General features: G+C 45.1%; 2 protein-coding genes and 1 pseudogene across 10 annotated transcripts; all 3 read left to right on the forward strand.

Annotated features, from left to right (window-relative positions):
- Positions 1-1,374: 1,374 nt before the first annotated feature.
- On the forward strand, positions 1,375-11,956 carry LOC118920180 (zinc finger and SCAN domain-containing protein 4-like). Its single transcript, XM_036900652.2, has 4 exons — positions 1,375-1,513; positions 9,195-9,647; positions 10,793-10,958; positions 11,050-11,956. Exons 2-4 carry the CDS (start codon positions 9,255-9,257, stop codon positions 11,805-11,807), a joined length of 1,317 nt encoding a protein of 438 aa, XP_036756547.2. The 5' UTR covers positions 1,375-1,513; positions 9,195-9,254; the 3' UTR covers positions 11,808-11,956.
- Positions 11,957-19,091: 7,135 nt separating this feature from the next.
- Positions 19,092-24,856, forward strand: LOC130682289 (zinc finger protein 416-like; annotated as a pseudogene).
- A 5,347-nt stretch (positions 24,857-30,203) lies between these two features.
- Positions 30,204-37,964, forward strand: LOC118920339 (zinc finger protein 747-like). Of its 9 annotated transcripts, none has more exons than XM_057496555.1 (4): positions 30,204-30,559; positions 33,196-33,322; positions 33,552-33,643; positions 35,340-37,964. In XM_057496555.1, the coding sequence occupies exons 1-4, from the start codon at positions 30,380-30,382 to the stop codon at positions 35,364-35,366; spliced, it is 426 nt and encodes a 141-aa protein (XP_057352538.1). In that variant the 5' UTR covers positions 30,204-30,379; the 3' UTR covers positions 35,367-37,964. The 9 variants fall into 9 exon arrangements, 5 of the variants coding, with proteins under 5 accessions (XP_057352538.1, XP_057352536.1, XP_057352537.1 ...); XM_057496553.1 differs by lacking the exon at positions 33,552-33,643 and having other exon boundaries at positions 35,340-35,438; positions 37,483-37,964; XM_057496554.1 differs by lacking the exons at positions 33,196-33,322; positions 33,552-33,643 and having other exon boundaries at positions 30,204-30,572; positions 35,340-35,438; positions 36,176-37,964.
- The last annotated feature ends 20,348 nt before the right edge of the window (positions 37,965-58,312 follow it).

The following is a 58,312-nucleotide window of genomic DNA, read 5'->3' on the forward strand; positions in this document are numbered from 1 at the left end:
CAGGTTTCAGGACACAGGCTTGGGCTGTGTGACCAGATAAAGAAGGTGAGCTCCCCTCTGAGCAGACACCTGGGGTCTGTGGTGGTCAGCTGCTGCCGTGTGAATGTGCGCACTGGCTGCTGTTCGTTCGGGGCCGGGTCATGTCGTGGCAAATGGAATCTCTAGTGATGTGTCTCTAAGTTTCCGCCGTCAGTGGAAGGCTGTTCACCATAGTCTTCGTTCAGACCAATGAAAGCCACAATTATCTTTCATTCATGGAAATGAAAATCTTTTGTAAAAATGGATGTGGAAATAGCGCTGTGGGGTTATGGAATTAAGGAGTAACCAGCATTGTTCATAGTTTCAAAAGATAAATGTTACCTTGACGAGACCAGATTTTAAAAGTGCGTTGATAGTCATTGTCATACTGATCTGACACCTCACAGTGTCAGTTAAATCTCACAGCAAAGACTTTCCATTTTGTACGGCCTTCTTGTCTTGTTCAGTTTCATCTAGTAGGTCGTGTCCACTGAACCTCGTGAACGTGGGGTCTGGTGATCTCCACGCCTGAGGGGCAGGGAGGGGCGCGGGGACCGGGGCGGGTCCGACCAGGCGGCGGCGCGTTAGGCCCCGGCGGTAACAGGTCCCCAGGGCGGCGGCTTCGACACCAGCCTGACGGTCGGCGGGAGGCCGGGAGTCCCGTCAGGAGCCGCCCCACGATCCGGGAGGGAGCGCGGGCCCGGGCTGCGGGTCCGCGTGTGCGGGGCGAGCGGAGGTTTCGTTCCACACGCGAGCTGGCGGGGCAGGGTCCGCAGGCCTGGCCGGGCCGCCTCGCAGGGCGCTTCTCATCAGACGCAGCCCCGCCCTCGGTCCCGACCCTCCCTCGTCTCCTCGCGACGCCGCTCGAGCCACGTGACTCGGGAGGCGCGGAGGCTGCGTGCGGACGCTCTTCCGGCGGTGGGTCCCGCCCGCGCCCGCGCGCGCCGCCGCCACCCCGTGCTTGCGCCCGCCGACGGCGCGGCGCCTCCCCTCCCCGAGGAGACCTGCGCGGCCCCGCCGGCTCTCGGCTGCGCGGGACGCCCCTCCGGGACCCCGGGCCGGCCCGACGCAGCCGGGGCCTCGTGCCCGCCGCGCTTGCGAGCCCCACGCCCGGGGACCGGGGAGAGCCCGCCGCGGGGCACCGGCTCGCTCGCGTAGAGCTGGGCGGGAAGTCGGGGCTCGACGCCGGTGCGCGTGTCCCGCGCGTGCGGATGTCGCTCCGTCTCGCTGCGGGAACTCGGTCGCCCGCTGTGGCCCCCGGGGTGTCCCGTGACAGGCGCGGCGGGCGGGGCTGGGACGCAAAGCCCCTCCGGGGTTCCCTCGGCAGGCGGGTTTCATCCGATCACGCCTGTAAATGCGTCACCGACCCCTGACCCTATAAACGGGCGGGACCCTGGGCAGGCGCCGCGGAGGAGCCCGGAGCAGCGGCGAGCCGCCCAGCCGCCCAGCCCTCGGCCCAGGGTCACCCAGTTTGAAGTTCAGTCTTCCTGACGAGGTGAGTTTCCAGCACGGAAGGAATATTTCCAATTTTGTGCTTACATTTCGTGCGTGTGCATGTGTATGCGGGCCTAGTTATCAGGAGAAAGTTCCCAGGTACAAAGACACGGGGCTTTTTCCAGACGAGGGGTATGGTCTAGTTTGACAGCTGTCCTGACTCAAAGGGTTTGACGCTGTGGACTCTGTAAAGATCTGGCCCATTCTCCCGCGGAAGTGTTCGTATGGCTCTTCTGTCTTGATAGTTTTATGTTCTAGTGATTGATTTTTATGGCATCTTGTGTCAGTGTTGGCTCACGGGTGGGGCGGGGCGGAAGCTAAGATGTAAAACGCACAGTTCTCTGGCAGACCCTCCCCGGTGCCTACCGTGTGCTGGGATCTGTTCAGCACTTACACATTAACTCTGAGCTCCAGGGACAACTCTGGGGACTGGGTATGTTTAGAGTCCTGTATCACAGGTGGGGACTTCATGGGTAGTTTGTCCAAGTCAAACAACTGCTTCCATATTGGAACACTGGCAGACTGATTTTGAATTCTAAGGTCATAACCATTGTGAGTACATGTCTACAAGTGTGATCCATGTGGTCTGTGCTCCTTGGTGCCCAGATGAAGAAGAGGTCATAAGATCTACAGAAAAAAATACAGGCCAGTGTACCAGCCGTAACCCCTCAGCTGGGGCTGGAGGGGTGAGGGCAGGCCCAGGCAAGGAGGGCTGAGTGGGATCAGGAAGGACTTAGTACTTTTCCTTGATGGCAAGGGAAAGTAAAATGGGGTGTGACTTGAGAACATTAGCAGCATATTAAGGTCATGTGGTAGTTTGTAATACATGGACTAGGAAAAGGATGGAAGGTATTCAGTTTTCTCCTGTGAGGTTCTTCAGCTCATCTTTGCCTCATCTATTGATAGGATTAAGGTGGTTAATCTGATCAGACTGCCAGATGAGGTTGACACTAAATGTGAAGTACCAACTAACAGAAATCTATCCCTTTTTTTGGCTCATGTAATACTCCCCCAATTCCTCATCCCTTTTTTTGTTTGTTATCATTCATCTACAATTACATGAAGAACATTATGTTTACTAGGCTCCCCCCTTCACCAAGTCCCCCCTACAAACCCCACTACAGTCACTGTCCGTCAGCATAGTAGGATGCTTTAGAATCTCTACTTGTCTTCTCTGTGTTTTACGGCCCTCCCTGTGCCCCCCACGGACACATTGTACATGCTAATCATAATGCTTCCTTTCTTTTTCCCCTCCCTTTTCCCTCCCTTCCCACCCATCCTCCCCAGTCCCTTTCCCTTTGTTAACTGTTAGTCCATCCTTGGGTTTTGTGATTGTGCTGATGTTTTGTTCCTTCAGTTTTTCTTTGTTCTTATACTCCACATATGAGTGAAATAATTTGGTTCTTGTCTTTCTCTGCCTGGCTTATTTCACTGAGTATAGTACCCTGTAGCTCCATGTTTTTGCAAATGGTAGAATTTGTTTTCTTCTTTTGGCTGAATAATATTCCATTGTGTATATGTACCACATCTTTATCCACTCATCTACTGATGGACACTTAAGTTGCTTCCATTTCTTGGCTATTGTGAATAGTGCTGCAATAAACTTAGGGGTGCATATTTCTTTTTGAATCTAAGAAGTTGTTTTCTTGGGTAAATTCCTAGGAGTGGAATTCCTGGGTCAAATGGTATTTCTATTTTGAGTTTTTTGAGGAACCTCCATACTGCTTTCCACAATGGTTGAAGAAATTTTCATTCCCACCAGCAGTGTAGGAGGGTTCCCCTTTCTCCACATCCTCGCCAACATTTGTTGTTGTTTGTCTTTTGGATGTTGGTCATCCTAACTGGTGTGAGGTGATATCTCATTGTGGTTTTAATTTGCATTTCTCTGATGATTAGGGATGTGGAGCATCTTTTCATGTGCCTGTTGGCCATCTGAATTTCTTCTTTGGAGAAGTGTCTTTTCAGATCCTCTGCCCATTTTTTAATTGGATTATTAAAAATTAATAATTTTTGTTTGTTGAGGTGCATGAGCTCTTGACATAATTTGGATGTTGACCCCTTATTGGATATGTCATTTATAAATATATTCTCCCACAGTGTAGGATGTCTTTTTCTTCTACTAATGGTGTCATTTGCTGTACAGATGCTTTTTTGTTTGATATAGACCCACTTGTTCATTTCTACTTTTGTTTCCCTTGCCTGGAGAGATATGTTCATGAAGAAGTTCCTCATGTTTATGTCCAAGAGATTTTTGCCTGTATTTTTTCTACAAGTTTTATGGTTTCATGACTTACATTCAGGTCTTTGATCCATTTTGAGTTTACTTTTGTGTATGGGGTTAGACAATAATCCAGTTTCATTCTCTTACATGTAGCTGTCCAGTTTTGCCAGCACCAGCTGTTGAAAAAGCTGTCATTTCCCCCATTGTATGTCCATGGCTCCTTTATCATATATTAAGTGACCATATATGCTTGGATTTCTATCCTGGCTCTCTAGTCTGTTCCATTAGTCTATGGGTGTTTTTGTGCCAGTACTAAATTGTCTGGATTACTGTAGCTTTGTAGTAGAGTTTGAAGTCAGGGAGTGTAATTCCCCCAACTTTATTCTTCCTTATCAGGATTGCTTTGGCTGTTTGCGGTCTTTTGTGGTTCCATATGAATTTTAGAACTATTTGCTGTAGTTCATTGAAGAATGCTGTTGGTATTTTGTTAGGTATTGCATTGAATCTGTAGATTGCTTTAGGCGGGATGGCCATTTTGACAATATTAGTTCTTCCTAGCCAAGAGCATGGGATGAATTTCCATTTATTAGTGTCCCCTTTAATTTCTCTTAAGAGTGTCTTGTAGTTTTCAGGGTATAGGTCTTTCACTTCCTTGGTTAGGTTTATTCCTAGGTGTTTTATTATTTTTGATGCAATTGTGAATGGAATTGTTTTCCTGGTTTTCTGCTAGATCATTGTTAGTGTATAGGAATGCAACAGATTTCTGTTTATTAATTTTGCATCCTGCAACTTTGCTGAATTCAGATATTAGATCTGGTAGTTTTGGAGTGGATTATTTAGGGTTTTTTATGTACAATATCATGTCATCTGCAAACAGGGACAGTTTGACTTCTTCCTTGCCAATATGGATGACTTATTTCTTTGTCTTGTCTGATTGCCATGGCTAGGACCTCCAGTACTATGTTGAATAAAAGTGGGGAGAGTGGGCATCCCTGTCTTGTTCCTGATCTTAGGTGAAAAGCTTTCAGCTTCTCACTGTTAAATATGATGTTGGCTGTGGGTTTGTCATATATGGCCTAAGTTATTTTGAGGTACTTGCCCTCTATACCTATTTTGTTGAGAGTTTTTATCATGAATGTTTGGTGAATTCTGTCACATGCTTTTTCAGCATATATGGACATAATCATGTGCTTTTTGTCCTTCTTTTTGTTGATGTGGTGGATGATGTTGATGGATTTTCTAATGTTGTACCATCCTTTCATCCCTGGGATGAATCCCACTTGATCATGACGGATGATCTTTTTTAAGTATTTTTAAATTCAGTTTGCTAATATTTTGTTGAGTGTTTTTGAATCTATGTTCTTCAGGGATATTGGTCTTTAGTTTTCTTTCTTTTTGGTGTCTTTGCCTGGTTTTGGTATTAGAGTGATGTTGGCCTTGTAGAATGAGTTTGGGAGTATTCCCTCCTCTTCTACTTTTTGGAAAACTTTAAGGAGGATGGATATTAGGTCTTCACTAAATGCTTGATAAAATTCAGCAGTGGAAACATCTGGTCCATGGGTTTTGTTCTTAGGTAGGTTTTTGATTACCAGCTCAATTTTGTTGCTGGTAATTGGTCTATTCAGATTTTCTATTTCTTCCTGCATCAGCCTTGGAAGGTTGTATTTTTCTAGAAAGTTGTCCATTTCTTCTAGGTTATCCAATTTGTTAGCATGTAATTTTTCATAGTATTCTCTCATAATTCTTTGTATTTCTGTGTTGTTCATACTGATTTTTCCTTTTCTTGTTTCTGATACTGTTTATGTGTGTAGACTCTCTTTTTTTCTTGATAAGTCTGGCTAGGGGTTTATCTATTTTATTTATTTTCACAAACAACCAGCTCCTGCTTTCATTGATTTTTCTATTGTTTTATTCTTTTCAATTTTATTTACTTCTGCTTTGATTTTTATTATGTCCCTCCTTCTACTGACTTTGGGCCTCCTTTGTTCTTCCTTTCCTAGTTTCATTAATTGTGAGTTTAGACTGTTCATTTCAGATTGTTCTTCTTTCCTGAGGATTCCAATATACTTCCCTGTTAGCATGGCCTGTGCTGCATCCTACAGATTTTGTGTTATTGAATTATTGTTGTCATTTATCTCCATATATTGCTTGATCTCTGTTTTTAGTTGGTCATTGATCCATTCTTTAGGAGCATGTTATTAAGCCTCCATGTGTTTGTGGGCTTTTTCATTTTCTTTGTGTAATTCATTTCTAGTTTCATATCTTTGTGATCTGAGAAGCTGGTTGGTACAATTTCCATCTTTTTGAATTTACTGAGATTCTTTTTGTGGCCTAGTATATGATCTATTCTTGAAAATGTTCCATGTGCACTTGAGAAGAATGTGAGTAGTGTGTTGAAGTCTCCTAAAATGAATGCATTGCTGGCCTCTCTTGTCCCATCCTGGCATTAGCCAGGAGCTCTTTCCTCTCATTTTATCTCTAAACAAAAGCCTGTACCTTGCTCTCCTTAAAAAAAAAGTAAATCATGGCATTCTATTTCACCCTTTAATTCTGTTAGTATTTATTTCACATATGTAGGTGATGCTGTGTTAGGTGCATAGATATTTATAATGGTTATATCTTCTTGTTGGATTGACCCCTTTATCATTATGTATTGTTCTTCTTTGTTTCTTGTGACTTTCTTTGTTTTGAAATCTATTTTGTCTGATACAAGTTCTGCAACTCCTGCTTTTTTCTCCCTGTTGCATGAAATATCTTTTTCCATCCCTTTACTTTCAGTCTGTGTGTGTCTTTGGGTTTGAAGTGAGTCATCTCTTGAAGGCAGCATATAGATGGCTCTTGTTTTTTTATCCATTCAGTGACTCTGTGTCTTTTGATTGGTGCATTCAGACCATTTACATTTAGGGTGATTATCAATAAGTATGTAGTTATTGCTATTGCAGGCTTTAGATTTGTGGTTAGCAAAGGCTCAAGGGCAGCTTCTTTACTATCTAGTCATCTAACTTAACTCTCTTATTAAGCTATTATAAACAGTGTGATGATTCTTTATTTCTCTCCCTTCTAATTCCTTCTCCATTCTTTATATGTTAGGTGTTTTATTCTGTACTCTTTCGTGTTTCCTTTGACTGCTTTTGTGAGTAGTTGATTTTATTTTTTTGTCTTTAGTTAATATTTGGTTGGTCTGCTTTCTTTGCTGTGATTTTATTTTCTCTGTTGACATCTATTTAGCCTTAGGTTTGCTCCCATCTAGAGCAGTCCCATTAAAATATCCTGTAGAGGTGGTTTGTGGGAGGCAAATTCCATCTACTTTTGTTTGTCTGGGAACTGTTTAATCCCTCCTTCATATTTAAATGATATTCATGCTGGATACCATATCCTTGGTTCAAGGTCCTTCTGTTTCATTGCATTAAATATATCATGCCATTCCCTTCTGGCCTGTAAGGTTTCTGTTGAGAAGTCTGATGATAGCCTGATGGGTTTTCCTTTGTAGGTGACCTTTTTTCTCTCTCTGGCTGCCTTTAATACTCTGTCCTTGTCCTTGATCTTTGCCATTTTAATTATTATATGTCTTGGTGTTGTCCTCCTTGGGTCACTTGTGTTGGGAGTTCTATGGGCCACTATGGTCTGAGAGACTATTTCCTCCCCCAGTTTGGGGAAGTTTTCAGCAATTATTTCTTCAAAGACACTTTCTATCCCTTTTTTCTCTCTTCTTCTTCTGGTACTCCTATAATGCAAATATTGTTCCATTTGGATTGTTCACACAGTTCTCTTAATATTCTTTCATTCCTGGAGATCCTTTTATCTCTCTCTCTGCCTCATCTTCTTTGTATTCCTTTTCTCTGATTTCTATTCCATTAATGGTCTCTTGCACCTCTTCCAATCTGCTCTTAAGTCCTTCCAGAGATTGTTTTATTTCTGTATTCTCCCTCCCTACTTGCTCCCTTAGGTCTTGCATATTTCTCTGCAGGTCCATCAGCATGGTTATGACCTTTATTTTTAATTCCTTTTCAGAAACATTGGTTAAATGAATCTCCCTAGGCCCTCTCTCGGGGGTTGTCTGGGTAACTCTGGAATGGACCAGATTCTTCTGCCTTTTCATGGTGATAGAGGTGGCTGTAGGCAGGTAGCGCGTGTGTTAGCTGGGAGAACAATGTCCTTTCCTGCTTGCTGGTCGCCTTGCCCTTCTCCGCTGCCTGTGTCAGTTACCCACACTCCTGGAGCAGCCTCTGGGTTAATCCCCTAAGCTATTGTGTGTGGGGTCGCTGTCAGGGTAGCCCAGAGCCCTGCGGGGAGTGGCAGGTGTGCCGGGTGTGCTCTCGCACCAGAGCACACCCCTTTGCGCCTTGCCCCGGTTTCTTCTGCCTGCTCTGGGCAGCTGTGCGCTTGCAGTAGCCTTTGGGTCTGGTCTGGGCGGCTGCACACTGGGAGGAGATTGTGGGAAGCTGCTGGGGGTGCGGCTGCTCTCAGGCCACTCCGCTACTGCTCTCAGGCTACTGGGCCATTGTGTCAGGGGCCGTGTTGGCTGGGGGGATGACTGGCTGGCTGCTTATAGCCGTGAGGAGCCTCAGAGCTGCACTGCCACCCAGGGTGTTAGGGCGCCTGGAGTTCTCTGGGCTTCCTAGTTGCTGGGCTTAGTGTGCCAGGATGATTCCATCCAGCTGTGAGACCCCTGTCCCTTTAAGACTTTCAAAAAGCACTTACTTTTCTTTTGTCCCAGAGGTTCCGGCTACGGGGACTCCCTCGCTGATTTTGCTTTTCCGTTTTCCTAATATCCAGTGCACCATGCTCTGTATGTCTGGGCTCCCGTTGCAGATGGCTATGTCTGGGTGTTTAGCAGTCCTTGGCTTCCACTCCCTCCCCACTCCAACTCCTCTCCTCCCACCGATGTGCTGAGGATGGGGACATGCTCCGGTCCTGCCAGGCCGTGTCTTGTATCTTACCCCCTTCATGAGGTACTGGGTTCTCACAGGTATAGATGTAGCCTGGCGGTTGTACTGTGTTTCTGGTCTCTCTTTTAGGAATAGTTGTACTTGTTCTATTTTCAAAAACATATATGGTTTTGGGAAGATATTTCTGCTGCTCTACTCATGCCACCATCTTGGCTTCTCCTATAGTGCTGCTTTCTTTACTGTACTTGTAAGGTTTTTTATCAGACAAGTTGATTAATCTCATTAATTTAAAGCATCTCTCCTTTTTCTATTCCTGGGAGAAACTGTGTAAGATTTAGAGTCTATTTCTTTCTTAAATAAATGTCTCATAAAATTCACCTACAAACTAATCTGGGCCTGAAATTTTGTTTAATTATACCAGTGATATAATACATACCTCCTCTATTTCTAGCTCACAATCTTTAAGCATCCTCCAATATCAAGCCCATGCAACATTTGTTACCTAATTCGTGAAAAAGTCAGAAAATGCATCAATGATTATTTATAGATGTCCTGATTTTGTTTTTAAACAGATATCCAGAAGCATAGGACTTCAAGAACTGAATCTGGGAAGTTGAGAAATATTGTTACAGATGGATTTAGACCTCACAACCTCATTTCTATGCAAGCCATCCAAGGATGAACCCATCTTAGAGAATGTAGACTTTAAACCCAGCCATGGACCTGTTCTCCAAAAGGCAGAGATTTCTGTGTTCCAGAACCCTCAGCATAGCTTATTTCAAAATGGCAGTAAATCATGTGCAAGGCAGGAGCTGCAGAGACTCTATAACTCATTTCACTTGTGGCTGCAGCCAGAAAAACACAGCAAGGATGAAATTATTTTTCAAGTGGTTCTGGAACAGTTTATGGTCAATAGGCACTACAGTGACAGGTCTACTTTGAAAGAGAAATGGGAATCAAGTGGCAGAAAACTGGAGAGATTCATAGAGGACCTGAGTGATGACTGGGTGAAGCCACCTCGCTTAGTGAGTAGAGGGTTCTGTATCCTGGGGTGAGGGGCTGGAAGGACTAAGGGGTAAGCACAGTAGACTGGAGATGCCTGATGGCAGAGAAAGACCACCTACTTAGGGCCAGAGCTCGCTCCTCTTCACCAAGGGAATCTTTACTATCCTAAGTAAGCAAGAGTAAAAGAAGTTTTATAAGCATATATTCAGTGACACATACAGAAACCAACATATTATTTAGCTGCCTTTTATTGCTGAGATGGTAGGAAGACTCACTTAGAAATTGTCTTTTGGGCAGAAACCTCACGAATGAAGAGAAATGCCTCGACAAGAGCTTGTTCTTCCCTCAGAAAGCCTTAGTCTTCATCTTTTCCCAGGGAAGACACATGAATAAAGAAATTGCCATGAAATGTAGTAAGCCGAGATCAGGGCAGAACAAGGAGGTGCGGGAGGTCACCTGTTCCACTTAGGAGATGAATGAACACACTGGCTCCAGAAACCCAAAGGGACCGTGAGCCCAGACAGAGAGGCTGACAAGTCCAGCATGAATTCAGTAGAGGTTTACTGAGGACGTCTTAGGTACAGAAGCTTGCCGTGGGCAGCTGCAGGGTGCATAGGCCTCAGCACTGCTTCGGGTTTAAGGAAGCTAATTGATAGCGGCAAGGAGGAAGGACCCACGTGCAGGGTGGCCACTTGCACACACAATGGAGCAGGGTCCCGCATCCCAGTCTTAACCATCCCTGGAATAGGGTAAAGATTCTTGCCCCAGGGAACAATGATTGATTGATTGATATATTTATTTAGTTTTTGTTATCAAATATGCATTGCAGTGGTTCAGCATTCCCTCTAACCCCCACCTGTGCCAACTCCCCTCCCCCTTAGTGACCACTAGTCACTTCTCAGTGTATCTGAGACTAATGATGTTTGGAAACAATGTTTTATTGTTTCAAGCTGGATATTATCTAAAGAATACTTGTGTATCAAAGAAAGGAGTGTGTAAAGGAGATTCACCTGTCAACATGGAGGATTTGATAAGATGGCACCACTCTTACTCATGACACCACTGCATAGAAGTCTAGGGAAAACCTGACTAGGAAGGTTTCCCACAATGGCATGTGTCCCACAGCAGATCCATATATGACAGTGACTGAGCTTCTTTTTTACAGGTGCACGTACACATGCAGGGACAGGAAGCCCTCTTTTCTGAGAATATGCCCTTAAGAGAAGTCATTCTTCATCTATCCAAACAGTTGTCCACAGGAAACCCAAGAGAAGACGACATGGGGACACCCTCCTGGCCTCCCCAGGAGGCTTCCCTGGAAACAGGACCAGGTGGGTCAGGGGAGCGCAGGTGCCTGAGGGACGTTCTGTGTGGACCCCTTTTGGGGTACAACTTCATTGAGTCACTTCTTCATTTCTACAGGAGACGAAGATAAGGAAAATGGTGGCAACATTTCTTTGAAAATTTGTCAAGTAAATGGCAGTATTGCGAGTCAGGGCAACGAAACGCCTTCCCTACTCATGATCCAGGGAGAGCACGGTCCTAGGCCTGAAGAGCAGGCTGTTTCTTTGAAGAATCCACTGAGCTCTACACAGGCAGGTCCAGGCACCTCCAGGGCCCAGGAATGGTCCCTGATAGGGCCTTCTTCTCAAGATGTCCTGATGGAGGCAGGACCAGGCTTTCTTCCCAGGCCAGACCAGGCCTCCCCTGAACCTGTTCCTAACAATCAGGGCATCGAGGGAAACTTCACACGTGGGGGACACCAAGAAAAATTCCATGGGGCCTCCAAATCATACAGATGTGAAGAGTGTCCCAGGATGTTTAGGTGTTTATCTCAGTTAAAAGCCCATCAGAGAAGACACAGTAATGAGAGGACATCTACTTGTGCCAAGTGTGGCAAAGGCTTCTTCCAGACGTCAGACCTACGCCAGCATCAGAGGATTCATGCCGGAGAGAAGCCTTTCGTGTGCAGCACATGTGAAAGGTCCTTCAACCACAAAACCAACCTCCAGGCTCACGAGAGAATCCACACGGGAGAGAAGCCCTACACGTGTCCCCTTTGCCGGAAAAGCTACCGCCAGTCATCCACCTACCACCGCCACCTGCGGGCTCACCAGAAAACCGCCTTCAGAGGTGTTTCTTCCACACCAGAAGCGTCCTCGGCTACAGGACCCATGTGATGTTTATAAGTATGTATGCGAGTGTGTGTATTTCCACTGGTCGGTTTAAGGAGGCAGGAAATTTCTCAGTTTTGTTCCCTAAAGTATCTCAGGTGCATAGAAAGTGGCTGAAAATTTTGTGACAAATAAATATCTGTTGAATAATTGAATGAATCTGTGATTTTCATGTTTATTCCTTAAAATCAGTTAGGCTGAACCCCAAGATACAAATGCCAGCTCAGAGAGGTCCCACAAGGCTTTTCCTGCTGACTCTCCTCTACTCTGTCCACACCCTTTGACTCTAGTGCGGACTCAGGCACATAAAAATGTGGCTAGTGAAGGCAGAAAGCTGAAAATAGTCCTTAGTCTATGATGGGGAACACTTATATTTAAATGATATAATCATTTCTTTAATTGACTGGATATTAATAGCTAAACTAAGCCTGAATAAGACTGGTGGCTGAATGTTGCAGAATGCTATTTTATTGATGAATAGATACCAGAAAGGTAAAGTTTTTCCATTATTTTATTATGATAGTGGATATGGGAAGTTTGGGGTGGGGGTGTGTGTTTATTTCCAGAACACGTTTGAAAGTGCAGTTGGGAGAATAAAAAAGGGGTAGGGGTCTGTTCAGCACCAAGGCAAAAGTACACCCACAGATACGTTATTTCGTATACTTTTGTGAGCTATCTTCTGCTAGGAAATTGGGGTTCAGTCTCATTGAGAAACTAGGTGATAGTATGTAGAATTTACTCCAATCACAAGAGATGGCATTCCACAGCATTAAGGTGGCGTTTCTCTGTTTGCTGGGTCCATACAAGGGAGACGTAGTGTACTACGGATAATGCTCCACCGTGTGGAGAAGCCCACTTATCCATCTTTCCTGGATTAGCTCCAGTGGTTTAAGTATTTTGAACAGTCTTGACCATGCTTCCTGGTATGCAGGGAGAGCTTCTCTTTGGAAATAATACCTCTATGATGCGGGGACAAACTTTTTCAAAGTGATTTACCACTTAATTATGAAACCATCAGTAGCAAAAGATCTTGAGTGTCCATGTCTTCTGGAACAGTTGGTATTGAGACTGATCTGATTTTAATACTCAGACCTTGGGTACAATTTATTGGATTAAAGGCGTAAAATAAAGGGATAAAATGTTACTTCTCTCTCTACCGCCACCTTAGCCAATATGCTTGGATTTTGCAGTAAAATGCATGTTTGCCATACTAACTGCTTGTTGGACTCCAGTTGACATCACAGAAGTACAGATATCGAAAATGATCGTAAGGAGTCCACCCAGGGCTGGATCTCAGTATTTATATGCAAAGCTCATCGTCTTTCCCTTGAACTTGTTGATACATAAGTCTATGTATATTTGGGACTCGGGGTTAAACTTCCCAGGATGAAAATATTGAAATGGAGAACTACGCAACCCGTAGTCCAGCCTACGGGCGCGGTGCTCTCTGGAAGTCCCGTCTACAGCGAAACCTGCGCAAGCGCAGGCAGCATCTCCTCTACAGGGAGGACAGAGGCACGGCGCCGGAAGTGATTCCTCGGGTGGGCCGCGGGTCGTAGTCGGATAGGAGGCGGGGGCTGCGGAGACTAGCAGGACCGGGAATCGGGGATGTGTCTCCTGAAACCTCCCGCCGGCCAGGCGCTCCTATGTCTTCTGGGACTTGTAGTCCTTGCGCCCAGTCGCGCGTTGCTCTCTGGGTACTGCAGTCGGTGGCGCGCTCTGCGCAGAAGCGCGGCGGTTCCCGCGGGGAAGGCTTACGTTCCTCTGCGTTTTCCCGTGAGGGTTCAGGTCTGAGTCTCCGATGAGCGAGAGTTAGGCGTTTCTGCTCGCGTGCTGGGAAGCACAGGGCTCCCGAGTAGGGTAGACTAGGATGGTCACTGGCTTTATCTTTGTAGGTGCCATCCTTGTATTTCAAGTGGATCTGGCTTACCCTTTACAGTAGTGAATCGATTTTTTAAAGATATACTTACTTGAAATATGAATCCATTTAAATATTAAATATGGTTATGTGCAGGAGCTTCATGTCCCTTAGTTTGTAAACCCAAAATAGGCCCACGGTTACTCTCCGGCATGTGAGCCTGTTTACTTACCGCAGCCGCGCATTTCATCAGTTCTTTTGTGATCCTCGTGGCTCCTTCCCAGCACTGACTGCTGTCTCTAGTCCTCTTGTCCCAGCCCTTGCTCAGGTCCGGGTAAAGTTGCCCCAATCTCTTTGGTCTCCTATTTCCGTGTCTTCAAAACTTTTGTACTCTTCAGAATCTTTGCACTATTTCCCCTTTACACTGTATTTTACTGAGATCTCTATCAGGAAAAAAAAAAGCTTAAAAGGCTCAACATTAGAAAGTATAAGCTACCAGACACAAGTGGTGTCACTCTGAAAAATCCCACGTCTATAAATGAGCTGATGTAAATTTGAGGAATTTGGCTTGGAGTTTCATATCTTTTTCCCACATCTTGAAAAATCCAAAACAGTTCCAATTTGCCAAAGTTTAAAGAAAGCTCCACATTAATAATTAGAGTTTGAAAGTCTCAGAATCACTTTTGGATCTCAGGGTTTGTATCCAGAGTTCACAAAGGCTTTCCTGTGAACTTGTTGATAAGTAAGTCTTTGTATATTTGGAACTTGGGGTTAAACTTCCAGGATGAAAAGACTGAAACAAAGAACTATGCAACTGTAGTCCAGCCTTACACATTTGTGTGTGTAAGTTCTGGCCATGATGGAGTAACAGGGTCCGATTCACACTTCCACCATCATTGACAAAACTGGACAAAATACACAGCGTCAATGCTCTCAGGTGTTGGACAACATATGCTACAGGGTTGTGAAATGTGTCAGAAGGACAGCCCAGCAGGTGAGGTCACATCCTCCTATCCTGCCAGAGCACTTTCCAAACCTGAGCATAAGGTAGGGGCAACAGAGCTTAGAGACCAGAATTGCTGAGCTGGCTTTTAGTGGGTGAGGTGGCCTCGTGGAATGTAGGATATACTCAGAGAAGGGGTCCCAGAATTCTGCATGGATCTTAGGGGTGTTTGTCAGTAAGCAAAACTAGGGTTGTGCAGAGCATGACTCCAGGTGAGGGAGACAGGAGCTGAGGGGGCTGTGAGCTGGCTGGAGGTTGCAGAGAGAGTTGCACCATATGGTAACACTGGAATCCTAAATCTCCGGAGAGGAGGAAACTCCTTCAACAACCTGTGCAGTCAGTGGAGACCCTAAGTAGCTCTACTTTAGAAGTGACCCTGTTATTGGAAGGGATGTCCTGGAGAAATTTCAATTAAACATTGGAAGAGACCTCTACCCAGGAGGACGATAACCAGGTTCTTGGCTTTGCCTGAGAAAGAATTCACAAACAGGTGAAAGAAATGGCAAGCATTTTATTGAAAGTGAAAGTACACACTCAAGAAGGGAATGTAGGCATGCTCCAGAGATGAGCAGTGGTGGTGTCTGGGCGTGGCAGTTTTGTGAGCGACGTTAAGCAGGGGGTAGATATTCATATTGTTTCTGAGAAAAAGTGGGGCTTTCATAGAATTTGGGTGCCATCCTTTCTGTCCAAAGAAAGTCTGTCTCAGAACTTTAATGGCACAGAGGGATGTGATTTTAATTTTACATTTCAATTTTATATTTTAAAAACATTTAACTTGCTCTAATAATTTTATATTTTAAAATCATTTAACTTGCCCTTGTTCAATAATTATGACATATATACATTTGTACAAATGAAACACTGTAAGATTTTTTCTTAAAAAGGTTAGCTTTAAATTCTCCCACACACTATATATGTTCTGTGCCTATATTTTCATCCCTCCATATGCTTCAGAAAACGTCAGCACTCTCTACAGAGTGCACTGCTTAGCTTTTGAACTCGGAATCCATCCAGTTCATAACTGTAGATGGGAGTGCATGGATCCTCCTCAACTTGGAGGTGTAGAAAACTCTGTTGTGCAGATGGGCCATATGCATTCACTCGGTTCCTGGAGACAGACATTTAAAGCATTTTCAAGTAAACTTCCATGAATAACCTCTGCACCCACAAGCACATATATCTAATGTCTATTTAAATTGAGAAAAGACGTCAAGTTTAGCACTGAAGGTTACTGGACATGTTGGTGATGGTGATGCATGTCTTTGTTTTAAAGATTTTTTTTGGAGGAGTTTTAGGTTCACAACATAATTGAAAGGAAGGTACAGAGATTTCCTACTATTTCCTGTCTATACACATGCATTTCCTCCCCCATAATCAACCTCACTCACCAGATGGCACACTTTTTACAAGGAGGAACCTGCCTTGATCCATCACAGTAACCCAAGTCCACAGGGTTCTCTCTTCATGCTGCCAACCCTGCGGGTGGACAGACAGGTAATGGGTCATGTGCATCAGTCACTGTGATGTTATGCAGCATATAGCATATTCATTTTCCCTGCCCCAGAGCTTCTCTTTGCTGTGCCTATTCGTTCCCTCCCCAGACTCCACTGTCCTTGCAGTCACCGATCTTATTATTGTCTCCACAGTTTTGCCTTTTCCTGAATGCCATGTGGTTGGACTCGTGCAGCATGCAGTCTTTGCTGATTGGCTTCTTTCACTTGGGAACATGCATTTAAGTTTCCTCCGTGTCTTTGTTCGTGGCTTGACAGCTCAGTTCAGTTTAGCCGTGGATCACGTGCCATCGCCTGGATGTACCTCAGCGTCAGCGGCGGGTAGCGAGCGTGCCCGGTTCTCGTCACGTGCAGCAGGCACTTGGGTGCCCGTAGCGCCCACAGAGTCCGACGGCGGCGTCCGGCTGAGGGACAGGCTCTGGTGAGGCTCCTCCTCCGGGCCCTCGGCGCCCTTACCCCGTTTACCCTGCCCAGACCCTAAGGCCCCGAGGGCGGGGCGCCTGCTGACGTGTATCCAGCCCCGATACCAGTGTCCAGAGCAGCGGGGCGGCCAGGGGTGGGCCCCCCGTATCTGAAAGGCGTTGTGACGAGGAGCGGAAGTGTTACAGGCAGAAGGACAGTTTGGGAAGTCAGAGGAGCGACCGGCCCGGAGCAACTGCCTCTGGAATAGCAAGGCGAGGCTATTAAGGTTTTAACTTCATTCTCAGGACATCGGGAGCCACCGAGGGTTGTGAAAAGAAGGGGTGCATGATCTGAGTTAGGCTTCAAAGTTTTCCAAAAGTTGCTCATAGTTGGGACAGACTGGAAAGGGGGTGATATCACTGAGGCGAAGGGAGGTTGAGTCCTTGTTCGGGGCCACACAGCTGTAAGACTCAGCAGAGAACCGAGGTTCAGAAATAATGCTGCCATCCCAGGTCACCTGGCTCCAGGGCTGGTCAGGGAGGCCTGAGCCTGTAAAGCCCGGCCATGTTCCGTCCCTCTAATGACCTCCGTCTTTCCACAGATTCCCATGGCTACAGCGACACTTGTGGACCGTACACAGGTGAGTGGAGGATATTTACCAGGCCCTCAGTGGGCCTGGCCCCACCCTTTCTCTCTGAGATTGTGTTTAGGGACTCTCTGACTGTCACTCTTGCAGTCCATGAGCCTGGAGTCTGTAGAAACCTAAACCCAGGGTTGGAAATCCAGGCTGGAGTGTATATGATTCCTATTGCTGGCAACCAATACAATTAAGTGTAAGATTGTTCCAGGCATAGAAAACAGAATGTGTTATTTGTAGGAGGCAGGGCTGAGCTTTTTCAGGGAATTCCAGTATCTATACCAGGTGTGACTGTTGGTCATATTAAGAGGGGGCTTCTGGTCATCATGACATTAGTATTAGCAGCCCAGCAAGGGAAAGGGGCGGACTGGGACTGGGTGTCTTGCCTGGGCACCTGAGAGGGGTGGTTGGCATCCCCAACACAGCCGAGGGAGAGAAGTGGCTGTCGGGAGGTTGTGGGAAAGCGGATGATCTGGCAGGTGTCCAAGGCTTCCCTGGAAAGCATGAGGGGAATGTGAAACCCAGGGGTAATTGAGACAAGATGACACTGAAGCCCAGACTGGTGCTTATTCACATCTTGGAGTCACCAGGATTTTGTCGTGACTTCTGAGGTGTGTTGGGTGTTCCAGTCAGGCTGGTACATTAGCACAGGCACAAGTCAGCATCTGGGCGAGTCCCTGGGCCTGAGGTGGAGGAGCACTGGGGCCGGTCTTTGAATGGTGATCAGATGGAGACAGGAAGACACTGGTGGGGGAGAGCAGGTGCGGCACACGTGAAAGAGAGCCAAGGGGGTCTCAGGTCTGCAGGCGGTTCCTGCCGGCTGGGGCAGAACTGGGCAGCGAGGCCTGCCACGCAGGTTTCGTCCCCTTGGCAGCTGGAGGCTTTGGACATCTAGGCAGGACTGGATCCTGTTTGAATCCGCCAGGCATCATCTGGTTGCCATATGCTGGGCAACATATTTGGAGACCAGGACTGTGCCTCTGGTTTGGGCAGGAGGGCAGTGGTTGTGGAGTGATACAGTAGCAAGGAGATGTGGTGCAGAGTGAGGAGGAGAGAGTGTGCACTTCAGGCCCTAAGCCGTGACCGGGAGGACCTTGGGTTAAAGGGCAAGCCCGTGTAGGTTGTGTCTGGGAGCCCATGATCTGGGGAGCTTAAGGGGAATTTCCTGACAAGGGCGTGTGTGCCCTAAAGCCAGGCTCAGGGTGGAGATGGTGTGTCCTTGTACGCATGCCCATTCTTGTGGGACACTCGGTGGTCCTGATACCCCGAGGCAGGAGCAGGTGTCTGTGGCCTCGGGGCCTGTTATTTCCTCTAAGGGGCAGACATTGAAAGGAAGGTGAGCAGGGGATGAACGTCCAGGTAGATGAATTTGGGGTCCTAGGAGAGAGGTTGATCATGGAATGATCTTCCCCATCTTGGCAGGGCTGTGTGACCTTTGAGGACGTGGCCGTTTCCTTATCCTGGGAGGAGTGGGGGCTCCTTGCTGAGGCCCAGAGGTACAGTGATGTGATGATGGAGAACTTTGCACTTATGGCCTCACTGGGTAAGGCCCTCACCTCACTCCAGCACCTGGTCTCTTTCTATTCTTTAATTCGCAAGGCAACTCTGCCCTTTCCATAGTGAGACCCTGGGCTCTGCTGTCTTCCTCACCTCCTTGCGTATGTGCTGTGGGGGCAGCACTGAGCTGTGTTCACCACCTTAAAGAGCCCTGTGTCCTTTCACTCCAAACATGCTGGGAAGGTCCTGGGCCCCAGAAGTGTTGCTGTTAGCCTGACGCATCCCACCTGGTTTGCCTTCCCCCGGGCAGAATGACTGTGTCCAGGTCTGTGGCACCTTGTGTTCCAACCGAGTTGAGTCGGTAATTGTAATAATACGGATAATGGGTATGGGGTCCTAATGGATGGCACCACAGCATTAAGGTTGTAGTAACTGGCCAGAAGGCACCACTTAATTTTTCCAGGTGTAGAAAAAGGCCCAATTGGGCTGTAGAACAAAGAAGCGGTGAGGATCATCACCCTGTATTTATTAGATGTTATAGAACAAGTTTTAATCCTTGAAGGCCCTGTTTTAACTTATATCAGGTCATGTAAACAATTTTAATTTGAGGGTCTGTGTTGTTCCATTTTATTAAGTCAATTTGTGTCAGAGACTTTATGTTAATTTAAATTTAGTTCTCATCCTATTAGACCATCTGTGACCAGTATGGGTATTTTTGGGTAAAGGGTGCTGTGACATTGGGAAATTGAGGAAAGGTTATAGTTCAAACGAGGCACACCCATTCTTCTCTGATCTATATTTAGTCACTTTCCTGAGAGTGTAGGGGTGGAGAGTGTGCGGGCAGTGGGATCTGCAGGTATAATTTGAGCCTTGGTAATGATTACGTTTATGAAGTTTGGCTATTGGTGCTGTTTAGTAAATGTTAAAAGGTATTTATTCATTTATTTTTGTTTATACCTCTTTAGTGATAAATGATCGACATGTTAAAGGCTGTGCATATTTCATGGATACAACTTGATGGGCCTGGGGTAAGTATACACCCATAAAGCCATCACCAACCATCAAGACAATAGACACATCTCTCACCTCCCATAGTTTCTTCTCACTCCTTTATTATTATTATCACCGTTACTATGTGTGTGTGTGTGTGTGTGTGTGTGTGTGTTTCATGTGGTAAGGACACTTGACATTCCCTCTTAGCAAATTTCAAGTGTACAATAGTTTCCCCCACCGTTCATAGTTTGCTTTCTGTGGTTTCAGTTACTCGTGATCAACTGCAGTTTGGAAGTAGATGATCCTCTTCTGACCTACTATTAGTAGGTCAGCAGTAGCCTAACACTGCCCCATAATGCTTATGTCATTCCCCTCACTTCATCTCATCATGTAGGCATTTTATCATCTCATCACAAGAAGAAGGGTGAGTATAGTACAGTAAGATATTGTGAGAGTGAGAGAGCACATCCATAGAACTGTTTTACAGTATATTGTTATTATTCTAATATCATATAACATTGTTATAATACATTATATTGTATTTTATTACTAATTATCAATCCCTAGCTTAGCCTAATTTATAAATTAAACTTTATCATTGATATGTACTTACAGGGAAAAGACGTAGTGTATGTAGGGTTCGTTAATATCTGTGGTTTCAGGCATCGTATCCACTAGGAGCCTTGGAACATATCCCCTGCAGATAAGGGGGACTACTATACTTTACAGTATTATCAGCTGTAGGCACTGCTCTCTAATACATCTCAGGAACTTATTCATCTTGCTAACTGAAACTGTACTCTTCAGCCATCACTTCCCCGTTTACCTAGCCTTTGCAAACACCCCATGTCAAAGATCAGTTGACCATGTATTTGTGGGTTTATTTCTGGGCTCTCTGTTCTGCTCTGTTGGTCTATGTGTTTTTATGCCAGTGCCATGCTGTTTTGATTACTGTAGCTTTGTAATATATTTTGAAACCAGGAGATGTGCTGCCTGAAGCTTTGTTCTTGTTCAAGAATGCCTTGGTTATTCAGTGTCTTTCATGGTTCCATATAAATTTTAGGATCGTTTTTTCTGCTTCTGTGAAAAATGCCTTTGGAACTTTGAACATGATTGCACTGGATCTGTAGATTGCTTTGGTTTGCATTGACATTTTAATGGTAATTCTTCAAATCCATGAACAGAGAATATATTTTCATTTATTAATGTCTTTTTAAATTTCTTTCATAACATTTTATGGTTTTCAGTGTAGAGATCTTTTACCTCCTTGGTTAAATTTCTTTCTTAACAGTTTATTGTTTTTGATGCTGTTTTAAAAGGGATTGGTTCTTAATTTCTTTTTTGCATAGTCCATTGTTAGTGCATAGAAGATCAACTGACCTTTGTATGTTGATTTTGTATCCTGCAACTTTACCGAATTCAATTATTTTAATAGGATTTTAGTGTAGTCTTTAGGGTTTTCTGTATATAACATTATGTCATCCTCAAACAGAGATAATTTTACTTTTTCCTTTCTGATTCAGGTACCTGTTATTTATTTTTCTTGCCTGATTCCTCTGGCGAGGACTTCCAGTACTGTGTTGACCAGAGGTGGCAAGAGTAGTTATCCTGACTTGTTCCTGATCTTAGTAAAATAATTTCAGTTTTGGTTGTGGGCTTGTCATACTTGGGCTTTATCATGTTCAAGTATATTCCTTATATACCTAATTTGTGGTCAATTTTTTAATCATGAAAAGATATTGAATTTTGTCATATGATTTTTCTGTATATACTTCGTAATCATATGATTTTACCCTGCATTCTGTTATTGTGCACCACATTTATTGACTTGCATTTGTTGAACTACCTTTTCATCCCATGGATAAATCTCAGTTGGACATGGTGTGTGGTCCTTTTAGTGTGCTTCTGAATTTGGTTTACGAGTCTTTCATTGAGGATTTTGCATTCTGTGTTCATCAGCGATTTGGGCCTGTAATTTTCTTTGTTGTATTTTCCTTATCTGGCCTTGGTGTGTGGGTAATGCTGACCTTGTAAAATGAATTGGATGTGTTCACCACTCCAGTTTTTTGAAGGAATGTGAGGAGGATTGACATGATATGTTTCATGGAATGCATCAGGGAAGCCATCGTATCCTGGGGTTTTCTTTTTTTTGGGAGGTTTTTTTATTACTGATGCAGTGTCATTAGTTGTTATTGATCTGTTCAGATTTTCTACTTCGTTGTGATTAAGTTTTGGTAGGTTGTATATTTCTAGGAATCTATCCATTTCTTCAGGGTTACGCAACTTATTGATGTATAATTGCCCATAGTAGTCTCTTATGATCCTTGTATTTCTGTGGTATAAATGATATGTCTGCTCTTTCACTTACAGTTTTATTTATTTGAGTCTTTTTTCAATTAGCCTACATAAAGGTTTGTCAATTTAATCTTTTTCCAAAAAATCTCTTAATTTTGATCTTCTCTATTGTTTTTCTAGTCTATTTTATTTCCACTTTAATCTTTATTATTTCCATCCTACTGCTAACATTGGACTTAGTTCCTGAGGGTTTTTCTTTTTTGTAATTAAAGTATGACTGATATACAATCTAATGAAGGATTTACATGAACAACATTGCTGTTTCAACATTCACCCATATTATCAAGTCCTCACCTCCCCATTGCAGTTACTGACTATCAGCGTAGTGAGATGCTGTAGAGTCATTACGTTCTTCTCCATGCTCTACTGCCTTCCCAGTGACCTACCTATATTGTGATTGTGAATTATAGTGCCCCTTAATCCCCTTCTCCCTCCCTCCCCACCTACGCACCCTCCCCATCCCTTTCCCTTTGGTAACTACCAGTCCCTTCTCAGAGTCTGTGAGTCTGCTGCTGCTTTGTTCCTTCAGTTTTGCTTTGGTTTTATACTGACGTTGGATTTAGTTTGTTCTTTTTTAGTTCCTTGAGTACGGAAGGTAGTTGTGTTCATTTAAGAGCTTTCACTTTTTCTTAATGTAGATAAGTATCTGCTATAACCTTCCCTGTTTGAAACATTCTTGCTGGATTCCATAAGTTTTGATATATTATATTTCCATTTTCACTTGTCTCAGGACATTTTTTAAATTTCCCTTTTGGTTTCATTTTGACTCATTGGTTTTTGAAGAATGTGTTGTTTAAAGTGAATATATTTGTGAATTTCCCAATTTTTCTCATGTTATTAATTTCTACTTTCATCAAACTTTGGTCAGAAAAGATATCTGATATGATTATAGTTTTCTTAAATTTGTTAAGACTTGTTTTGTAGCATACTATATGACCTATCCTGGAGAATTCTCCCTGAACTCTTGAGTAGTGTATTGTGCTGCTGTTCCATGGAACTAACAATATGTCTGTTAGTTCCATTTGGTTTATAGTGTTGCTCAAGTCACTGTCTCCTCAGCCGTCAAGGTTAAGATGCCAAAAGATTGTATTACACAAAATTTTAGAAAGAAATGATTAATACTCTTCTACCATAGTCAGCATGATTCATCAGCATCTCTATTCTTTCAGTTTGTTGGCATGGAATAGAGAATGAAGAGACACCTTTCGAACAGAGTGTGTCTATACAAGCTTTGTCACAGGTCTGGAACCCAGTGGTAGGTCTATAGATCTGGAACACTCACCCCTGTAAGAAGTGTGTCCCAATACTGAAAGACATTTTGCTCCTCTCTAATGTACCTGGGCCAAAAGCATAGGTGGTTGCGGCACATAAAATCTACACCAGCTTCAGAAGCATTACAGCCAAGAGAAAAGAAATGTGGAGAGGCCCTCCTTTGTAAAGAGCTGCATATTCTGTATGTCAGGAAATCCCCTCACCTGTAGGAAGGTTGAAAAGGAGTTCCCAACCACACTGAGTCTCCAGCACCAGGTCATTCCCAATGATGATAAGCTAAACAAAAGCACCAAGTGTGCGGGGGTCTTTCATGGTGGAAAAAGTCATTGCAAGTCATGTGAATATGGGAAAGCTTCTAGTCACAAACACAGTTTTGTTTATCATCTGAGAGTCTCCACTAAAAAAAGTGCTTATGAATCTAGCAAATATGGGAACGCCTTCCACTGCAAATAATCACTTGTTCAACTTCAAAGAGTCCACACTGGAGAAACACCTTATGAGTGCAGTGAATGTGGAAGTCTTTCAGGCAAAGAGCCACTCTTATTATACACCAGAGTTCACGCTTGAGAAAGGCCTTATAAGTGTGGTGAATGTGGGAAATCCTTTAACCAATGCTCCAACGTTATTGAACACTGCAGAATTCACAGTGGAGAAAGGCCTTCTGAGTGTGAAGAATGTGGGAAAGCCTTTGGGTGCAAATCCAATCTTGTGTGACACCAGAGAACTCACACTGGAGAAAAGCCTTATCAGTGTACTGAATGTGGACAATTCTTTAGACAAAGCTTCACCCTCATTCAGCACCGGAGAGTTCATACCACAGCAAGGCCTTATGTGTGTATGCAATGTGGGAAATCCTTTAGCCAAAGAGCTACCCTCATTAGACCCAGAGAATTCACACTAGTGAAAGGCTTTATGAGTGTGGAGAATGTGGGAAAGCCTGTGGATCCAAGTGTAAGCTCGATCGACATAACAGAAGTCACACGGGAGAAGGGCCTTATGAATGTGGGAAGTCTTTTAATAAAGCTATTGCCTTGTTGAACACCAGTGAATTCACAGTAGAATAAGACCTTTTGAATGTGGCCAGTGTGGGAAATGCTTTAGCAGGAGAGCCAGCTTCACTAAACGCCGAAGAATTCACACCGGAGAAAGGACTTATAAGTGTGGTGAATGTGGGAAATCCTTTAGTAGGAGCACCAGCCTTATTCAGCACTGCGGTATTCACACGGGAGAAAAGCCCTATGAGTGTGGCCAATGTGGAAAATGTTTTAGGCAAAAGTCTGTCCTCATTCAACATCAGGTAGTTCACACTGCAGAAAGGCCTTATGAATGCATGAAATGTGGCAAATCCTTTAGCCAACGTTCCAGTCTTAACTTCCATGAAATTCCAAAAATTTTCACACTGTGGAGAGGCCCCATGAATGCATGAAATACAGGAAATCTTTCACTCCAGTGTGTCATGTTTCAGACCAGAAAGTCCAAACTTGAGAAGAGTCTTAGATTTAAGGAAATGTCCTGTCTTCTTTTTCACTTATGACAGCTCTACACAGCTTCTATGAGGGAGCCATCTACCTGAAGTGGAGCCTCATACTTCAAAAAACATCTGGAGCGATGAAGTTACCCATGTGTTCCAGGCATATGTGAGGCTTCCAGGAGCTGTATTGCACATTATGAACCCCACAGGGCTCTTGCCAGGCTTCTGTCAGTGCCAGTCTTGCTGGTAGAAGCTATCTCACCTCGACCACTTTGCATAGTGTGCATCAGTCACCCTGATGTGCTAAGGCAAGGCAGACATCTGTGTTCTCAACCATTCCCTGGTGGAAATCTTGAGTAGTCTGTGACCTAATAGTAATTTTCCTTTTCTTAATAAGTACGAATATCATCCAATTTGGGCCACAAGTGGGCTCTGCTAGAGGCTTGCCCAGAGGGTGTTCTGCAAGGAAATTGGAAATTGTTGATTTCACATAGCACTTGTATTTGATTTTTCTAGCCTCCAAGTCACCAACTGGTAACTGTGTGCCTCACATCGCTCTGGGCTCATGCAGTAATAGATGTCTTTTTAAATCTACCTTTAATCTTGGGGTTGGTATTTACTGTTTTAGGTGGGTGAAAAACATAACTGGGCTCTGTTTATATGAAGGAATGGACAGCTGTTGTGGGGGCCCCAACTTTGCACATCAGCAGGAGCTGTATGACAGCTCCCATTCCAGTTTTGGCCTAATTTCCATTGCTGCCAAAGACCTAGGATGGTTCTAATTTGTGGCCTGGATGCCTCCATATATTGTTAGACCAAAGGTCACCCTTAGGAGGTGTCACTTGTTGAGGCAAGCTCTAGCGCCTTTGGGAATGTCATGAATTTGTTATCTTGTTCCCAGAGAGTGTCACATAAAGCCCAGTACTGGAGGGGAAGGTTTTCACCAGGTCCTACAAAGGAGCCATGTGTCCTGATGGTCATAATTCTGTAGCGTGGTGTTGCCCCTCATAGTATGAGAGCCAGGTTTCAACTATAATTGGTACTGGAATCCTGGGTGTGATTATTAAAGAGTGGGGGAGCCCACAGCAAATTAGATGGGATGTGCCTCCTCTAAGAGTACATCTGTAAATGTCACCATGGCTTTGGCTGCGAGGAAACACAGGACCCTCAGAGCTGTGAACTCTTGAGTGCAGGAGTGCGGTTGAAGTCATTGTCAGAGTAATGTGAATTCCCATTCTTTCTGGGCTGTTCACTTCAAATCCATTGCTGTGAAGGCAGAGGAATATGTACAGGAATGGAGGTCTTGTTGTCCAGGGTTGTGCTTTTGTGAACCAGCCACTGTTTTTGATGTGCCAGATTGGAACAGCCTCCATGGCTTGCCATCCCCTGCACTGATTCAGGGCTACCCTTACCGGGGAATAAGGAAAAATAGAGTGGAGTTAGTATTGGGTTGTTAAACCTAGTTTCCAAAAAGAGTGGGAGATTCAGATTTTTAAATTTGAACTATTTTCCAGAAACATTATTGACATACATATTTAAGGTGGATAATTTGAAAAATGTTGCCACACATATAAACCTTATAAAACCATCATAATCTTGATAATGAATATATCCATTATTTATAGCTCATGCCCTTTTATATTCTCTCTGTCCTCTCCAGTCCTACAGGAGTCCAGTGGTTTACTTTCTTTAACAATAAATTTGTTTGCATTGTCTAGAATTTTACATGAATTGAATTATTGTTGGTAATTTTTTCTGATATTTTTTACACTAAATAGAGATCACTGATGTTGCTTATATGAATAGTTCATTATTTTACTGTCGAGTAATGTTCTTCTCTATTCATATGCCACTATTGGTTTACCTGCTCATGTGTTAAGGGGAATTTGGGTTGTTTCATTTGGTGGTTTTTTTTTTTTTTTTAATAATTATTTTTTTTATTGAATGGTAGTTGATGCACAGTATTACATTACATTAGTTTCAAGTGTACAACACAGTGATAAAACATTTATATACATAATTCTAGGTTCCAGCTATCACCCTACCAAGCTGTTACAATATCTTGACTATATTCCTTATGCTATACATTACATCCCGGTTACTTATTTATTTTACCATTGGAAGTCTGTCCCGTTTTTTTTTTTTTTTTTTTTTTGTGAGGGCATCTCTCATATTTACTGATCAAATGGTTGTTAACGACAATAAAATTCTGTATAGGGGAGTCAATGCTCAATGCACAATCATTAATCCACCCCAGCCTAATTTTCGTCAGTCTCCAATCTTCTGAGGCATAACAAACAAGTTCTTACATGTAGAACAAATTCTTACATAATGAATAAGTTACCTAGTGAACAGTACAAGGGCAGTCATCACAGAAACTCATTTGGTTTTGTTAGAAATAAAGCTGCAGTGAATGTAGGCATACAATTCTTTATATGAATTTCTCTTCTCCCAATACTTTATAGAGTTTGTGGATGTATCAGTATTGAAGGAACTGCCCAACTGTGCTCTAACCTGCTTGTACTCATCTGTGTTCCCACCACCAGTTTATGAGAACTCCTGTTCATCCACAATCTGCCAATACCTGGTTGGTGGTTTTGTTATTCTTTTTAATTTTAGCTGTTTTAATAGGGGTGTAATAGCATCTCCGTGTGGTTTGAATTGCACTTCTGTGATGTTTCATGAAGTTTAGCTTTTTTGAAGTTTTCATCTGCTACTTGTTTAGCTTGTTTAATAAAATCATCATTAATACCATTTGCTTACTTTAAAATAGACGTTGGGTGATATTGTCCCTTTCACTAATAAAGACATATGTAACAAAGCCATATGTTGAAACTTCACTTATTCTTCAGCAGTGATGTGTCATCTTTGCTAAATGGAAGTATTGTTTTTGAATTCTATAAGAATGTTTTCTCATTTTCTGGTGCTATTCACAGTATAACATTCACAGAGTCTACTTGCTTTTAAGCATAATCTACAATTAACTTACTGACCAGAACTTTCTTAAATCCAGCCATCCAATAAAATAATCTGTGTTGTAGGGTTTGTCAATTTCTGTAGTGTATATACTCCCATCCTAGCCAATTTCAAGTTGCTCTGAACATGGATTTGGGAAGCGGTGTGCAGTGGGACACTTCTGTTCCCACCCTTCTGCTACCATAGCAACAGATAACCTCAGCAATAGAAAGAAGAGTACAACACTCTAAAGTAATTTGGAAGCGACAACCTTTGAGTACTTTTTACATCTACTTTGAAAAGTAGTTTTATTGAAGTGTAATAGTCATAATAAATTCTGCATATTTAAAATATATAATTTGTGTTTTGATACTGCTTGAACCACTGAAACCAACAGTTTCCTCTGCCTTTTTAAATACTAACATAAAATGGATAGGACATATTCTACCCTTTATAATGTGCATTTTGAAATACATACACAAGAGGAGCATGTTATTAAGCCCCATGACCCCATCCAGTCTTCTATCACTACTGGACAAATCATGGCCATTCTTGTTACATACTCCCCATGCAGATTGCTGGATAATGTTATTTATAATCCCAACATTTGTCATTCAATGCCTAATTCCTTCAGAATGCATTTCCAAAACATAGAAACTTTTTAACCAAAATATTTGAGGAGTCATAAAAATATATTGTCAGTGCTAAGCATTACAAAAAACATGTTTGTTTCTTTAAGGCAATCAAATCCAAAATGGATCTATAAGACTTTTGATAGATGTGTTTGGTAGGTCACACTGACATAGAAATGTCACTTCACTTTTTAATTTTTGGACCATTTATTTATTTATTGAGTTGCTTAGTCATTTGCCTATCAGAACTGGCCATGGTCTGGATTTGTTTTTTGCATCTGATTGAGGCTATGTAACATGCTTCACTCACCCACCACCACCGTGTTACCTCTACATTGGATATTAATTAATCAGATGGATGATTGAGGTCCGGTCCTGGTGGATAAGTGTGTGATAGGGACACACCTGGAAACCAACCCAGTGACATAGCATTTTGCTACCACACTGCAAACTACCCTGGGATCACAGGCATTTCAGTTGCCATGTGCTGTACATGTCTCCAGCAGAGTAGGAGAGGGTATTTTGGTGTGTGGTAGTGTCACTGCAGCACAAACTGTGAGACTGTCATGTGACACTGACACCTCATCACAGCCTGGACACGTGTGTATGCTCCATCCAGAACAGAAAAAACTGACATGAGACACCCAATCAACACATGAAAAACACCCAGGACCTGTGATACAGGACGATCTGTATATCACAGCAGTTGTGGCCACACAAACACACCAATAGTGCACAGAGATTTGTGAGAAAGACATGACATAGGGATTCCCCAGGGCATTGTGTGTCAGGCACACACACATACACACAGACTGAATATACAAACTGTCAGTGGTGAGACCATACCTGAAAACACAACTTTGACCCAGAAGTTCTGCAGCAGTCAACGCACAATGGGCAGGACCTGGTGAATAAGCATTAATTTCCCTGAAGTTCCCTCCCTACCAGCTTCCAACTTAAGCCCAGCTGGAGAAAGCCGAATATGCTTCCTTAACTGGTCCTACAGGTTTGCCTCACCGCTTGTTTTCTGCCTCCAGCGTTCCCCTGGTAAGGCCTCCACCAGCGCATTCCTGAGGCGCTCCTTGTTTTCATAATAAATTTTCCACTCCCCTGTCTGACAAATGCAAGAGACAGTGACTGACTCTTGCTGTGGCAAGCTCTGAATAAATAGCTTATAGCCTTTGCTTGTACTCATTTTTGGTCTTCATTTATTTCCATCACACACAAGCAATCACACAGTCTTCGTGTACTGGATGTGGCAATGCAGACAGCATGGCTTGGAGAGAATAATCCTCCCCATCACTCCACAGCGCCCAGGGAGAGGGAGGACCTCTAGGCAAGTCTGGCCTCTACTGGGAATCAGGGGAGGTACACAGGCCCTGGACATTGGATGTCACTGGGTCACAGGGGAGGAAAGAAGGTGAACTTGTGTCAGGGGCCAGCCTTTCCACACCGGTGCACCTGGTCACCTGAGAGGCGCTCACAGGTTTCAAAGGAAATTTTAAAACTTACAATACAGTGTGCCCACTTCTTCCATTGGGATCATATGAAATAACAAGTTGCAGAAAGCACAACTGGGAAATTTGGGTGCGTCCCCTGGAGAGTGTGCCTTGCCTCTCCTTCCCTGGAGCCTCTGCACACCTTTGTCAGCTGTTTCCTGGACTACAGACCTTTGGCTCCTAGGACCGGCAGCGCCCTCCAGCGTGGCCAGATGTAGGACAGAAACTACATTACCCAGGGGGCACCGAGAGGGCGACATCACCTGAAAGGGTCGTTACGGTCTCGTTTACAGAGGCAGGATTTCCGGAGTCGCCAGGCGAAAGCGTTTACGGCGTGGGGCCCGTCCGCTCCACCCTCGCGCTGAGTTCTCGGCTGCCGGTCGGTCTGAGCAGGGCAGAACGGCGAGGAGGCCCCACCTGCGCCTCCGCGGGTTCTGGGTGGGGTCGCTGAGACCCCGGGCGTCCCCGTGCGAACCCGCTGGCAACAGGTCTGATGGCGGCGCCCTTATACCCGCCGCAATTGAGTGAACGGTCCCCGCGCCTCCCCCTCTCGTATCACCAGCGTCGCGGTCCCGCCGCCCAGACGTGCGGGACGGCGGTGTCCTTCGACCCTTCGCCTTACCCTCTCCCGGCCGTTTCTCGGAGCCCCGGGATGGGGTCACCTCGGCTCCGGGTGCGGAATCCAGGTCAGAGGTCCCGTGGGGGAGGGCCCCGTTCCTGACGGCCGGCGGGATGCTGTGTGGAGGGGCGAGGTGTGTGGCACCAGGGCCCCCCTAACACAACGGCGTGCGGGGCGGTCGGCAGGGAGGAGGCCCAGGGTTCGCAGACCTCACTGGGGTCCGGCTGCACGGTTTGCTGAGGCCGCGGCAGCTGAGATGGGGCGCCCATGCCCTGCCTCCCACCCTCTGCTGTGGCTTTGGCTCAGCTGCCACTCCAGCTTCTGGTCCGTGGAAGCCTGCCGGGCTCTCGTCTCGCCCATGCCTGCTTTCTACTACCAGCAAACGCGCCCATTTCAAATCGAGGGCGGGGGCGAGGATGCACGCGTGCAGGGGCTGAGACGTCTGTCTCCCCGCACCCCAGCCCCAGGGTCCACAACTAAACCTCGGATTTCCGTTACCCGACTCCTGTTTTGATCCTTCTTCAGCGGCCAGGTGTCAGGACTGCGCCGGGGCCCACGGAGGAAAATCCCCACCCACTGCATTTTACCGCCTGGAGCGGTTTTTAGGGATTATTTAGCGCAGCGGATTAAAATCTTGCCACAGTTGAGAAACTGACAAAGTGCTTCCCTGCCGTACATAGTTCTCCTCTCTTTTTTACTTTTAGGAAGGAAAACCCAGAAAGATGTATCAGACTTGTGTAAATGAGCGTGTGTCAAAATGGCGGACAGTTTTTGCTTTGATTTTATGAAGGAATATTTGTGAGTCTACATACTACATACACACATACGAATATATATATTCATTTACCGAACCAGCAACAGGGACCTTGTTTATTTATATTGCAAACAAATTTTTCTGTCTTTAAGTCTCACTGCTGCCCTGGGCTGCCGTTTTCTTTGGTATAAAATAGGAATTTGACATTTTAATTCAGTATAGCAATACGAATTCCTTTGTCCTAGTCTGGGGAACCGGGAAGGATGCACGGTTGATGTGTGTCAGCGGGTGTCCAGCAAGGTCTGGGAAGTGCTGGCATGGGGACGCCCCCTGGACCTGTGCTGAGCTTGGAGGATCACCCCGGTGGCAGGCTGCTCCTCGGGGCTCCCTGGCCTCCTTCCTGTACACAGTTAAAGGCTGGCGGCCGAGAGACAGGAGTAGCGTTTTTGAATTGCTGCTGTGCTAGGACTGCAAAGGCAGCAGGGCAGGCTGGGAGCCAAGGCCGCCCAGGCGTCTGACTCTCAGATCCCCAATGACAGCAGTGAGTCTGTGTTGTTCAAGACATGCAGGTACATTTGAAAAGTAAGACCATTCAGATGGTCGGAAATGACGGTGTGCAGGAGTGTGGTGTCCTTTGGGACACGAACGCACAGGAGGCCCCGGGTCACGCTCCGGCAGTCACCCCGGTCAGCCTTACCAGCCCTGTTCATCATCAGGCCTTGTCACATCGGTTAGTATCGCAGCCGCATGGCCCCCTCCTCCCTTTACTGCAGTCTCGGCCCAGTGTGCTGTCCCGACAGAAGCCTCCCCTGTCACCACATCTGAAGTGGGCCACAATCTCTTTAGTCTCCTTGCTCTATTTTCTTGTTTTTGGAAGCTCTGGGGCCCCCTTGCTGGTTTAGGATCTGTTCCCAGCCCCGGATCACAAGCGCCTGTTGTCCCTCTGTGCCGAGACCGGGAACAGCCTGGGCTCGTGAAAGGCCCTCGGTGAACACCTGAGTGACTGAGCGGGGTCCCCCCGCAGGGCCTGCGCTGCTGTCCTCCTCCGCTTGTTCACCCAGCCCCGCGGCCAGCTCGGCAGCCTTTGCCCTTGGCGTTCCTGTCGTCTGGGGCCCTGTCCCCGGGTCTCACCACATCCTTCCTGTGCATTGCTGTCCCCTCGTAGGTGCCCCTGGCCCCACCTTCCCATCTTCTGACAACTGTGTGCCATCTTTCCTTGGGTTGTTCAGATACCATCTCTGCTCCTTACAAGTGAGATTGTGGGTCACTTTCTAGAGCTGCCTGAGCCCAGGTGCAGGTGATGATGGCATTAACCTCGTGCACTGTGGGAGGATTGGTGAAACTCACAGAATACACCGAATGCTCGTGCGCCTGGGGCTCCAGGGTCTGCCTTGTGTCTTCCTGGTGAAGTGACAGTTCTGGGGTTGCTGCAGAAATCAAGCCTTAGAGAAATGACGTGACGTCCTCCCTATGTCCACACAGCTGGGAAGTGGCAGACTCAGGAGTCTTGATTCTGTCCCTGGGCATCTTAACTGCAGAGCTGGGGATGTGCAGTCCATTCCCCGGCATGCGATCCGTCAGCTGGCTGGCACGGGGGCTCCACGGGGTTTGGCCTGCTGCTCCTGCTCTAGTTGTTGGGAACATCACGGCCATCTCCCCGTCCCTCTGACGTCACAGGACACTCACCATGTGACACAGACCTCGTGCGGACACACTGCACCATCTCCGTTGGCTTCCCCAGGGGAGGTTTTGCTCTTAGCCACAGTTGCATTATGTCCAAAGGCTGCGTCCTCCCCTTCGAGCCCAGCATGGAGCTTGGCCTCGGTGATCCGGGCCTGGGCCTGGGTCTCTGCACCTTCACCAGTGACTGAGTGACAGGCTCTGATCCCATCCAACAGCAGAAGGTCAACACAACTTCCTCCGTTTGACTTTCCAGGTGTCCGTGACCTTCGAGGATGTGACCGTGAGCTTTTCCCGGGAGGAGTGGGGGCAGCTGGGCCAAGCCCAGAGAACCCTGTACCAGGAGGTGATGCGGGAGACGTGCTGGCTCCTGGTGTCCCTGGGTAAGGGTTCGCCTCTCACCCCTGTGCGGGACCACTGGTTCCTGGCTGTCAGGATCGGAGGAGCCACGGGCCCTCTCCCGGAGCCCCTAGTTTCCTGGTCCGTTTTCCTCCTGCCTGGTCTCCCTGTGTGTGTGTCGGGTGTCAGTGGGATTGAGACAGTGTCCCTCTGAACACAAGGCCCCACCCCAGCGTCCAGCACGCTCAACCTCAGTCTGAATCCTTATTCCAGATACCACAGGGGGTAAACTGGCCCTGCCTGTTTGTGTCAGGTGTCCCACAGTCCTGGAGCAGGGTCGTGGGCTACGGGCCGCTCTCGAGATGGTGAGTCAGGCAGGCTCCACATGGTATTTGTCATCGGCGCCCCCTGAACAGCAGGGTCAGGGAAAACTGCCCTTGTGTCTCGTCGTCATCACAGGATTCCTGAGGCCTGGGTCACAATCCTTGCCAGTGCAGGAGTCAGAAGGCACGCAGAAATGTCGGAGCCACAGGTGGTGCCCCAAAAAGCCCGTCTTTTTACCTGCTCAGTGTGGGATGCTGATCGTCAAGAGAACGTCTCGGGTCACTGCGTAGGGTTCCGTGCTCCTTCCTTTTGGCCAGTTCCTCTCGTCGCGGTGGGCACGGCCTCCAGCTCACAGCCCTGGGTAGTGTGCATGAGTTTGCTGGAACTTTAATGGTGGTTTTTTTTTCTGTTTCATTGTTGTGTTTTAACAGTAACCTTCCATTTGTCAGAACTGAAAGTGACTTTTCTCATTTACCAAAGCAAAACAGGGCTCCCTTTTAGAATAAAATTTTAAGAAAAAATGGGCCTTGGGTCAAGGAAAAGCCATCAGTGACGGTGGCTCACGCCGTATGCTGCGCACACCTATCAGCCTGAGTTTAGTTGGGAAGGTAGGTGTCCGTTCTTAGATGAATTGTGATGAGTTGTAGAAAGAAAACAAAAGGGGCTTTAGGTCAAAACCGGTCATGAGTGCTTCAAAAATGGCATCTCAGGGAAGGACTTCGGAGCTGGGAACTCGAAGGCTGTGAGCCAGCGGGGAGGGGCCTTCCAGGTGGAGGAATCAGCCCCAGGAAAGGCCCTGAGGTGACAGGGCCCGAAGAACGCCTGTCGCACTCTGCCTCCTTCCGCTCCCTGAGCCCAGTGCTGGGCAGGTGACAGGCACAGCGCCGTGACTGTGACTGACACCTGTCTGAACAAACCCTGGGCTGTGGAGCAGAACGTGCCAGGGGAGACAGTAGGCCCTGCTGCCCCCATCACCGGACTTGCCCTCAGAACCCTCCCGCCTCTGCTGAGACGTATGTGGCTGCGTGGAAGAGAGAACCGACTGGAACTGGCTTCCCCGAAGGAAATTCTCCACCTCACCTAACAAAGGCCCAAGTGGGTCCGGCGGGGCTGGCGGGCTTAGCAGCGTGGCTTTGTCACCAGCCGCAGGAAGGTCCTGTGGGCCAGGCGTCTGCCTGCTCCTCGGGCTGCAGGGGCTGCGGGCTGCCCTGCACGTCGGTGAAGGCTTTCCCCGCAGAGCGCCCAGCCCGCCTCTGCTCCTGGTTCTGGTGATCAGGGCTGCCACTTCCGTGATGCTGACCGGCCTCCAGGGAGATTTCACGAATAACGATGCCTCACCTTCAATCTGAGACCTTCTGTTTCTGCCTGTGGAGACTGAGATCAGGCATCCCCAGGTGTTCCTGAAGCACAGGGTGTTTGAAACCAGCCACCTGGATCAGTTACAGAACTTCTGGAAGGAAGCGCCCCCCACCCCAGGGACCCAGAGGTGCGTGTGAGCGTCGTGCACACCCCTTGCACTCTGGCTCACACGGATGACCTTCAGGGGCAGTGGTGGGTCGGCAGGCAGTGCCACCTGCTACCTCACGTGCAGTCCAAGAGTGGGGTTTGGGTGCTTGGTTTGTGGGTCACAAATGAGCATTTCCTATACCTTGGGAGCAGCTCTGACACCCCAGGCAGAATGGAAGGGTTTCGTTGTTTTCATCAAAACACCCATGTTCCTTCTTTCTCCATCAAAAGGACATCCGGTTCCCAAACCTGAGCTGACCCACCTGCTGGAGCGTGGGCAGCAGCTGTGGCCTGTGAGGAGGGACCTCCTCTCCCGAAGCACCTCCCCAGGTACAAGCCAGCAGCTGGTCGGGTGGGTCCGTGGCGGCCCCCCGCCTGTGAGCACTGAGACTGTGAGCTCCTGGGGGTTCTGACTGCTCCTCTGTCATGTCAAGGGATGCACATCAGCGGATCACCATTGTTTTGAGACCTGGGCACCTTCTAATGTCAGCGTGTAGCTTTCGGGTTGCTCTGGAACCATCCGGCTGGTGGGGGGACACCTGCAGTTGCACATGATGTGAACTTGACTCCACGTGTTCCATGACAGGATCTAGGCATTCGGCCACCCCTGGGGCCTCAGGCCTGGGGAATGTGGCTTAGGTCTGTGCCAAGGGAAAGAGCCAGTGGGCCTGGTCTTCAGCGCAGCTTGATTTATTCAGCCTGCGGTCAGAGTCAGTGACACAGTCTCTGTGTGAGGGGGTCATTGGCAGTTGTAATGCTGTAACGCAGCAGGCTGCTTAGGACAGTGCGTGGCCTGTAGAAGGGCTCACAAAGTTCGCTCTTGTTGTGTCCACGTAATTATGTCCATCATGAGTGATAGTGACATCACACGTTCCTTTCTGGACTCAGGAAAAGGGGCCTTCCTTCTCCTTGGTATTTTCATCTGCGCTGTCGTGTGACCCCCACTATTTCCCACCTTCACCATCCATTCGTCCTGTTTGTCCATAAGACACGCAGTAGCTGCCCCATGCCCTGTAACTTCCTGCCCCTCTTGCCCTGACAAACACCACACTGCTTGGCCTCTCCAGCCACAGGTGTGCCTCTGAGTGAGCCGTCTGGGGAGTCGCAGGTGGTCCTCTCCCTGCCCTTCAGGCTTCCCAGCCAGCGCGTGAGCACCTTTGGCCAGCACCCCCACCCCAACCGTCTGTCCCAGATGCCACCCCCGTCTCCTTCATCTCACAGCTCACTTCGCTGTCCGAGGCATCAAGCTCCTTGACCACGTACGCTCCTTCCCCAGCCCAGTTTAGAGAACGTCCTGTCACCCCAGCCAGTTAGATGGCAGGACACCCCACAAGTAGCAGCACCTCAGTGTCTCTGTCTCCGTCCTGCCCACATCCCCGTACCCCTGGTCCTGCCCATCAGATGCTGTGTCTCCTGAGCCTGCCTTGCCCGCCACCCTCAGGAGATCTACCAGCACCTGTCCCAAGCTCTCCCCGTCCTTTGCGTGGATGATGGCGGAGCCTCCCACCCTGCCTGCCCACATCTCTGTGCCCCTGTGCAGCTCGGTACCCTGCACCAGCTCCTGCACCCACTCCGACCTGGTCTAAATCATCACGGCTTCCTCAGTCACTGCTGTCTTAGCACAGAATCAGCATCACGTGAAAAACGAACGCTGCGTGCCTCTGCCGCTTGCTCCCGAGCCTGTGCTGGCCCATCTGTGCCTCGCATCTGTGGCTTCCCTTTTCCTCTGTGGAACACGTCTCACCCCTGACCTCTTGGCCTGTTCCTCCACTGGCCCCACACGGCGCCTCTGCCTTCTCTGGGAACCTGCTTCTTCACTTTTCTCCGACTTGTGTATCCATCTTCTCTCTCCACACAGGCTCAGGTCACTTATGCTTGGGGAAAAGTAAAATGGGTCCTGGGCCTTTAGATCCACAGCAGCCCACCGCGAGCGTCCACTCCACTCATGAAGCCAAGTTTCTTGAAAGAGTTGCCTCATTTAAAGAAAATTCATGTGCACTTTACTTACAGTGTTTTTGTTAAGATCTCGTTAATTTTTTTTTACCCTGGAAGTGTATAATAACGTGCACAAACCTTACAGGTTCTGCTTAAATTTTTGCACATGTATTAGTTGAAGTGCCCTCCAGCGCAGTCAGCCTTTAGGATATTTCCAGGGCCCTGGCAGGCTCCTGGTGCCCCTTCCTGTCAGCTGCTCCTCCTGCAGTGCTGACCACCATGTACACTCTATCGCTGTGAATTGGTTTTGTTGTTGTTTTTGTTTTTGGGTTGGTGATGCTTTAAACACCAGAAATTAATTTTCTCGCATTTCTGGAGGCGAGAAGTAAGGTGTCAGCACATCGGTTCATGCTGAGGCCCCTTCCCCCTTGGCTTGTAGAACAGATGGCCTGTCCGTGTCGGGGCCATTGCTGTCACCTGGTCGCCCCATGCAGCAGTGCAGGGCTCTCCGGGAAGTCGGAGCCAGCCGCCTGTGTGACACTGAGGAAGTGGCCCACACGATCGTGAGGGCCGAACTGCTTGACGTCCACAGGCAGTCCTTACGCCGGAAGAGTTGCTGTTGCAGCCTGAGTCTGCGGCCAGAGCTCCTTCCTCCCAGGGATGTGAGTCTTTTCCTTTCAGGCCCTCAGTTGCTTGGACGAGGCCCGCTCACCTTATGAAGGACTTTAATCCTGTGCAGAGGACTCCCCTCAGCAGTCGTCAAGGCATTGAATCATACCCAAAATCAGGAAAGCTACATGCACAGCTGAAGTAAATGCATGATAAACTATGAGAGACAAATGTGGAACAGAATTCTCATTGTCTGGTCTTATAAATGGTTGTGTGAAGTTGTGTTACAAATGAAGAATCCGGATATTTAGGCATGGGGTCAAGTTTGTGTAGACTTAATAGTCGCCACCATCTATTTAGTCCCTTGGTGTTCGCACAAGATGCAGTCATTTGAAATTCATACTGGGATTTTCTTTTGAGACTAATTTTTTTTTTGAGAGGGCATCTCTCATATTTATTTATTTACTTGTTTATTTATTTAAGAGTGCATCTCATATTTATTGATCAAATGGCTGTTAACAACAATAAAATTCTGTATAGGGGACTCAATGCACAATCATTAATCAACCCCAAGCCTAATTCTCAACAGTCTCCAATCTTCTGAAGCATAACAAACAAGTTCTTACATGGTGAACAAGTTCTTACATAGTGAATAAGTTCTTACATGGTGAACAGTGCAAGGGAAGTCATATCACAGAAACTTTCATTTGATCACACATCATGAACTGTAAACAATCAAGTCAGATATGATTATTTGATTTTCATACTTCATATATATGTGAATCCAACATTTCTCCCTTATTAATGTTATTATTGTTTTTTAAATAAAATGCTGAAGTGGTAGGTAGATGCAAGATAAAGGTAGAAAACATAATTTAGTGCTGTAAGAAGGCAAATGTAGATGATCAGGTATGTGCCTATAGACTAAGTATTAATCCAATCTAGACAAGGGCAACAAAACATCCACGGATGCAGAAGATTTCTCTCAAAACAGGGTGGGGGGTTAGGTTCTAAGCCTCACCTCTGTTGATCCCCAATTTCTCACCTGATGGCCCCCCTGCAGCTGTGCCTGTCTTAGGTTGTTCCTCCCTTGAGGAATCTTACCTGTCTCTGGCTAACCAGTCATCTTTTGGGGCCATACAGGGAAATGTAAAGTTGGTTAGTGAGAGAGTAGCAATATTGTTTGAAAAGGTTAGCTTTTTACTTCTTTGCAGATTTATGCCCTGTGACTTCTATGCCCAGCATTTGTCTTGAGGTATCTTTACCACTTGGAAGAATTATGATACTCGGTGATTTTCAATATGAGGCATGAATTCTACTAAAGGGTTGTAATTAGGAAGGAAGAAGAAAAGCTATAGAAGTAGCAGACTGAAGAAAACATGGGAAGATTGATTATTTCTTTGATGTATCTTCTTGTAGAGTAACATAAGCATGTGTAGGTTTTAAACTACTTATTAAATTGCATACACACATTAACATAATAGGAATACAGCTACATAACAAAAGCAGACCTACAATTACCAGCCATCTCCAGTGAAACCAAGAAAACCAGTTAGGTACCCTAGGTATTTGTGAAAATTTATCAATGATATGATGGATATTGTCTAACTGAATTTGAATAGTTTGAGAAAAATCAGACAAATTAAAACAACACATTCCTGGGAACTGTTCTCATCCCATATGTTCTTTTAACAGTAGATAGTCTATAGTCATACGATTTTGGAGCACTGCAACTTGCACTTCTCCTAATTCTTGGTTGAGTTCCAACAATATAGATCCAGTCAAATTTGTTGTTTTACTGTATGCAAAGGCCAGCTTAGATATATCCTTCTTCATTCCAATGACAAGTCCAGGAACCGGTGGGATGAATGCAGCTACAACTGCAACAGCGCCAGGATCTTTGTTGAAGTTTTTTGATGATCTTCTTCTGGTATGACTCTTCCAGATTATGTTGATGTTAGAAGTTCTTCATATCGTATCTTAATTCATTTTCTGGGTAGCCAAATTAGACTTTGATCCTCTGTATAGACACAAACAAACCCTTTGCCCACACTTTGATATGACCTTTATACCATTGTGAAGAACCTATTGGATATCACCACACAGGAACTGCTTTTTTTTTTTAAGAGAAAGGAATATTATCAGAAAAATGTACTTCCATAGCTGATCATCTGACACCCTTTAAAAGATCAGAATTAAGGATATGCAAAACATGCATTAATCGTTGATTTGTAGTTAGTTTTATCCTATCAGGGAGTAATCCCCCTTTCTCTTTTCTTTTTGTTTTCATTAATCTACAGTTACATGAAAAATATTATGTTTACTAGGCTTTCCTCTATATCAAGTCCTCCCCCCAAACCCCATTACAGTCACTGTCCATCAGCATAGCAAAATGTTGTAGAATCACTACTTGTCTTCTCTGTGTTGCACAGCCCTCCCTTTTCTCCCACCCCCCACATTATGCATGCTAATCATAATACACCCTTTCTTCTCCCCAACCCTTATCCCTCCCTACCCATCCATCCTCCCCAGTCCCTTTCCCTTTGGTACCTGTTAGTTCATTCTTGGGTTCTGTGATTCTGCTGCTGTTTTGTTCCTTCAGTTTTTCCTTTGTTCTTATACTCCACAGGTGAGTGAAATCATTTGGTATTTCTCTTTGTCCGCTAGGCTTATTTCACTCAGCATAATACCCTCTAGCTCCATCCATGTTGTTACAAATGGTAGGATTTGTTTTTTTCTTATGGGTGAATAATATTCCATTGTGTATATGTACCACATCTTCTTTATCCATTACATTATCCGTCTACTGATGGACACTTAGGTTGCTTCCAATTCTTGGCTATTGTAAATAGTGCTGCAATAAACATAGGAGTGCATCTGTCTTTTTCAAACTGGAGTACTGCATTCCTAGGGTAAATTCCTAGGAGTGGAATTACTGGGTCAAATGGTAAGTCTATTTTGAGCATATTCAGGAAACTCCATACTGCTTTTCACAATTGTTGAACTAATTTACATTCTCACCAGCAGTGTAGGAAGGTTCCCCTTTCTCCGCAACCTCACCAACATTTGTTGTTTGACTTTTGGATGGTAGCCATCCTTACTGGTGTGAGGTGTTATCTCATTGTGGTTTTAATTTGCATTTCTCTGATGACAAGTGATGTGGAGCATCTTTTCATGTGTGTGTTGGCCATCTGAATTTCTGCTATGGAGAACTGTCTGTTCAGTTCCTCTGCCCATTTTTTAATTGGATTATTTGTTTTTTGTTTGTTGAGGTGGGTGAGCTCTTTATATATTTTGGATGTCAAGCCTTTATCGGATCTCTCATTTTCAAATATATTCTCCCATACTGTAGGGTGCCTTTTTGTTCTATTGATGGTGTCTTTTGCTGTACAGAAGCTTTTCATCGTAATATAGTCCCACTTGTTCACTTTTGCTTTTGTTTTCCTTGCCCACGGAGATATGTTCAAGAAGAGGTCACTCATGTTTATGTCTAAGAGATTTTTGCCTATGTTTTCTTCTAAGAGTTCTATGGTTTCATGACTTACATTCAGGTCTTTGATCCATTTCAAATTTACTTTTGTTTATGGGGTTAGACAATAGTCCAGTTTCATTCTCTTACATGTAGCTGTCCAGTTTTGCCAGCACCATCTGTTGAAGAGGCTGTCATTTCCCCATTGTATGTCCATGGCTCCTTTATCAAATATTAATTGACCATATATGTTTGGGTTAATGTCTGGAGTCTCTAATCTGTTCCACTGGTCTGTGGCTCTCATCTTGTGCCAGTTCCAAATTGTCTTGATTACTATGGCTTTGTAGTAGATCTTGAAGGGGAGTGAGATCCCACCCACTTTATTCTTCTTTCTCAGCATTGCTTTGGCTATTCGGGCTCTTTGGTGTTTCCATATGAATTTTTGAACTATTTGTTCCAGTTCATTGAAGAATGTTGCTGGTAATTTGGTAGGGATTGCATCAAATCTGTATATTGCTTTGGGCAGGATGGCCATTTTGACGATATTAATTCTTCCTAGCCAAAGCATGGGATGAATTTCCATTTGTTAGTGTCCCTTTTAATTTCTCTTAAGAGTGCCTTGTAGTTTTCAGGATATAGGTCTTTCACTTCTTTGGTTAGGTTTATTCCTAGGTATTTTATTCTTTTTGATGCGATTGTGAATGGAGTTGTTTTCCTGATTTCTCTTTCTATTGGTTCATTGTTAGTGTATGGGAAAGCCACAGATTTCTGTGTGTTAAGTTTGTATCCTGCAATTTTGCTGTATTCCAATATCAATTCTAGTCATTTTGGAGTGTTGTCTTTAGGGTTTTTTATGTAATATGTCATGTCATCTGCAAATAGTGACAGTTTAGCTTCTTTCTTCTCTACTAGTCTGGATTCCTTGTATTTCTTTGTTTTGTCTAATTGCTGTGGCTAGAACCTCCAGTACTATGTTGAATAACGGTGGGGAGAGTGGGCATCCCTGTCTTATTGCTGATCTCAGAGGAAAAGCTTTCAGCTTCTTGCTATTCAGTATGATGTTGGCTGTGGGTTTATCATATATGGCCTTTATTATGTTGAGGTACTGGCCCTCCATACCCTTTTTGTTGAGAGTTTTTATCATGAATGGATGTTGAATTTTGTCAAATGCTTTTTCAACATCTATGGAGATGATCATGTGGTTTTTATCCTTCTTTTTGTTGATGTGGTGAATCATGTTGATGGATTTTCTAATGTTGTACCATCCTTTTATCCCAGGGATGAATTCCACTTGGTCATGGTGTATGATCGTTTGATATATTTTTGAATTCGGTTTGCTAATATTTTATTGAGTATTTTTGCATCTACGTTCATCAGGGACATTGGTCTGTAATTTTCTTTTTTGGTGGGGTCTTTGACTGGTTGGTATTAGGGTGATGTTGGCTTCGTAGAATGAGTTTAGGAGTATTCCCTCTTCTTCTATTTTTTGGAAAACCTTAAGGAGAATAGGTATTATGTATTCCCTGTATGTTTGATAAAATTCCGAGGTAAATCCGTCTGGCCTGCGGGTTTTGTTCTTGGGTAGTTTTTTGATTACCGTTTCAATTTCTTTGCTCATAATTGGTCTGTTTAACTTTTGTGTTTCTTCCTTGGTCAGTCTTGGAAGATTGAATTTTTCGAGGAAGTTGTCCATTTCTTCTAGGTTTTCCAGCTTGTTGGCATATAGGTTTTCATGGTAGTCTTTAATAATTCTTTGTATTTATGTGGAGTCTGTCATGATTTTTCCATTCTCATTTCTGATTCTGTTGATGTGTGTTGATTCTCCTTTTCTCTTAATAAGGTTGGATAGAGACTTATCTATTTTGTTTATTTTCTCAAAGAACCAGCTCTTGGTTTCATTGATTTTTTCTATTGTTTTATTCTTAATTTTGTTTATTTCTTCTCTCATCTTTTTTATGTCCCTCCTTCTGCTGACTTTAGTCCTCATTTGTTCTTCTCTTTCCAGTTTCGATAATTGTGATGTTAGACTATTCATTTGGGATTGTTCTTCCTTCTTTAAGTGTGCCTGGATCGCTATATACTTTCCTCTTAAGACTGCTTTTGCTGCGTCCCACAGAAGTTGGTGCTTTGTGTTGTCGGTGTCATTTGTTTCCATATATTACTGGATCTCCATTTTAATTTGGTCATTGATCCACTGATTATTTAGGAGCATGTTGTTAAGCCTCCATGTGTTTGTGAGTCTCTTTGTTTTCTTTGTAGAATTTATTTCTAGTTTTATGCCTTTGTGGTCTGAAAAGTTGGTTGGTAGAATTTCAATCTTTTGAAATTTACTGAGGCTCTTTTTGTGAGCTAGTATGTGGTCTATTCTCGAGAACGTTCCATGTGCACTTGAGAAGAATGTGTGTCCTGTTGCTTTTGGATGTAGAGTTCTATAGATGTCTATTAGGTCCATCTGTTCGAGTGTGTTGTTCAGTGCCTCCGTGTCCTTACTTATTTTCTGCCCAGTGGATCTGTCCTTTGGGGAGAGTGGCATGTTGAAGTCTCCTGAAATGAATGCATTGCATTCTATTTCCCCCTTTAGTTCTGTTAGTATTTGTTTCACATATGCTGGTGCTTCTGTGTAGGGTGCATATATATTTAGAATGGTTATATCCTCTTGTTGGATGGTGCCCTTTATCATTATGTAATGTCCTTCTTTATCTGTTGTTAACTTTCTTTGTTTTGAAGTCTATTTTGTCTGATACTACTACTGCAACCCCTGCTTTCTTCTCTCTGCTGTTTCCCTGAAATATGTTTTTCCTTCCCTTGAGAGTTAGTCTGTGTATGTCTTTGGGTTTGAGGTGAGATTCTTGTAAGGAGCATATAGATGGGTCTTGCTTTTTTATCTGTTCTATTACTCTGTGTCTTTTGATTTGTGCATTCAGTCCATTTACATTTAGGGTGACTATTGAAAGATATGTACTTATTGCCATTGCAGGCTTTGGATTCGTGGTTACCAAAGGTTCAAGGTTAGCTTCTTTAGTATCTTACTGCCTAACTTAGCTCGCTTATTGAGCTGTTATATACACTGTCTGGAGATTCTTTCCTTCTCTCCCTTATTCCTCCTCCTCCATTCTTTATATGTTGGTTGTTTTATTCTGTGCTCTTTCCTGTTTTCTTTAACTGCTTTTAGTGGATAGTTGATTTATTTTTTGCCTTTAGTTAGTATTTGGTTGGCCTGCTTTCTTTGCTGTGATTTTATTTTCTCTGATGATATCTGTTTAGTCTTAGGAATGCTCCCGTCTAGAACAGTCCCTCTAAAATACCCGGTAGAGGTGGTTTGTGGGAGACAAATTCCCTCAACTTTTGCTTGTCTGGGAATTGTTTAATCCCTCCTTCATATTTAAATGATAATCGTGCTGGATACAGTATCCTTTGTTCAAGGCCCTTCTGTTTCATTGCATTAAATATATCATGCCATTCTCTTCTGGCCTGTAAGGTTTCTGTTGAGAGGTATGATGATATCCTGATGGGTTTTCCTTTATAGGTGACCTTTTTCTCTCTAGCTCCCTTTAAAACTCTTTCCTTGTCCTTGATCTTTGCCATTTTAATTATTACATTTCTTCGTGTTGTCCTCCTTAGGTCCTTTCTTTTGGGAGTTCTGTGTATTTACGTGATCTGTTCAATTTTTTTCCTCTCCCAGTTTGGTGAAGTTTTCAGCAATTATTTCTTCAAAGACACTTTCTATCCCTTTTACTCTCTCTTCTTCTTCTGGTACCCCTATAATACGGATATTGTTCCTTTTGGATTGGTCACACAGTTCCCCTAATATTGTTTCATTCCTGGAGATCCTTTTATCTCTGTGTCAGCTTCTATGCGTTCCTGTTCTCTGGTTTCTATTCCATCAGTAGCCTTTTGCATCTTACCCATTCTGCTTATAAGTCCTTCCAGAGTTTGTTTCACTTCTGTAGTCTCCTTCCAGACATCTGTAATCTCTCTCCGGATGTCTGTAATCTCCCTCCGGACTTCATCCCCTAGCTCTTGTATATTTCTCTGCATTTCCGTCAGCATGTTTATGATTTTTATTTTGAATTCTTTTTCAGGAAGACTGGTTAGATCTGTCTCCTTCTCAGGTGTTCTCTCTGTTATCTTTGTCTGCCTGAAATTTTTCTTTTCATGGAGATATAGTTTGCAGAGGTAGCACGAGTGATGGCTGGAAGAACGTCCCTTCTTGTTGGTTTGTGGCCTTCTCTCCTGGGGGAACAGCGACCTCTAGTATCTTGTGCTGGGCAGCTGCGTGCATACGGGGCTTCTTATTCTTGCCTGGCCACTTTGGAGTTTATCTCCGCTGTTGCTGTGTGCGTGGACTGCCTCGGGTGGCTGCTCCGATATGGTGGAGCCGCATTGGAGGAGGATCGGCAGGGTGTTCATTCATCTCCATGAGGGGCCTCCATGCTCCCTGCTGCCCAGGGGGTTAGAGTGCCCAGAGTTCCCCAGATTCCCTGTTGCTGGACTGAGTGTCCCAGTATGATTCTGTCCAGCAATGGGGTCCCTGTCCCTTTAAGACTTCCAAAGAGCACTCACTTTTCTTTGTCCCCACGGCGCTGGCCGTGGGGACCCGCTCACACTTCTTACTGTCCTGTTTCCCTATTATCCAGGACCCTACGCATGCACTCTGTCTGCGGTCTGGTGCGGATGGCTAGGACTGGCTATTTAGCAGTCCTGGGCTCCCTCTCCCTCCCCGGTCTGACTCCTCTCCTCTTGCCCGGGGCTGGGGTGTGGGGCGCTCGGGTCCCAATGGGCCAGGGCTTGTATCTTACCCCCTTCGCGAGGCGCTGGGTTCTCACAGGTGTGGATGTGGTCTGGATGTTGTCCTTTGTCTTCTGGTCTCTCTTTTAGGAAGAGTTGTCTTTGTTGTATTTTCAAAAATATGTGTGGTTTTGGGAGGAGATTTCCACTGCTCTACTCATGCCACCATCTTGGCTACCCTTTTGAGACTAATTTTTTATTTTTATTTTTTATTTTTATTGAAGGGTAGTTGACAACAGTATTGCATTACATTAGTTTCAGGTGTACAACACAGTGATTCAACATTTATATACATGATAATTCTAGGTACCAGGTATCACCATACCAAGTTGTTACAATATTTTAACTATATTCCTTATGCTATACATTACATCCCGGTTACTTATTTATTTTACAATTGGAAGTGTGTTTATATATATATATATATATATATATATATATATATATATATATATATATATTTGTGTGTGTGTGAGGGCATCTCTCATATTTATTGATCAAATAGTTGTTAACCACAATAAATTTCTGTATAGGGGGGTCAATACTCAATGCACAATCATTAATCCACCCCAAGCCTAATTTTCGTCAGTCTCTAATCTTCTGATACATAATGAACAAATTCTTACATGGAGTACAAATTCTTACATAGTGAATAAGTTACATGGTGAACAGTGCAAGGGCAGTCATCACAGAAGCTTTCGGTTTTGTTCATGCATTATGAACTATACACAGTCAGTTCAAATATGAATACTCATTTGATTTTTGAGCTTGATTTATATGTGGATACCACATTTCTCTATTATTATTATTTTTAATAAAATGCTGAATTGGTAGGTAGATACGAGATAAAGGTAGAAAACAGAGTTTAGTGTTGTAAGAGAGCAAATGTAGATGATCAGGTGTGCGCCTGTAGACCATGTGTCAATCCGAGCCAGATGAGGGCAACAAACATCCATGTATGCAGAAGACTTCTCTCAGAACATGAGGGCAGAGGTTCTAAGCCTCACTTCTGCTGCTCCCCATTTTCTCACCAGATGGCCCCCTGCGACTGTGCCTGTCTTAGGTTGTTCCTCCCTTGAAGAATCTTACCCATCTCTGGCTAACCAGTCATCTTCTGGGGCCATACAGGGAAATGTTAAGTTGGTAAGTGAGAGAGAAGCCTTATTGTTTGAAAAGGTTAGCTTTTTACTTCTTTGCATATTTATATCCTGTGGCTTCTATGCCCTAATTTTTAAGCTTTACAAATTAGTCAGTGAGAACTCAGGTTTAAGAATTCATTGCATAGAAAGCTATCATTTCCTAACTTGGAGTCTTGCTCAGAGCCTGTTAAGACTACACACCCGTGTCACATCTTCAGGGCGGGCATGCACGTATTTTTTGTTAGTTTTCAGGATGGTGTGCATCCTTTTCTGTTCTTTGGGAAAGAGAATTGACTGAGGACCTGCCTCCTTCATCCTGTCTGGAAGGAGCGTGGTGTGTATGTCCTGTAGCTGTGGCTGGGCCACTGGGTCCAAGAGAGTTGGAGAAACCCCTCTGGAAACATCTTGGGTCTCATCAAAGTGTTCTTCCCATGCCTGGGACCTGGGCCCCAGTTTGTCCCAACTGAAGGGACAGGATTTCCATTGGATGAAGGGAACACTAGGGTTTGTTCTCTCAACTTCCAGTTCTTTCCATACAATCTTCACTCACGTGATCGGTGCAGGGTCCCACTATGTGCTCGCTGCTGTGAATGCGTGATCTCAGGAGACCTCCATCCTTGTCCGACATGACCGCTCACCGGGTGGTGGGGCACCTGGGTGACAGACATGAGTCCTGCCCTTGTGCAGGGAGGGAGCCTACCATCTAGGTGAACAGTACGCTGAATCTGAAAAGAGAAGGGTGCTGAGCATGGGGCTTAGCTAAACTCTTAATCACCTTTTCCACTGATTATGTCGTTTTTCCATTCTTCACAACACTTAGGGAACTTGAACCTGAAGGGAGGGCAGTGAATTAGTGAAATAGGACAGGCAACAGAATGGACAAATGGGTAAGAAAGTTAAGGTGACATTCAGTGCTCCAAGAAATGATTTTATGTGTGTCTGGCACCTTGCTAGGTATTTGAGATGAACATGCACAAAACATCAAAATGACTTTGTTCTCAAAAAACTTACATTCTGGGAGAGGGGAACAGTCAGAAGTGTTCCTAACATACTAAGTTGCATAGTACGTTAGAAGGTGACAGGCTTTATAGAAAAGAGAACAGAGCAGGAGCAGGGTGTGGGTGAAGAAACACACGGGTAGGTATGTTACGTTAGCAGGCGGTCCAGGTCAGGATGGATGGATGGCACCACTCTGACACGTTTTAGTTGTTCCTGTCTAATGCATATATGTGTATCATTTTTTTTCTTGCCACCACACTAAATTGTCCCTATGGAGTAATGCTGAGGACAGGAGAGATACCAATTATTTTTCTGTGTCCCTTATCTTGGGGGCAATATTTATTAATAGATCCTATGTATGGCATGTGTTATAGAACTCTTTAGTAGATTTGTATTTAGATGTTTAGGAGAAACTCATTGTGAACTTAAGAGAATAGGAAGAAAATTACTGAATGTACCGCATTAACATAATTGAGTATTAATTGAAAAAAGGTAAGCTTTCATCTGGCACATTAGAGTGGCTTAGGAATAAACATACTAGATCTAAATTTTTTTTAAATTACAGATCCTCTTAGTAAAAATATCCTGGTGGGCTTTTACAATGTGGGGTAGGACAAATCATCACTACATGTAGCACAGACCAGAAGGCATGTGATTTCATAAATTCAAAGTGAAATTAGAAATTTGCCACAAGCAAATTAAAATGAAACCTAAAGAAAATATTTAAATACAGAATATAAAAAAGAGGAAACTACCAATAATCCCTGGAACTGATATTAGTCAGGTTAGCAACCAAAAATATGCTCATAATGTATAGAAACAGATTATATTTATTTAAAAGACAGAAAACTCAGCATGCTTCTCTCACTAATGACCAAAAATGGCAAATGAAAATGATTACCTATTATATTTTGTTGCGCGCCCCGTCCTCGCCGGCAAGAACAGCACGCAACAACAGCAGGATTCTTCTGCAGAAAGCTTTAATCTTCAGCTCTTTGTGAAACAAATGTGTCGGGCAAGACCCAGACGGGAAGAAAGGGTCTGCTTATATAGGCCTCATGCTCTACGCTGATTGGTGCTGTGCATAAGCCTTAATTAGCATGACACTTTGGCCTGATTGGTTCATATGCTCAGACTCAATTTGCATGGGTTTTTGTTGCACAAGAGGGTGCCTTTTTCAGGGTGCGGCAGGCCTGGCTACCAACATCTCCCCCTTTTTTGTTTTATAGAAACTCAGAACGGAACATGTCAGCTGAGGCGGAGATAGAGGCCTGATCTCCAGAAACATTTGATGTCCTATTCTCGGAGAGGGGTTTGTAGACATCTACCCCTATGCAATCAGGCATGTCTCTCAGAGGGGTCCAAAACCTCTTGCAGTGCATAGCCTCGCATCCTCTAGCAGACGTTGGGACCGTCTGGTACAAAGCGTCTTGGACCTTTTCTTTGACCCTCTTGCACCGCGAGTTTCTTAGGGAAAGCTGCAGGTAAGCGATAAGGTACCCGGGCCTGGTGCAATGCCACAAGGGCTCAGGGTGCAAGGGCTACCTCAAGCTAAAGCTGAGCTTCTTTATTGAGCATGTTGAGCCATACTTGGGGAGAGGCGCCAATATCTACCGCCATCAAGGCTTGAGCAAGGATCACTTTATCTTGCCTGTGTTGGGCACGGAGCCTGCATAACAACCAGAGTAGGAGCATGAGACCTCCAGGAGCTCCATGCTCCAGGAGCATGAATACACTCATCCCAGCCATGCCCGCCCACTCTTTAACGTGGGAGAGAGCTCTGTGGAACCAGGAAGAGAGTCCTTCTGCTACGGAGATATCTAACCGGGTGGAGTTGATGTGGACTATTTCTCGCCATAGCTCTTCCAACGCTCCATCAAAGTCTTGGGACCAGTTTCCTGAAAGATACTGGGACAGGCTTCGTGACAGATTAGCTGCTCGCGTAAAGTTTTTATATTGTATGCTAGTAATGCAGAGAGCGCGAAATTTTCGCTCACATCCCAATTGGGCTAACTGCCAGAGCACATCTAGTTGCTCTTCCACTAGATCTACTCGCTGATTGAGGACCATTATTCCTCCTTTCAGCTTGCCATCAAGCGTGGACTGATGGTCAAGGGCAGAGGATACTGATTCCGCAAGGTTATTGAGTTCTGTAGCTGATTTGATAGAGGTGTCTAAAGCTATGCCAGCTGCGGTGGCTGCAACTGCGGATATGGAGATTAGAAGCACTATAGCGGCTGTAGCACCGAAGTCGCGTTTCTCTCGAAACAGTGTCATGGTATTAGGTGCGTCTACTGGGACGGGGACCCAACGAGGAATACGGGCTATTAAGGCATTGGTAAAGTTAAGTGCATCCCAGCACTGAGACAAGAAACAGGTGTCATTGGAGCAAGAGTCAAAACTGTTATTGGATACGATAAATAGAAATGGGGGATACACGCATACTGGAGTAGGTGGATATTGGCCAGGGGCTGGTGCAACTCTTTGACATGAAATATTATAAGTAGTCTTATTCACCTGGTATACAGTTTTGCCATCTAAGGTTGGGCTTGTAGATTCATAGGTACAGGAACTATTAGACATCCCAATCCCTCCCCCTTGTAGGACAATAAAGGGAGAAAGGTCTGAACACGAGCCATTAACTCCACACAGCAGCCATTTATGGAAGGGGTTCCTGCCTACATCTTGTTGGAACTCTCCTCCTTCTGACACCCTTCTATAAACACTGCCGGAAATTTCCTCCATATCTGGGGACAAGGAAAATTTGTGTCCCTCATCTGCCCAGGTTGTTGCATGTGACTGGCAATCAGTCCAGGGCCATTGCTCTCCCTCATAATCTCCCATACAATGGGGAGCATATTTGGGTTGACGGGGACGGTAAGGGAAGAATATGTTGTATAATTAATCTGCTTAATAGGAGGTTTCACAAATGTACCATTGATCCAAAGGACCATTTGGCTTACTGCTGCATAAGTGTAGGTCTTATTCTCACGAAAGGACTGACTAAATTCACCCGATTTTCTATCACGGCTAAACCACCCGTACATATGCTGTTTAAGGGACAGGCAATTTGAGTGGTTACGAGTGGTGAAGCACAAAGATCCATCGGTTTCAAAGGTTCGGTTTTCTCCTAAAGAAGCTGCCAGAGAATCTAATGGTAAGTAAGGCAGGTTCATGCTAGAGTTAGTAGTAAAAAAGCGTGGAAAAACTGCTGCATTATAGCGAACAGGCATGGGCTTAGGAAAGGCTGACAATATTCCCCATCTCAGTACTCCCTGAGTCAGGTTTCCCATCGATAAGAGCAGGATCCACAGGCACAGAGACGCCATCTCCTTTGTTCAGGACTTTCCTGGTCAGGCGTTCCGGGATCCAGAAGGGGTTTTCTTCACCCTGGGGGAAAACACATACAGCTCCCCTGGATCTTATTATAATTGGATCCGGGCCTTTCCATTGGTTAGATAATACATCCTTCCATTTCACTAGTTCCTGTGGGTCTTTTGGCCACTGATTATGGCGGTCCGCCGCTGTATGGCCTTGAGCATCCAGGTTCAAAAAATTGAGAGTGAAGAGTGCTAGGGCTATAGCTGTTTTGGGTGTGGGGGGTATGTCCTCAATTCCCCCTTTTTGTTTAATTAGATAGGATTTGAGAGTGCGGTTCGCGCGCTCCACAATCCCTTGACCCTGTGGGTTGTAAGGAAGACCAGTGATATGTTTAATTCTCATGTGATGACAAAATTGAGCAAATTTGGCAGAAGTATAGGCGGGACCATTGTCTGTTTTGAGGATTTGGGGTAACCCCCATGCGCTCCAAGCCTCAAGACAGTGGTGAATGACATGGGAAACTTTCTCTCCAGACAATGGGGAGGCAAAGATGACTCCCGAACAGGTATCTATAGACACATGTACGTATTTCAGCTTCCCAAAGGAAGAAATATGTGTCACATCCATTTGCCAAACCTGTAAAGGCTTAATACCTCTAGGATTGATCCCAACATGAGGTGTGGGAAGAAAACTGCAGCAGTGTTGGCAGCTAAGAACAATGTTCCTAGCTTCGGCTCTGGTTATGCTAAACCGCTTACGCAGTGTTTCAGCAGTGACATGAAATTGTGAGTGGAATTTTGAAGCTGTGGCGACAGGGTCTAGCAGAGGGAAAGCTATACTCCTAGTCGCGAGGTCTGCTAAGTGGTTGCCTTGGGTCATAGGCCCGGGAAGGCCTGAATGTGCTCTAATGTGGGTCATATATAAAGGAGAGCATCTATTAAGTAATTCTGATTGCAGCTGCTTGAACAGAGTGGCTACTGTGCTGGATGCTTTGATTAGCCCGGCCACTTCCAGAGATTTGACTGCATTAACTACATAACAAGAATCTGACACAACATTCAAAGGTCCGGGAAAGGTTTGTAGTACTTCTAAGATTATGTGGCACTCAATGATTTGTGGAGTATTGGGCGTATAATTTTTTGTTACAATTTTGCCGTTATGGACATAGGCACCCGTACCAGTCTTGGATCCGTCTGTGTAGACTGTTTTTCCATGTGGCAATGGGGTTAAGCTAGTGACCCGAGGGAACACTAGGGGATGATTTTTAGCAAAATTGATGAGGGGATGTTTTGGGAAATGATTATCAAAGGTTCCTGAGAAGCTATAAGCAAGTACGGCCCAATCATCATTCATAGCACATAATGTTTGTATCTGCTCCATATTGTAAGGGGTTATGATTGTTGCTGGAGCTTTCCCAAAATGTGTTAATGAGTTTTTTACTCCCCTCAGAGCGAGTTTGGCTATGGCGGCCGGGTAGTATTCTATCGTTCTAGCCTGAGAGGCTTGGGGATGGATCCAGATCAGTGGCCCTCGTTGCCACAAGACTGCAGTTGGCAGTCCCGGAGTAGGAAGGATGCATAACTCAAAAGGTTCATTTAATTGTATCCTATTTAATTGTGCTGTCATAAGGGCTTGCTCTACTTTGTGGATAGCTTGTACTGCCTCAGGCGTAAGAGAGCGCGGAGATGTTAGTTGTGAGTCCCCCTCTAGGATTTTAAACAGTGGTTTCAATTCAGTGGTAGGTATCTTTAAATATGGCCACAACCAATTAATGTCCACTAGGAGTTTCTGAAAGTCATTCAAATTTCGCAGCTGATCATGTCTTATCTCAAGCTTTTGGGGGCAAATTACATCTGTGTAAATGGTGGCTCCTAGGAATCTGCTAATACTAGATTTTTGGACCTTTTCACTTGCTATATTCAGTCCCCAAGTCTCTAGGGATCTAGTGAGATTTATATAGGCCTCTTCTACCTCTGCTGGTTGTGGGGAGCAGAGAAGGATGTCATCCATATAGTGAATGATTTTTAGTGTGGGGTAGTTTTTACGAATCGGTGCCAGCGCTTGCTGAACATACAGTTGACATATGGTGGGGCTATTTGCCATCCCTTGAGGGAGGACTTTCCACTGAAATCTGGCGTCTGGTTGCTCATGATTAATAGCTGGCAGGGTAAAAGCAAACCTTTCCCTATCTTTGGTATTTAGGAGTATAGAGAAGAAACAATCTTTGATGTCTATTATGATTACTTTCCATTCTCTGGGTAGAGCAGAGAGGAGTGGCAGTCCTCGCTGGACAGGTCCAAACAGCCTCATTTGAGCATTTACTGCTCTCAAATCATGAAGCAATCTCCACGATCCTGACTTTTTTCTGATCATAAATATGGGCGTATTCCATGGAGATACAGAGGGTTCTAAATGTCCTAATTGGAGCTGTTCTTGTACTAAGTGGTGAGCTGCTTCCAATTTCTCAGAGGATAGGGGCCACTGAGGAACTCATATGGCCTCCTCTGTAAGCCAGGGTATGGGCATGGCGTCTTCAATGGCCCCTACGAAAAACCCAAGCCACGACGGTCATTTTTTACTTTGGGTAGGATAGGCTCTGTGCGTCCCTGTTGGTATTTCCCTAGCCCTTTACCAGGGATGTATCCCATATCCATCATCATGCCTTGGGCGGGGGTGGAGTATTCATTAATGAGTTTAAGGCCTAGATCACGCATAACATCTCTTCCCCAGAGGTTGACTGGTAGAGGGAGTACATAAGGGGTAACTGTGCCTTCTTGTCCTTCAGGCGCTTGCCATTTCAATGGTTTGGCACTAATGGTAGGACTAGACTCATATCCTAAACCTTGTAAAGAGTGTGAAGACTGTGTTACAGGCCATTTGGAGGGCCACCAGGTTGCAGAGATAATACTTTTATCTGCTCCAGTGTCTAGGATTCCTTCAAAACTTTTTCCTTCTATCTTGAGGGTTAATTTTGGTCTGTCTGCTAAATCTAATACTATGAAAGCTGAATTGTAGTTAGAGGAGCCGAAACTCCCTTCTCCTCTCTCAGTGGTGGTGGCTGGGTAATTGGCATGGAGACTGGGCAATACTAGGAGTTGGGCTATGCGGTCTCCTGGGGATATGGGGTAGATACCTCTGGGGGCTGAACACATAATTTTCACTTGTCCCTCATAGTCTTGGTCTATAACTCCAGGGTGGACTACAAGGCCTTTTAAGGCGGCAGAAGAGCGCCCCAAGAGTAATCCAACTGTGTTTGGTGGTAAAGGGCCTTTGAAGTCTGAGGGAATAGGTTGAACTCCCATCTGCGGAGTTAACACTATTCTGGTGGTGGCACGGATGTCCAATCCCGCGGAACCTGGAGTGGCTCTCCTTGGGGGGCTTTGTTGCTCCCGAATGACACTTGTGTGCTAGTTGCCCCATATATTTGCGGGCCCTGACGGCGGGGGCCCCTCTGGGCGTTTTTTGGCAGCTCTAAGGGTTTCCCTTCTATATCTTTAACAGATCGGCATTCATTGGCCCAATGTCTGCCTTTTTTGCACTTAGGGCATAATCCAGGGGTCTTTTGGGTTGTGTGCTCTAAAGTTGGGCTTCTACATTCTCTCTTTATATGTCTTAATTTCCCACATTGAAAACATTTAATATTTTTATTAGTAATTCTGGCTTGTTTGTGGCTTTGTAATATAGCCGCGGCTAGGCCCGCATTGGTGAGTGGTCCCCCTATTTCTCTGCAGGCTTTTAGCCAAGCAGTCATCCCCTTCTGTTTCCAGGGTGTTATCGCTTGCCTGCATTCTTTGGTACACTGTTCGAATACTAATTGCTCTACTAGGGGCATAGCTTGCTCTTGGTCCCCAAACACTCTACCCGCGGCCTCCATCATGCGAGCGACGAAATCTGAAAATGGCTCGCTCGGCCCTTGGATAATCTTTGTCAAATTGCCTGACACTTCCCCTTTGTTAGTGAGGGCTTTCCATGCCTTAGCAGCGCACGCGTTTATTTGTGCGTACACTTGTGCGGGGAAGGCGGTCTGGTTGGCCACCCACTGTCCCTGGCCTGTCAACATATCATACGACCACGTGGGTTGCCCTTCGGCAGCATTTGCACATGCCTGGGTCATGCTGATATCATGCCACAATGCTTTCCACTCTATATATTGTCCCATACTAGTAAGGCATGCTTTAGTTACATTCTGCCAATCTGTAGGTGTCATAGCTGTCTCTGTCAACCTTTCAATCTGTGCTAAGGTGTAGTTAGCACTGACTCCGTAAGCCCGAACGGATTCTGCTAAATCTTTAACTTGTTTATGACTCAGGGGCTGGTGGGAGCGTACCCCGTTGTCCTCAAACACAGGGAACATTTGCTTAATTGCTTGTATGGTATCTGGGTGACAGAAAGTATGTGTACCGCTCACATAAGGTGGCGGAGCAGTGGGCGACGGAGAGCACCCTGCTTTCATTTTCTCTTTGGTCTGCCTTTCAGCCTTGCTGGTTCCCTTACTTCTGCACTTCGCGGTTCTAGCCTCCTCCTCCTCTTCCGAGGACATTAGTTCATCTTCTGATTCCCTATTGGAAAGTTGGAGTTCCCTCAACTCTTTCCAGGGGTATTTGCTATTTTCTCCGAGGCGGTCGTCACCTGCTTCTCGGGGCTCTTTCGCTTTTGCCCTGGATGGGCTCTCTCCCTCACTCTGAGGCTTTTTAACTTTCATTTTAGCGGCCCTTTTTCGGCCGCGAGCTAGCTCTGTCTCCCGTTCCGTTTCTGACATACTTTCTTGGATGTCTGACAAGGCTCTCTGACCTGCCTTTATCACCTTTTCACACTTTTCATCCTGCAGGCAAGCTCTAATCAGTTTCCATAGTGGTCTAGTGCCTCCTCTCAAGTGTCCCTCTTCTTCTTCTCTATCAAGATCTTTCCCTAACTTGTCCCAACTCGGGATGGAGAGGGACCCTGAACAGATAAACCAGGGGGCAACACGGTCTACTTCTTTTACAAATGATCCTAAAACTTTGGCAGAGACCTTCAAATTTCGCTCTTTGAGAACTGCCTGTAGTGCTGAGACTAACGATGGTGCGTTTCCCATGGTGCCTCTTTATTTACAGAGAACCATCAGCCACCACCCTTAAAAGTGCGTCTCTCGGAACTTACCTGTCCGGGCTTTCTTCTGTCCTGCAGTTCTGAATCCTCTCCAGATGTCTGAAGGGTCCTCCCTGTGCCGGTGATGTTCTGGTTCCCGGGTTTCGGCACCACTTGTCGCGCGCCCCGTCCTCGCCGGCAAGAACAGCACGCAACAACAGCAGGATTCTTCTGCAGAAAGCTTTAATCTTCAGCTCTTTGTGAAACAAATGTGTCGGGCAGGACCCAGACGGGAAGAAAGGGTCTGCTTATATAGGCCTCATGCTCTACGCTGATTGGTGCTGTTGCATAAGCCTTAATTAGCATGACACTTTGGCCTGATTGGTTCATATGCTCAGACTCAATTTGCATGGGTTTTTGTTGCACAAGAGGGTGCCTTTTTCAGGGTGCGGCAGGCGCGGCTACCAACAATATTTAACTATTACATATTGATTTCCTCAGACTTTATTTTGGATCAAATTCTTACGATTTAAATTTTACATATTTTTCACTATCACAAACTATAATTAAAGAAAAATGATTTAAAATTGGGAATCCTTTAGCGTGAAAATTCAAAGATGCCAAAAATGCAAGTGTCAGATTTCACAGATTTTTTTTGTATCATTAATCTACAATTACATGAAGAATATTATGTTTGCTAGGCTCCCCCTTTCACCAAGTAACCCCACATACCCCTTCACAGTCACTGTCCATCTGCATAGTAAGATGCTGTAAAATCACTACTTGTGTTCTCTGTGTTGCACAGCCCTCTCCGTGCCCTCCACACACTATACGTGCTAATCATAATGCCCTCTTTCTTCTTCCCCACCCTTATCCCTCCCTCGCCTCCCAATCTTCCCAGACTCTTTCCCTTTGGTAACTGTTAGTCCATTCTTGGGTTCTGTGATTCTGCTGCTGTTTTGTTCCTTCAGTTTTTCTTTGTTCTTATACTTCACAGATGAGTGAAATAATTTGGTACTTGTCTTTCTCTGCCTGGCTTGTTTCCCTGAGCATAATACTCTCTAGCTCCATCCATGTTGTTGCAAACTGTAGGATCTGTTTTTCCCTTATGGCTGAGCAATATTCCATTGTATACATGTACCACATCTTCTTTATCCATTCGTCTACTGCTGGACACTTAGGTTGCTTCCATTTCTTGGCTATTGTAAATAATGCTGCGATAAACATACGGGTGCACCTGTCTTTTTCAAACTGGAGTGCTACATTCCTAGGGTAAATTCCTACAAGTGGAATTCCTGGGTCAAATGGTATTTCTATTTTGAGATTTTTGAGGAACCTCCATACTGCTTTCCGCAATGGTTGAACTAATTTGCATTCCCACCAGCAGTGTAGGTAGGAGGGTTCCGCGTTCTCTGCAACCTCAGCAACATTTGTTGTTTGTCTTTTGGATGGTGGCAATCCTTACAGGTGTGAGGTGGTATCTCATTATGGTTTTAATTTGCATTTCTCTGATGACAAGCGATGTGGAGCATCTTTTCATGTGTCTGTTGGCCATCTGAATTTCTGCTTTGGAGAACTGTCTGTTTAGCTCCATTGTCCATTTTTTAATTGGATTATTTGCTTTTTGTTTGTTGAGGTGCGTGAGCTCTTTACATATCTTGGATGTCAATCCTTTATCGGATCTGTCATTTACGAATATATTCTCCCATACCATAAGGTACCTTTTTGTTCTATTGATGGTGTCCTTTGCTGTACAGAAGCTTTTCAGTTTGATATAGTCCCACTTGTTCATTTTTACTTTTGTTTACCTTGCCTGGGGAGGTATGTTCAAGAAGAGGACACTCATGTTTATGTCTAAGAGATTTTTGCCTGTGTTT

The sequence above is a fragment of the Manis pentadactyla genome (genome assembly GCF_030020395.1).
Source record: "Manis pentadactyla isolate mManPen7 chromosome 15 unlocalized genomic scaffold, mManPen7.hap1 SUPER_15_unloc_1, whole genome shotgun sequence".
Lineage (NCBI taxonomy): Eukaryota > Metazoa > Chordata > Mammalia > Pholidota > Manidae > Manis > Manis pentadactyla.

Bases quoted from the DNA above. Each gene is read 5' to 3' on its own strand.
- LOC118920180 (XM_036900652.2), top strand. From the start codon at position 9,255: ATGGATTTAGACCTCACAACCTCATTTCTATGCAAGCCATCCAAGGAT. The intron at 9,648-10,792 runs GTGAGTAGAGGG...TCTTTTTTACAG, and splicing joins GGGTGAAGCCACCTCGCTTA to GTGCACGTACACATGCAGGG. The intron at 10,959-11,049 runs GTGGGTCAGGGG...TCATTTCTACAG, and splicing joins TTCCCTGGAAACAGGACCAG to GAGACGAAGATAAGGAAAAT.
- LOC118920339 (XM_057496551.1), top strand. From the start codon at position 30,380: ATGGCGGCGCCCTTATACCCGCCGCAATTGAGTGAACGGTCCCCGCGC. The intron at 30,560-33,195 runs GTGCGGAATCCA...TTGACTTTCCAG, and splicing joins TGGGGTCACCTCGGCTCCGG to GTGTCCGTGACCTTCGAGGA. The intron at 33,323-33,551 runs GTAAGGGTTCGC...TCCTTATTCCAG, and splicing joins CTGGCTCCTGGTGTCCCTGG to ATACCACAGGGGGTAAACTG.